This window comes from Silene latifolia, chromosome 5 (genome assembly GCF_048544455.1).
Source record: "Silene latifolia isolate original U9 population chromosome 5, ASM4854445v1, whole genome shotgun sequence".
NCBI lineage: Eukaryota > Viridiplantae > Streptophyta > Magnoliopsida > Caryophyllales > Caryophyllaceae > Silene > Silene latifolia.
The window spans coordinates 60031286-60101933 of record NC_133530.1 but is presented as its reverse complement, the minus strand read 5'-3'; the positions used below and the strand labels follow the sequence as shown (position 1 = coordinate 60101933).

General features: G+C 36.3%; 3 protein-coding genes and 2 long non-coding RNA genes across 5 annotated transcripts; 2 read left to right on the top strand and 3 right to left on the bottom strand.

Annotated features, from left to right (window-relative positions):
• Positions 1-5017: 5017 nt before the first annotated feature.
• Positions 5018-6172, bottom strand: LOC141656126 (uncharacterized). Its single transcript, XR_012548361.1, has 2 exons — positions 5949-6172; positions 5018-5364 (listed from the first exon to the last, which is right to left on the bottom strand). It is a non-coding gene; the product is annotated as an uncharacterized LOC141656126 (long non-coding RNA).
• Positions 6173-12418: 6246 nt separating this feature from the next.
• Positions 12419-12862, top strand: LOC141655422 (uncharacterized). The gene has a single exon (XM_074462503.1). It carries the CDS (start codon positions 12419-12421, stop codon positions 12860-12862), a length of 444 nt encoding a protein of 147 aa, XP_074318604.1.
• An 833-nt stretch (positions 12863-13695) lies between these two features.
• Positions 13696-22969, bottom strand: LOC141655421 (uncharacterized). The gene is made up of 2 exons (XM_074462502.1): positions 22645-22969; positions 13696-13838 (listed from the first exon to the last, which is right to left on the bottom strand). Exons 1-2 carry the CDS (start codon positions 22967-22969, stop codon positions 13696-13698), a joined length of 468 nt encoding a protein of 155 aa, XP_074318603.1.
• Positions 22970-30573: 7604 nt separating this feature from the next.
• LOC141656125 (plant cysteine oxidase 2) lies at positions 30574-36063 on the bottom strand. Its single transcript, XM_074463026.1, has 5 exons — positions 35417-36063; positions 32495-32613; positions 32251-32413; positions 31409-31633; positions 30574-30985 (listed from the first exon to the last, which is right to left on the bottom strand). The coding sequence occupies exons 1-5, from the start codon at positions 35568-35570 to the stop codon at positions 30861-30863; spliced, it is 786 nt and encodes a 261-aa protein (XP_074319127.1). The 5' UTR covers positions 35571-36063; the 3' UTR covers positions 30574-30860.
• A 2342-nt stretch (positions 36064-38405) lies between these two features.
• LOC141657456 (uncharacterized) lies at positions 38406-42905 on the top strand. Its single transcript, XR_012548761.1, has 3 exons — positions 38406-38707; positions 39548-39614; positions 40147-42905. It is a non-coding gene; the product is annotated as an uncharacterized LOC141657456 (long non-coding RNA).
• Positions 42906-70648: the final 27743 nt, after the last annotated feature.

Sequence of the window (70648 nt, the reverse complement as noted above, 5' to 3'; positions counted from 1 at the left end):
AGACAGTGATGACAATGACGGTGTTAGTTCGGCAGTGATGATGGTTGCATGTTTTCTCCGCCCCTATGATCCAATTTAGTTTCTATTTGCAACAAAATTACACAGATCATTGTTAATCAAACAATTCCAAGCTTGATGTTAATCAACCAATTCCATTCGGCACCTAATTTCGCTAACCCAGTGGTCAACTCAGATACTCGCGCGTCGGACTCAAAGTTGTGTTTTTCCAACTTGGAGGTTTTGGTGTGGAGTGAGCGATGTCGATGGCGGAGGCCGAAGGGTATATTGGGAGCTTTCAAGGGAGGGAGCTCGGTGCTGTTAAAGAATTCAGACGGAGTTTCGCCATTGATGATTGAATGTTTGTTATTGTCGGCCATTAATGGTGATGGTTTTGTTGTTCATAGATTTGGGAATTTTTTTTATTTTTGAAATAGATTTGGGAATCTTTTTAAGGAAATGGTAAGAGGGAAGTAGTATAGATATAATAATGTATTCGCTGCTGTGTCTTTTTGTTGTTAATAAATTGGAGTGAGAAGTGTGTTCTCACCGTTCTCACCGAGTGATCGTTCTCACCGGATCCCACCTATATATATATATATATATATATATATATATATATATATATATATATATATATATATATATAGATTTGGGATCCTAGGTGAGAACCACCTACATAGTGAGAACCGTGAGAACTCCAACTTACGGAATTTTTTTCAAAAAAATAACGATATATTTGGATTCGGCATATAATTTTATGGTTACATACACTACTACAAATCCAGGCAACTACAACGCCCCTTTAACAACGAATATTCACGAAAATCACAATAGACGTTGTAGAATGCATGGCGCGAATTTTACTAAAATCAATTGCAACGGGTATGGTTATAAAAACCGTTGTTATTCGTTTTAACAACGGGTCACACATGAACAACCGTTGTTAATAATTTGGCGCAAAATTGGCGCAAAGTTAGTGAAAAGTAATCACAACGGTTACTTTTTTAACCCGTTGTTAAAACTTATTTAACAACGGGTGTTTTTTATAACCGTTGTTAAAACATATTTCACAACGGTTGTTGTTTAATAACCGTTGTCAATACCTTCCATACTATAAACCACACAAACACAAGTCTGCTGCAGCCACAAAACACAAACCTTAATACACAAACACAAACCCAAAGAAGAACCAAACACAAACACAAAACACACACTTTCTCATCGTCTCTTTCTCTCTTTCTCATCGCCGCTTTATCTTCTCGCCGTCATCGTTGATTTCATCGTCTCTTTACGTACGTTCTCGTAATTATCGGTTTGTTTCATCGTCATTATTTTATTGTTCTAATTATTTCATTTCAATGTATGTGTTTTTATCGATCATTAGGTTCCGTTCAAAGATCTGCTAATTATTTCATTTCCATGTATGTGTTTCTAATTATTTCATTTCCATCTTCTTTGGCGTCCTTCAAGACGGATCGAGCATGTTTTAGCGATTAGGGTTTGGATAATATATTGAGATAATGGAAATGCATGTTAGTTGAGATAATGCAATGTATTTATACTAATGTGTGGGTTGAGTTGTTTTTTAATTAATATATATGTTAGGAAGTTGTGCCATATATGTTAGGAAGTTGTGCCATAATCGATCTCTTGATGATGACGATAGATCTATGGAGTTGAAAAAATGGAAGCAAATCAAACAAGCATAACTCAACACTTTCAAAATGATCATTTCATTTAATTTTAAACCAAATACATTACAGCAATTATCAAATCAAAAGAAGTATAATAAGCCTAACAACCCCGGTTAAGCGTAAAAAGCGCTTCTCAACCTGCCACCAATCACGCCACTCGTATACCGCTAACTTCCGGGTCATTGGCTTCATATTTTGCAATAACAGATTGAATATATGCAAGGACACGACTTGCATGTGGAGATAAGGTTGGAAGAGTACAACTCAACATATCTCTCGCGCACCAAGTTGCGAGTAACAGTAAGACGAGGGTATGAAGATGAAGATGATGATGATGATGAGGCTTTGTTGACAAGCCGGATTGCTTCACGCCTCTTAATCCAATAATTCCGTTGATGTTCAAGGATGCTTTGATTAATGGGTGTTGATCGGAAAGCCCTTACGAGAACCTTCCCATCATCTTCAATCGTTTGTGTAAGCCATTCTTCGTTGTTGATAAAATTAGGGTTCATTGCCATGTTGTTTCAATTAATGAATGTTAGTAAAGGATGCTTTAATATGTTAGTAAAGGATGCTTTAATATTTATAGCTAGTAATATTTAATTTATTTTTTTTTATTTTTTAAGAACAAACAACAACGGTTATTTACAAACAACCCGTTGTTATAACTTTCCCCCCAAAATTGAGTCACACTTTCCACAACGGGTTTTTATACTTAAAACCGTTGTTAATATTTTTAACAACGGTTTCCTTAAGAAAACCAACCGTTGTTAAAACCTTTTACAACGGACGCTTTAACAACGTCCGCTTTTTTATATAACAACGGTTTTTAACCGTTGTTATAGCCTGTATCTGTAGTAGTGATAACATATTTCTTGGTCCAAAAAGTATAAATTATTGACGAAAATCGAGACGAGAAACATTTTAATAGTTTTCATGCACCTACTACTCATTTTTCATGTATCTAACAATATTCATGCACCTAGAACTCCTTTTCGTTCACCTAGAGCCTAATATTTTCATGCATTTATTAATCATTTCCATGCATGTAACAATTTTCATGCACCTAGTCTTCGTTTTCGTGCATATATAGCCATTTTAGAATACCTAATTGTATTTTTGTACATTAAGTTTATATTTTATTAATAAAATGAATAAATTTTGTTTCGCTATACTAAAAATGTGCTTGAATAAACTAAACTAAGGCTAAATGATTCATCAAAACTACGAAACAAGATTTAATGATGATTTAGTAAGGGTTCTCACGGTTCTCATTATGTTAGTGGTTCTCACCGGATCTTATATATATATATATATATATATATATATATATATATATATATATATATATATATATATATATATATATATATATATATATATATATATAATTCATAAAAGTTTTTTAAAAAAAATTAACATAAACTTACAAATAACAACCTCGCCGAGAACGGTCCTCTGAGAGAATCACCTGCATGCCCTCCTACTCCTCTGTTGGAGCTCTCGGATTGTCACCAAACTCTTTCCTCATTAAAAAATCACAAGTACATGTTTAGTACCTAAGTGACTTGAAACGTACAAAGATAGTCCAAAAATGGGGACTATTCAAAAATTACTCCTAGTGAGTAATTTTTGAACGGGTACTAGGTCAATATGAACAATAATTTTAAAAATATTAAAAATAGAACATACAACAATGACTACTATCCTAATAATGTCAATTAACCAAAACTAACTAACATGACTAATTTTCATTTTACATATCTAATCTAATAAACATTAAGTCTAATTATCATTTTAAAAAAATTAACATTTCACAAAATTTAACAATAATCTTATTAACAATAATTCCAATTTTTAACAATATTATTAACAATAATTCCAATTTTAACAATAGGATTACATAGCTAATCTAATTATTAATAATTCCAATTTTTAACAATATTATTAACACCTCACAAAATTTTCGCAACACAACATACATTTAAACAAAATGGGCTTCTATCCTAAGTCAACATGCAGCAACACCAACAATAATTCAACAATAATTCAACAACAATTCCAACAATAACTAATCCTAAATCAATTAAGCTAATTAAATAAAAATTAATTAAAAGGATATTAAACAATACCTAATTAACTTCACAAATAATTAAAAAGGAAGAATGAGAAAGAACGAAAAGGCGGCAGGACGACGACGGTGGCTGTGGAAGAAAAAAAATGAAAACAAGAAAAGGAAAAGGAAAAGGAAAAGGAAAAAGAGAAAGGAGAGAGGAAGGAAAGACAAAATTAATTACCTAATAGTGACGGCGAGGACGTGGTGATGTTGGTGGTCGTGGTGGTGGCGCCGGAAGTGGAGGAGGGTGGGGTGGTGTCGGATTTTAGAAGGTTAGGGTTAGGTGTTTTTAATTGATTTAGGGGAAGAAATTGGTAAAGTGTCGAGGGAAATTGTGCGCGTTTGAGATAAAAGTCGTGTCTGACGGAAATTCCATCAGTGTTTTAGTATTCCTGACGGACAATCCGTCAGTATTGTGGTTTTACTGACGGAATATCCGTCAGAGGCTCTCAATAATTCACTCTAAATAATGCACCATAGTAAAATGAGCCTCTGACGGAAATTCCGTCAGTGCTAGATTATTCCTGACGGAGTTTCCGTCAGAGGCTCACTTATTGTTGACAGCTGGATGTACACAGAGTTTAAAATATCCTACACATATGAAGGAAATTCCGTCAATAACAGGCAAATATTGACGGAATTTCCATCAGATGCATTATTATTTTAACAACTGGAGTTTACCTATGTGTGTGAGAAACATCGATCTGACGGAAATTCTGTCAGAAGTACGGGTTTTCTGATGGATTTTCCGTCACATACTATTTAGCGCCATTGACTTTGTAAACGCGCTAATTATATCTGACGGAATTTCCATCAGGAATCATTACCGACGGAAACACCGTCAGAAAACCGTCAGTTTCCCGTGTTTTCTGACGATTCGTTTTTTTCGTCAGTTTTTCCGTCCCTAACCCGCGTTTTCGTAGTAGTGGTTCTAATTAATAATATAATAATAATCATATGAATACTAATACTAATACTAATACTAATCTTATCTTTATTAATTCAACAGCATTTCATGCAATTTCCTGCGTCCACGTCACCACATTCAGCCTTTTTTTTTTGAAAAAAAAAACAGCAAATATAGGACCCACATCAAAGCCCCACGTTCACTCATCCGCTTTAATTACTCTCTCTCCTTTACTTTCCTTAATTACTCTCATCTCTCCTTTTCTTAATTAAAAATTAATTTCAGAAACTAATTAATTAATTTCCAGAATCACATTTAATTTAATTTACTCTTATCTTAAGCTTTGAACATCCAAAAAAAACATTTTAAGTACATCTAAATATTACACTCCATAATTTACATTCTCTAAAACTATAAATTACAGTCCAAAAATTACAACTCCGCAGATTACAAATTTCATTACGTCCCCTGAAATTTTAAAAAGAAATTATAATGGTATTAAATAAAACAATCTTTGACGATTGGAGAAAAAAAAACCATATCATCGAGATTAGATGAAGACCGATAACCTTAACTCAAAATGGTGACACAAGCCATTCATTTATCTCGAGATATATTGTAGACTAACATTCTTCCGGCAATCATACCTGTACCAGCAATACGATAATGAACACTAACATAGTTAATGTAAAGAAGGAATAAATGACAACATTTGATTTAAATTGAATTGAAAATTGAAAATCAATAATAATACAAATCAAATGACGAATACAAATCAACAATAATAGTTTTTTATCTAAATTTGATAATGAAAATGCACGTAAATTTGTTAATAAATACAAATCAACAATAATACCTCAGATCTCAGTATTAAAGCCTTAATATTTCCAATTTTTCTTTAAAAGTCGAATATTTTGTTTTAAATTAACAATGAAATTAAAATGCGTATGTTTATTATAGATCTACGACTTTTTAGAGTTCGAATATAATAAATAAATAAAAAATGCACGAAAATTGGATATATAGAAAAGAATTTAGGACATAATTACCCTATTTTGTAAGTGTTATGTCTGACATACACATATTTCATAATCACTAACCATAATCACTTAGATCTTATTGTTTTAATTGTAAAAATGCAAATCAAATTTACAAAAACACCAAAAATTGCAACAAAAACACTTTGCAGGTTATTAAAAATGGAAAAAAACAATCAAGTATAAGATTGTACCGATTGCCTTGCAGATCGTCTTTATCCCTTCATCATCTTCATCTTAAATGATCAAACGGTGGATGACGGCGGCGGAAAATTAGGGTGTGGATGAGGGAGAAGGCAAATGAGAGTGTGGATGAGGGAGGATGTGGAAATGAGAGTGTGTGGATGAGGGTGCGGAAATGAGATAGAGTTGATGAGGGAGGCGGAAATGAGTTTGAGAGGCTAGGGTTTAGTTAGAGGAAAAATGAGTGATTTATTTAAGTGTGACGGGTTGTGTTTGTTTTATACTCTGTTTAGTAATCGGTCCATATTAGTATACTCGGGTTTGTTTTATAAAGGGCTCATATTATTACTAATGTTCGTATTATACAATGACTGTTATACAAAGTTATTCATAGAACCGGGTTGGGCCATTTTTGAGTTATTGATCGAGGTAGGATTAGGTTGGAATGGGCTATATTTGATTGTTATTCTCCTCAGCCCATATAACTAATATAATCGGTCCATGTTAGCATATTCGGGTTTGTTTTATAAATGGCTCATATGATCACTATTAACAAATTCGATTTGTACATTTTCTTTTATGTAATTTATCGTTTAATTTTTGTTTGAACAGTTGATTCGAGTCAACCAACAAGACGAGTGATTGGTGACGCAACTCAACATCCAATATTAAATACCCATCCTACGCTCTCTGACATTACAAACGATACTCCACTCTTTTTATGCTATTTATAATTTATCATCTCTTTTCGAAATTTCGAAAAAAAAAAACTTTTTACCTCGCACCTGTGTTAAATTAATTTTCTAATAAATAATTATCTATTGTATTTTTTTTTCCAGTTTCCCGAACCACAAGGCAAATGACAAGAAGAAGCGTAGGTGAGCAAAACTCCATGACATTACCCTCAAGTAATGTAACTATTGGCTCTACGTCATCACGTGTTGATGCTCTTATGAATAGTATAAAATATTCATGTTTTTTGGTTAATATTTTTTAGATATTAATCATTAGATCAATTTTCTTAAAAATATACCCGTGCAATTTTGCACGGGTTGAAAACTAGTACTAATACTAATACTAATCCTAATAATTAAACGACACGTTACCCCCCAAACTAATCGACATATTTACAATCAAAAGAAGGGGAAGGGGTTTTATCAAAAAAAAATGAAAAATGAAAAAGGGGAAAACGATGGGGAGAAATAGCATCAGGGGGAGTGGTTGTTGGGCCACCGACGGCCGTTCAAGGAACCGGTAGCGATTAGAATAGAGCAAGGAAGGAGAAATGGATGGGGGTTGTTGTATGCGGGTTGGTCGGTACAAGGTACACCGGTATATGACGCGATTTAATGCGAGATTTTAAGAGGGGGGAGTTGTGTGCCGGTATGTCAGCTACCGGTTGTTTTGCCGGTAGCGAGATCTTCACAAAAGAAGAAAAATTGGGCGTGCGGCTACCGGTAGGGGAGGTCGGCTATCGGCAAGCCAGTCTTGAATGAATTTGTTTCTTATTGACTCGGTTTCGGTCTTGAGTCAAAGATGGCACAGTAGGAAGGTAGTGGTGGCTGCTGCTATGGTCACGGAGGGTGGAGTTGCTCGTTGGTGTCTCGATTGATGCTCATGGTGGTGGTGATGATTTCAGACCATGGGAATGCGTGGTGGTCGATGTCGGATTGCTGGTGCCATGGCTGCTCATGGTGAGGGTCGATTGTTGTTGATGTCGAGCTCGCGTCGAGGTGGTTGAGGTTTGTTGCCATGGTGCTCCTATTGTGGTGTTTTTGGGGTGGTCACCGAATTAATTTGCAGGTCTGAGGAGCAGGGGAATGTCGGGTTTGATGGTGATGTGAGTGAGTGAAGGGGAGATGATGGTGAGGCGAGTTGTTGGTGGTGGAATGTGCGGCTGAATGGAGGAGCAGGACAGAACTCGAGTTTCAGTGCAATTAAATGAAGATGATGAAAATGGTGATGGTGGTTTGGGATTGAAATGGTGATGCAGGGGACAAGTTTGACTTTGATAGAGTCATATGGAAAACTTTGACTTTTGATTTAATGACGTATTCCAAGTCCAACTTCCTCAATTTGATTTCGTCTCAACCCGTCTCATTCACTTGATGAACGTCTTGCTTGACTGGTCTCGGCTTTATTTTTCTACAAAAAAATATGACAAAACAAAGCGGTTTAGGGGTTCACAACCCTGACCAAGCCACAGACCAAGACCAGCCAACACCTAATGCTCCATCCCCAACACAGCCCGTCAAGAGATTTAACAGGTCTAGCTTTCAGCTGCCTATATAGCCACTTGGAAGGATCTCAATTAAGTCCAAGCAAAGGTCCTAAGCATCCAAGCCAAGCCAAGGAAATTGCAATAGAATTCAGTAGGAAACTGAGCCAAGAAATCAGTCACATGTTACTGAAAAAGCATAATGCATTCTTTCTATTTATGGTTAGGCAATTGTGGATCGTCCCAAGAAGGACCACTGCTCCTTTCTCCACCACAGCCTGCCATAGAAAGATTACAAAAGCCTTGACTTTGCTAGCAACCAAAGCAACAGTAACCTGTGCACAAGAAGACAAATGACAGGACTGCATTCCATGCTTTATTTTAGTCTGTTTTTACCATTGCTGTTTATTTTCACCTAGTAACTTTGAATTTCCAGCTTATAATATATTTAAGGTAGTTTGTACTCATCCTAGATCAAATCTTGGGCCTTGGATTGCTAGGTTTTCGAGATGTAATTCAAAGACAAGGCCTATATAAGGACCCGTGTCTCAACTGTTTTAGACAGACTGCTTTTGAATGAAAATTAAACTTGAGACTTCTCTCATTTCTTTTCAAACTTGTGTTAATCTGTAGTTTGAATCCCTGACCTGATAATTAACCTGTGATCTCTGTGGTTAATTGATCAAAGTCAGTTTGGCATCATTAAGTTGAACCTGTGCTTGATTGTGGTTCAGTTTAATTGTGTTGAGCAAAATTTAAACTTTAATTGTGTGTTTACTGTGGATTTGAGTATAAAATTTGCTAAGTTAATATCTTGGATTTCCTGTGAATCTTCTGTGGAAATTTAGGGCCTAGACTATATCATTTCTCTACACAAACAAGTCCCTTAACTCTTACTGTCTGCAATTTTAGGATCTCTGGCTGTTTCAATCAATATTAAAAATAATTAGAGTCCCTCAAAAATCATGAGATTTAGCAAAGTTTTAGTTTAATATTTAAACTTAATTGTCACAAAAATTCAGGATTTTTAAAAGTCATTTGGTATTTTTAAGTTGTCCTGCAGGCCAGTTAGCATTATTGCCTGTCCTTGGTCTTTATACTGCATTTTGGTAATCGGAGCCCAGGTTTAACACAATTCCACCTTTATGTTAGTCTTGGGTTGAGAGAAGAGTGAGTTCATTATCCCTAACTACTTTAAAAAACACAAAAAATAACCATGATTGAAGAGAGAATAGCGGGAATGGAAACAAGGATTGAACAATTAGCAAGAACTCACAATGTGATGGTTAATGCTATGAATCTTTGTCATGGAAAGGATCTTAAACCATGATCCAAGGAGAAGACCACCTGGTAGAGGCGAGCGAGCGGAGGGTTTCATATGGGAGCGGAAGAGGACAAACACATCATGAAAAGGATTATGGCTCAGATTTAGATGAAAGCATCATGACACAAGAGGAGGCTCTTGAGCAAACAGACATGCATCTAAAGGTAGAAATTCCTAAATTTTCTGGTAGTCCTAACCTTGATGACTTACTAGAATGGATTAGGGATGTTGAAAAGATATTTGAGTATAAAAACTACAATGATACTAAGGCTTGTAATGTTGTTGTGTTGAAATTAAAGGGGTATGCCTCACTATGGTATGATAACCTTAAACACCAGAGATTAAGGGAAGGGAAGGAACCTGTTAAATCTTGGTCCAAACTAACACTCGGGATTTGTTCATTAAGTTGTCTAAGCTTAGGCAGGATGAGAGACCCCTTAAGACCTATTTAAGGGAGTTTGATCGAACGACTAACACTGTAGTGTGAGATTAATGAGAAGCCTGAGCAAAGGATTTCTAGGTTCTTAGAAGGGCTTTATAAAAACATTGCTACTAAGGTTAGAATGCAACCACTATGGTCATATGATGATGTTGTCAACCTAGCACTCAGAGTGGAAAAAATGGGAAACTCTGAGCTTGCCACACCTAAACCAAAACCTGTCTATAGACCCTACACTGGTGTTAAGATTGTTGAGACACCCAAACCAGTGTCCCAAGTAGGAGGAGATAAGGGGAAAACACACATGTTATCTAAGTCCAACCCACCTCTGACCAAGGAAAATATTAAGTGCTTCCAATGACAAGGGTATGGTCATTTCAGGAACGACTGTCCTTCCAAGAGAGCACTTACAGCAATGGAAGTAGAGGAATGGGAAAGAGATGGTTCAGTTGAGTATGAAGAGGATTCATTGATTGAGGAGACAACCCTTGAGGAGGAACCCAGCCAGGAAATAGTCATGGCTCATCCTGATACAGGCCATAGTCTGGTTTTATGGAGAGTAATGCACTCTCAACAGGCACCTTTGGAGGAGGATAAGAGGTCCCTCATTTTCAGGAGTAGATATACTATTCATGGCAGGGTATGCAACTTAATCATTGATGGTGGAAGCTGCACCAATGTAGCATATGTCACCATGGTTAACAAACCTAACCTCAGCACCCAGGAGCACCCCAATCCTTACAAGCTCAGATGGCTAAACAAAGGAGCAGAGGTCAAAGTGGATAAACAATGCCTGGTTCCATTTTCAATTCGAAATGTTTATAAAGATTAGATTTTGTGTGATGTAGTCCCCATGGATGCATGCAACCTACTGTTAGGCAGGCCATGGGAATTTGACAAGAATTATATCCACCAGGGAAGGAGCAACACCTATTTCTTTAAGCAAGGCAGCAGAAAAATCACATTGACTCCTTTACCACCTAATAAGAAGAACTATGGGAATCCAAGTGTGACTGATGGGCTTAATGGGGTTCTATTCCTATCTGAAGCATAAATGGTCAAGGAAATATAACAAGAACAACCTGTTCTCATCTTTTTGTCCAAATAAATTCATGAGGATGTGGAACATCAACTGCCAACATAGGTTAGGCCATTACTAGAGCAATACCAGGATGTCTTCCCTGCTGAGTTGCCTAGTGAATTTCCTCCACTAAGAGGTATTGAGCACCAGATTAACCTTGTGCCAGGATCTGTACTCCCTAACAGGCCTGCATATAGGTGTGATCCTAATGCTACAAACGAATTAAAGAAAAATCAAGGAGTTGATGAACAAAGGATTTATGACGGAATCCTTGAGTCCCTATGCTGTCCCAGCATTGTTGGTTCCTAAGAAGGATGGCACTTGGAGGATGTGTATTGATAGCAGAGCCATCAACAATATCACAGTCAAATATAGGTTCCCCATACCTAGATTGGATTACATGCTGGATGACTTTAGTAGTGCTAGGATCTTTTCTAAGATTGATCTTAGGCAGGGATATCACCAAGTGAGAATCAGGGAAGGTGATGAGTGTAAAACTGCTTTTAAAACTAAGCAAGGGCTATATGAATGGTTGGTTATGCTATTTGGGTTATCAAATGCCCCCAGCACTTTTATGAGGTTAATGACAGAAGTGTTGAGGCCTTGCTTGGGAAGATTTAATGTGGTACACTTTGATGATATTCTAATTTAAAGCAAGACCACAGAAGAACACTTAAGCCACCTTGAGAAAGTATTTCAAATTCTGAGAGGCAGCAAACTATTTGGAAAATTGGAGAAATACACCTTCTTGGCAACTAAAATTAAGTTCTTGGGATATATTATCTCTAGCAGAGGGATTTCTGTGGATCAACATAAGATTGATGCTATTAAGTCTTGGCCAATTCCTAAGAGCATCACTGAAGTAAGAGGATTGAATGGCCTTGCTTCCTTCTACAGGAGATTTATCAAAAATTTCAGTGTTGTTGCTGCCCCTATCACAGAATGCATGAAGAAGGGAGAATACAAGTGGACTGAGAATGCTCAGCAAGCATTCAATTTAATCAAAATAATGTTGTGTGAGGCACCTCTTATTAGGCTACCTGATTTCACTTGCCTGCTTGAAGTAGAGTGTGATGCCAGTGGTGTTGGCATAGGAGCTATATTAATTCAAGAGAGGAAGCATATGGCTTACTTCAGTGAGAAGCTAAGTGGAGCCAAGCTGAGTTACTCCACTTATGACAAAGAATTATATGCCATTGTCAGGGCTCTTATGCATTGGAGCCACTACTTGAAACCAAAACCTTTTGTGTTATACTCAGATCATGAAGCTTTGAAGTACATCACAAAGACAAGTTAAACCACAGGCATGCCAAATGGGTTGAGTTCTTGCAATCCTTCACATTTTCAAGCAAATACAAAGAGGGCAAGCAAAACATTGTTGCTGTTGCACTTTCCAGGAGGTATTCATTGATGTCAGTTATGGAACAGAAAGTTCTTGGGTTTGAGTTCATAAAAGATATGTATAAAGATGACCCTGATTTTTATGAAGATTGGTTGGCTCAAACAGAAGGAACTAAGATTCAGGGAACCAAATTCTTTCTGCATAAGGGATTCCTGTTCCATGGAAATAAGCTATGTGTTCCAAGAGGCTCATACAGGGATCTGTTGATAAAAAAAGTTCACTCCAGTGGGTTAGAAAGTCATTTGGGGGTCCAAAAGACTCTTTATATCTTGCAGAAGATTCTACGACCTAAAATGATTGGAGATGTCCAAATAATGCTTAGGAGGTGCTCCATCTCGCAAAGCCAAGAGTTCCTTTCAGCAGACCCTACACACCGGTGCGTGCCAAACAAGCCTTGGGAAGATGTGAGCATGGATTTCATAATAGCCTTGCCAAGAACTCAAAGAGGAAATGTGAAGTAAAACGCTCAAGACTCGGATTTTTACTGAAAAGGACTCGATTTGGACAGTGAGATGGACTGTTTAATTGTGATAAAAACGACTAAAAACTTAAAAGAAACTCCGAGAACTGCAATCGAACAGTCGACAAAACTGTTTATAACCACGGTTCCAGAACTCTACAATCGAATAGAGTAAAGGATGTGATTGGGATATGACTTAATCCAAGCACTAAGCCACTAGACTAAGCCTAAGGATAATTTCCAGCACTAAGCAAATAAAATACCCGACTCTAAGCACTAAGCAAAAGAGGATTTCCCAGCACTAAGCAAAGGAGATTAATAGAAATCAATGTTTCTAACTTGTGTTTGTTCATTCATCAAAATCTGATTTTCTCATGTTTAACCTTGGCTTTTATACTACAAGCCATACAATCTTGACCCTTGATTACAAACTAAGATCTAAGGCTCACATAAGGGCCGAAAAAACAACAAGAAAAACGGTCCTCTAGACCTTACACAACTTACACAAGACAATGACATAAAGCATAAGGACACAACCTCCCTTTGGCATGTTCTAATGACTTATTTATGATCACAATAGTCCTTTTAGAAGCTCACAAAACCGGTTCATGCTTTTGGTAGCCTTCCAAAGGTGTATTAGAACTTGCTTGTTCAAAAGAGGAAAGGTTGAAAGTGACCCCTTGATAAGTCTCTAAAACCGTGTAGATGTCCCCATCACTCGGTTTTATCTACCTTGTTCCACATGGTTCAATTCCTTTTAAGACAAAAGATATCATGTAAAAATCCTCCAATCCTTGATATGAGGATCCTAGGCCAAAAGTTTGACAATTTTCTTTAGACGGGTTTGGTCTTGGACCTCAAATTGCGTGATGGTCCAAAACCGGGCTCAATGGGACTAGGTGTGCCTTGATTTGCTTCAATCTCCCCTTCTTGAAAAGGATTTGCCCTCAAATCCTCGACATGATCATCACTAAGTTCTTCATAATAAGGACTCAAATCCCCAACGTTGAATGTACCGTGTGAAGGAAATGTAGATTCATATACAAACTAACATACTCTTATATGTCAAAATTAATTTGTCATAAAATTAATTACGGATTTTATGCATGCAAACAATAATATAAGAGAAGAGAAATCAAGTCCTTACATTGTAGATTTCGGTTCTAATGGGCACAAAAGAAATCTCCTTTTCTTTTGTTCTTGAGCTTTCCAATTGGAAGAACAAGGATTCAAGTGTAGAATCCCTCCCAAAAGCATATACCCAAGGAATACATCTTAATAAACCAATATTATTTAGATCTAGTAATAATAATGGTTTTACAATAAAATTGATACAATATAAATTGTATTTTCACTCTTGAAATTTCGGTCAAGAGGTGGTAATATTTGTGTGTTTATTTCTCTAGATTTCATAATATTTAGAGAGTATGGATTAATTTTCTCACACTAGAAAATTATCATATTGTATGAATGAATTGATTAGGAAAAAGAAAACTCTTTCTTTTCTTTTGTTTTGGCCGAAATTATGGCCTTGGGTAGGTTGCCCAATAGCTTTCATCTTTGCTCTTCACAAGAGACTAGGCATGCAAACCTACTAGTTAGCTTTTATTATTGTGTCTACCACTAAACAATTAACACAATTTTATTCCACTAACTCCTTATTATTTGGTACATACAAAATAAAATGGATGGTCCATTTTATTTTGTCATTTGTCAATTGTAACATATGTGACATGTTACTTGACATATGAAATTGTAATGTATTTTTTAACATATTAAAAATCAACATACTCATAAAATATGTCATATACAAAATCGACTAGTAATTCGCAATTACTTGTACCAAAAAGGTTTCCAAATTATAAACTACAACATTCTGTATTTATAATAATTTATTCATTCCGTTTCAATTGTTTCTTTAAACAATAATTTCATCCAAGTAATAAAATAATTCAATTACTTAGACCGTGTCTTATTTAATCATATTTACAATAAGATACGTAAATTATACTCACAAAATCATCCGTCAATTTTAAGTAATTTAATTAACTCATATCGGTATACGATTAATTAAATAATCAATTAAGAGTATTTCCCTATAGGTATGACCTAAGGGGATCAACTGATCACCACCGTCGCACGACAGTAATGTCAAACTCTAGTCAGCCAATCATTACCGATATATGTTGACCAGTTGATAGTAACAAAATTACTTCCCAATTGTATTCTTTAAAATGAGATTTAATAATGATATTTAAATCATATGATCGCACTATTGTTGAGGACACATTTCCCAACAATCTCCCACTTGTCCTCGACAAGTGTGCGTCACCAATTCTCTTGTCCTATTACTATCTCCCACTCAATGCAAGGTGTCTTTCAGGTCGTACTTGCAAGTGATCATATCGAGAGTGGTTTCCTCGATCTGGAGAATAACTGATTGACCGGATTTATCCACTCTGGATACCTTCCGAGCGTGGCCACGCATTTACAGTTCATTACTCCTCGAGTGGCCCTGAGATATTGTTTTAACCCTGACAAGGGGATGGACAATTCCTATCGCACTCATTCCCTTCGACTAGCCACAGCCATCATAACCCAAAATATGCCCATTTGACCCCATTTACGAAGGTCATAGTAACACAAATCAAAGTTAATCTGAAACTGTGCCATCTTAGGTGAATAGTCTTTAGTCAAAAGAATCGACTCATTAGAATACTATAGCAGCTCTCGCCACGACCAGGCTATATAAATTTGCCAGAACTCTATAAGCGGTCATAAGGCCCGACAAGGTGTTCATAACATCTGCCTATGTGATCGACTAGTCATCTCACATGACTGTATGGCACTTGAACTTGCCATCAATCGCATCACACTCTAGTCACTTCGAGACGTCACCTCATACAAGTGACTATGGGCGAATACTATGCTAATCCGTGTTCACTTTAACGGGGTTCAATTGTCTCCACAACCCGTTTGGATGTAACAAAGTATAATAAAAGAGTTTTAAAGTAAAACTCGAACGACAAATGCGATTATCACATATGAATAGTCAATGCCTGATTACTATTTCATGTTCTATAATCTAATTTGATCTTGTACATAGTTGTTCATTTCAATTCAATTGAAATGACATGACTCATCATGTTTAGCCTTTGAGAAGGCTTTGGTTAGTAGGTTTTATCAATTTCTTGTACCTTACTCAACCTCACTACATACGCGTTTTCCTTTGTAATGTATACATTTACATTACAAAACTTTCTGAGTATGTGTCGAGATCCAATCAAGACATAGGCCCTCTAGCCTAAGAATAGCTCCCACTGTTTTCACAGTGTGCGGGACTCATCCTTCTTGCACATCTCATGATCGCAAGTGTACTCAATTTCCGTTATAAATATCTCTCATTGTTCTTTATTGCCTAGAACGATTCTAGAAAATCTACTTCTTAATAAACATTGCCACAATGGTATCTTAACCATCCTAATGTGTTTTGATTATGGTTTTGTCGGAAACCATGCGCAATCTCAATTGTCAATTGTCACTTGTGTAACACCCTTACACAATATTGCATCATAAACACTTTGCATCATAGCCTTAATGCTTCTGCAAGCACTTAAGGGTAATCTTTATAGCTTACTTGGTAAAGATTACTTAAATTCGATTTTGAAAACAATTCATCATACTCAAAGCATATGAAGTGTTATACATCATTTCTTTTTAATTGATTCGGCAGCGGAAGCAAATGAAATCAATCAAATATATTCAATTTAATTGAACTAGTCATGAATCTTATCAACATAAGACTTCTTAATGACGCTAATATCATGTGGATTTATCTTCATAAATCCGGATATTCAAGATGTATTATAATACTCCAAGAGTCTTAAATCATTCTCAATGATCAATATGTCATCCACATATCGGACTAATTAAAACTTCCGTAACTCCCACTAAACTTCATGTATAAACACAATTTCTCGACTTATCGAGAAATGTTTTGTCACATGATCAAAATGTTGATTCTAACTCATTGATGTCCTACTTAAGACCCTCTCTCAAGTCTCACATTATCTTAGGGTTGCAAGAATCTACTAAACTCAAGACATGTATTGAATACATTCCTTCTATTGAAGAAGTGGGTTTTAGATTCACTCGCTATGTATTTCATAACTTCATAATGAAACACAATCCCTAAGAAGATCCAAATAGACTTAATCATTTCAATTAGTGCAAAACCCTTTGCAACCAATTTGCTTTGAAATATCTCTTTATTAGTGCAAAACCCTTTGTCACTAATCAAGCCCTTTTGATTCGGATTTTCATGGCTCTAAGCCTTGTATTGAGTTGTGACTTAAACACTCTTATGTAAGTCATATGTTCATTACTTTCTAGAAGTAATCAACTTGAATCAAACAATTTCTTTTGTAAGTTATAAGCTCTTTACTTTCTTAAAAGTAGCATGAATTCATCATTTTTAACAAGTGACGAATTTAACCTCCTAGGTTTTGAAGAAACAACGTCTTACACAAAACGTCTCATGTAGCCAAGAAAGACAGGTTTCTTGCGACATAACATTCTTTGTGGCTCTTGAATAATTTCTCCCACTCTGTCTTCTAGAAATAAACCTGTATTTTAGAAAGACAGCTTCATGAGCCGCAAACCCGTCGTGCTCGTGATAATTGTAAGGGAAAAATGAGCATTTGTTTCTTGTGAAAAACTTACAAAGATGGTACCTTTACCATTTCATATCTCATATGATTCGATTTAGTGGAAAAATAATTTAGACAAAAATCCCCAAAATGATCAAGTAACTCAAAGTAACTTGATTGAAATCCAAACCATATCGAATAGCGTTTGATTTCTTAGCTAACCACACATTATTCCATAATGCGTGCTAAGAGAGATTAACTTGTGATACTATATCACATTTCCTTGGCTTATATCAAAGTCTTCACTTCGATAATCCCATCACGACTTAAATCGTGATTCCTTGAATTCTTTGAAATTCTTCAAAGATTTCTCTATTTACCTTATTAAGTGAACACATTAGCGTCAACCTAAATCGTTGGTAAAAGAAAATGATCAACCTATTTTGGATCAATGATTTAAAACCTCGATCTCCTTTTCAACCAAAAGGCACGAGACATCTTGCTTTGAATACAAGATACGCATATACCATTAACAATCTAATGGTTTCAAGAGTACTTGATAACTCTTTGCGTTCATCATTCCAAAATTTAAGGTTTAATCTTGGGTTACCAATTTGAGTCCTGCATCATCTTCATGATATATCATTCTAGTTTGGTTTAGAATATAATCACCTTGATAATGGGCTAGCCATATATCAAATCGTGGTGTAAAGGGTCACAAAAGTGAAACCTCTTTTGTATCTTAACAAGTTTGTATTCTTATTTAGAGTTTATGTACTTAATAGTCACAATTAAGTACAACTCCAAACCCGAAAACTAGATTTAGTACACAATTACTCTATCTCTCGATATTGTTGTTGCTAGTCGTCATATTCTTATCATCCCATGTTTCAAACATAATGATGAAAACCACCACCGGTTTCTAATATTGACGAAGTAGTACTAGCAAAATTTATGTCAATCATATAAACATTTAAAGAAGAAGATCCCATTAGATGTCCCACAACTAACTTGTTGATTCTTCAATAATTTGGGGTAGTTTCCTTTCTCGTGTCCAACATTTTAAGACAATGGAAACTTTATCGGTCGGGATTGATAGGTTTAGTATCGTCATTCTCAACAACTTTACCTTTAATATTACCTTGTATCAATTCCATCATAATCCTTACTTCTTGAACCTCGTCCTCATCTTAACGGTTTAAGAGAATGCTCCCACTTAATTCAATGAGTCTTTGCTTTGAGAAGCAAAATTGAATTCATGAAGATTACTCTTCATTTGTTCGTTTTAGTCTTAAAACTTTCATCGAAGTGGTTGCGTTATTTTGGTCAATTACGAATTCTAAAAATCTAATCACCAAAACAATTTTATCTTTTCAAGGTACTTAATTCATTTAAGTATATGAAAAACAATCCATTGTAAGTAGATGTGTTAGTCAAGAATCAAAAACCTGTTTGATAACGAATAACTTTTATCTATACTCTCTACAAGAGATCCTTCCAATGGATAAAACGAGGTTTTTAGAAGGAAAAATTCAAATTTTGTCTTTAGTTACGATGTTTTAATGGAGATTTGAATCAAAAACCGAAATGATATCGTATATGAATTGTGGTAAAGAAATAGAACAATATTATAACGGAATAATGGAAAACTTAACATTCATCGTTTTATAAATACTTGTAAATAAGTATAGCATTTACATAGTGACCTCTACCCAACTATGATAAATGATTCCAAGACCCAAATTCATATCAACTTAGGCACGGGGTAGCCGATGCAACCTTCATTAATATAACTCGGTGGATTAACCTTTTAATCGATTCTACTTTTAGAACTCTTGGTCGATAAAATTACTCTAATGTTTATCTATAGCCCAAAACACATCAACAAGGGCACGGGGTAGCCGATGCAACCCTTATCAATTACTTTTGTTGAGTTCAATCCAAATTTCGAATAAATGTGTCCATTATCCAAACCCACATCAACTTGGGCACGGGGTAGCCGATACATCCCTTATCAACATGAATTCGGTGGATTAACATTCATCACCCACTTCCCCTACGTAACAAGGTTTGTACCCGGGGTAGCCGAGCGCACTCCCTCGCGAAATAGGTTTTCATGGTTTCTACTATTTGGTAAGGCTATGTCTCAATTGTTTGTTTTAGCGAGAGGTCATGTCAATTTATTATCTATCACGTTTTAAGTGAACTAAAGCGGTGAACTACGATAATTTTAATTGACACGGTCGTTAAACTCGATAAAATAAGACAATGCATGTTTAGTTATGGCGATTTAGCGATGCATGTGACATAAAACAAAATGCAAGCATAAAAGTAAATAAATCCTAGTATGGCCTTTCCTAAAATAGAAAAACTATTAATCTATTACATATTCGGAAACCAACTCCATTGGTCCCTTGAACTTCGGTTGTGGCACGCATCTCGAGGTAACACCGTCTTTATGTATCGCCATTCTTGAAGAAATCCGTCTTTTGGAACTCCTAATGAATAAAATTACATAATAAATTACATAATTTCCTATTATACATTTGTAACTAAAATAAAATAAATCTATTAAATATTACAAAACGGTGATACGAGATCACAATAAAAATTACAACCGAATCGATATTCCCATACATTTCTGGAAATACCAATTAAAAATCTAAGGCCATACTAAGTAAATTACATAATTCAAAATTACATAAATAAAAATTATGACAATCATAAAGGAAAAATGCAGCATTATAATATGTATGAACATGCTCAATTTTTATGCTAAATCGCCTTTAATTAGCCAATATCGTATATTACTCGGTTTTTACGGTTTTGCGTGATTTCAACATTTTATAATCACAAAAATGCATAAACTCATATTTATGCATAAGTTAATTACCCTAACCTCTTAGGACTCAAAATATAGTCTCCACTAGTAATTTGACCATAATTAACTTTTGTTTACAAAATTGTTCATAAAAGGACCAAAATTACAAAAATAAGCTATTAAACTTCAAATAAATCACAAAATTTCAAATAAATTCAAAATTTGAAATTTAAATTCATGAACATTCTGGAAAAAATTCCATGACACTCATAATGTTCAAAATCTTAGGTTAAAAATTTCGAAAATTTTTCCGGAAAAACAATGTTGCGGTTTATCGATATTTAATAAAATAATCATAAAAACATGGAAAAATTATTTTCATTAACTTTTCAATTTTAGATCTGAAAAATATAATAAAATGCAACATTAGACGTTTTTCCTAAGTCATAGATTATATTTTATTAATTTTCATTAATAATGTCACTATTTATGCCATTTTTCTTCAAAAATTCATAAATCATGCTAAAAGACTTCTTTATAGCCAATTATTTTACACACATCTTGTAAAATTGCATGTGACAACATATTAATTTTCTATGACCAGATTCGAAATTTAACTCATATTAACCTATTTTTCTCTTAAATCCGAATTTAATAATGAAAAATTCATTTTTCGAGCATAACAAGTGCAAAAATTATGAAAAATTACAGGTTATCTCAAAATAATATATGTGACAACATATCCAAAAACCAAGTGAAAATTCGAAGTATAGCTAATTTTCGACCAAAAATGACATTTTTACTCATAAAATCACATTTAAATGTCATTATTATTAAATATGAACAATAAAAATCCGAAAAATTAACCAAAATATCCTAAAACACTTTAGGACCAGAAATATTAACATGCATGTAATTATTTCGTGATATATCATAATAACACAAATTTTACAAGTTTTATTTTGTTATTCATATAACTCGGAAAAACTTTTAACCAATTTGCATGCAAACAACCGTGGCTCTGATACCGATTGAAGGAAATGTAGATTCATATACAAACTAACATACTCTTATATGTCAAAATTAATTTGTCATAAAATTAATTACGGATTTTATGCATGCAAACAATAATATAAGAGAAGAGAAATCAAGTCCTTACATTGTAGATTTCGGTTCTAATGGGCACAAAAGAAATCTCCTTTTCTTTTGTTCTTGAGCTTTCCAATTGGAAGAACAAGGATTCAAGTGTAGAATCCCTCCCAAAAGCATATACCCAAGGAATACATCTTAATAAACCAATATTATTTAGATCTAGTAATAATAATGGTTTTACAATAAAATTGATACAATATAAATTGTATTTTCACTCTTGAAATTTCGGTCAAGAGGTGGTAATATTTGTGTGTTTATTTCTCTAGATTTCATAATATTTAGAGAGTATGGATTAATTTTCTCACACTAGAAAATTATCATATTGTATGAATGAATTGATTAGGAAAAAGAAAACTCTTTCTTTTCTTTTGTTTTGGCCGAAATTATGGCCTTGGGTAGGTTGCCCAATAGCTTTCATCTTTGCTCTTCACAAGAGACTAGGCATGCAAACCTACTAGTTAGCTTTTATTATTGTGTCTACCACTAAACAATTAACACAATTTTATTCCACTAACTCCTTATTATTTCGGTACATACAAAATAAAATGGATGGTCCATTTTATTTTGTCATTTGTCAATTGTAACATATGTGACATGTTACTTGACATATGAAATTGTAATGTATTTTTTAACATATTAAAAATCAACATACTCATAAAATATGTCATATACAAAATCGACTAGTAATTCGCAATTACTTGTACCAAAAAGGTTTCCAAATTATAAACTACAACATTCTGTATTTATAATAATTTATTCATTCCGTTTCAATTGTTTCTTTAAACAATAATTTCATCCAAGTAATAAAATAATTCAATTACTTAGACCGTGTCTTATTTAATCATATTTACAATAAGATACGTAAATTATACTCACAAAATCATCCGTCAATTTTAAGTAATTTAATTAACTCATATCGGTATACGATTAATTAAATAATCAATTAAGAGTATTTCCCTATAGGTATGACCTAAGGGGATCAACTGATCACCACCGTCGCACGACAGTAATGTCAAACTCTAGTCAGCCAATCATTACCGATATATGTTGACCAGTTGATAGTAACAAAATTACTTCCCAATTGTATTCTTTAAAATGAGATTTAATAATGATATTTAAATCATATGATCGCACTATTGTTGAGGACACATTTCCCAACACCGTGCACTTCATAATCTCCGAGAAGGTTGAGCTTGTAGGCATTAGGTCCAATTTTCTCGAGTATTTCAAAAGGACCATCGGCCCTTGGCATGAGCTTATTCTTTCTCTTGTCGGGGAATCCCTCCTTTCTTAGATGTAACCATACAAGATCTTTGGGCTCGAAATTCTTGGACCTCCTAGAACCTTTGGACTTAGCTTTGTGAACCTCATTACTCTTCTCAATTTGCTTCTTGACTTGCTCATGAATATGGAGCATTTGCTCAACCCTTTTCTTAGCATCATAATCAATAATGTTTCTCTTGATGGGTGCCAAGTCCGTGGGCATCATTGGGTTGACACCATAGACTACCTCGAATGGTGACTTACCCGTGGTGGTAGAGGGAGCTCGTTTAAATGCGAATTCGGCTTGGGCTAGCTTGAGATCCCAATCTTTCAAAGACTTAGTAACGGTGCACCTTAGTATCCGCCCCAATGTTTTGTTGGTGATTTCAGTTTGACCGTCGGTTTAGGGGTGGTGGGAGGTGCTAAAGAGCAACCTAGTCTTGAGTAGTTTCCATAAGGTCCTCCAAAAGTGGCTCATGAATTTTGAGTCCCTATCCGAGACAATAGACTTGGGAATGCCATGGAGCTTGGCCACTTCCTTAAAATAGAGCTCGGCTACACTAGTTGCATCCTCCGTTTTCTTACAAGCAATAAAGTGAGCCATTTTGCTAAAACGGTCCACAACCACCATGATGGAATCATTAACCCTTGAAGTTCTTGGTAAGGCAACAATGAAATCCATGCTAATATCTTCCCATGGTTGATTTGGGACGGGTAAAGGGGTATAAGGACCCGTTTGGAAGTAGGCCTTTGATTGTTGGCAAGGAGCACACCTCTTGATCACATCTTGGACATCTCCAAGCATCTTGGGCCAATAGAATTGCTCTTGTAGGATGTCATAAGTCTTTTGGATGCCAAAGTGACCGGCAAGACCATTAGAGTGGACTTCCCTTACTAAGAGACTTCTATAAGGTCCCCTTGGTATGTACAACCGGTTTCCATGAAACAAGAACCCATTTTGAGTCAAGTACTTGCCCTTGATTTTGATTTGGCCCCCTTGAAGTAGTTCCCATTCTTCTTTAAAATCCGGATCCTCTTGGTATAACTCCTTCATGTGCTCAAACCCAAGGACTCTTTGCTTCATAAAACTCAACATAATGAACCTCCTAGATAGAGCATCCGCCACCACATTGTCCTTCCCTTCAATATACTTGCTTGAAAAGTTAAAGGATTGTAGAAATTATACCCACTTGGCGTGCCTATGATTGAGCTTATGTTGACCATTGATGTATTTGAGAGCCTCATGGTCCGAATGGAGGACAAAGGGCCGTGGCTTCAAGTAGTGGCTCCAATGGGTTAGGGCTCGAACAATGGCATAAAATTTCTTGTCATATGTTGAATAATTGAGCTTGGCACCACTCAACTTCTCACTAAAGTAGGCAATAGGCTTTTGTTCTTGCAAGAGGACGGCTCCTACCCCAACTCCACTAGCATCGCACTCAACTTCAAATAGCTTATTGAAATTGGGTAAGGAAAGAATAGGCGACTCACAAAGTAACCGTTTGATGGTGTTGAAGGACTCCTCGGCCTTCCCTCCCCATTTGAACTCACCCTTCTTCATACATTCGGTTATGGGAGCCATGATGGTGCTAAAATCTTTGATGAATCTCCTATAAAAAGAGGCTAAGCCGTGGAAACTTCTCACATCCGTGATGGTCTTTGGTATTAGCCACGTCTTGATTGCCTTAACTTTCTCTTGATCAACAAGAATGCCTTGGTTGGAGATGATGAAACCCAAGAATTGAACTTCACTTTGTAAAAATGAACACTTCTCGATTTTACCGTACAACTTATGTTCTCTAAGGGTTTCGAACAGTGCTTGCAAGTGTTTGAAATACTCTTCCTTGGAAGGACTATAGACCAAGATATCATCAAAATAAACAACCACAAATCGTCCCAAATAAGGCCTAAGTACTTCGATCATGAGCCTCATGAACGTACTAGGCGCATTAGAGAGACCGAATGGCATCACAAGCCATTCATATAACCCATACTTAGTCTTGAAAGCCGTTTTCCACTCATCTCCTTCCTTGATCCTCACTTGATGGTATCCTTGCCTCAAATCTATTTTTGAGAACACTTGAGCTCCACTAAGTTCATCTAAAATGTCGTCAAGTCTAGGTATAGGAAATCTATACTTAATGGTGATGTTGTTAATGGCTCTACTATCGGTACACATTCTCCAAGATCCATCTTTCTTTGGCACGAGCAAGGCCGGAATGGCACAAGGACTAAGGCTCTCCCTCACAAAACCCTTACTCTTGAGTTCCCCAATTTGTTGTTGTAACTCTTGAGAAGCTTTTGGGTCACTTCGATATGCGGTTTTGTTGGGGAGGGTAGCACCCGGAATGAAATCGATTTGATGTTCAATTCCCCTAAGGGGAGGCAAGCCACTTGGGAGCTCACTAGGAAACACATCTTCATAGTTATTTAAGAGTTCTCGGATTTCTAAAGGGAGGATCATCTCGTTTTCCCCAAGCATGTCCTTGGCCACTAGGACATAGATGTCATCTTCCCCTTTCAATTCTCGTAACATCTCCGCCTCATCAATTAACAAAACCTCTCTTGTCGGTTCAACCATGGATGGTGGAGTCGTTGGTTTGATAGGTGGGGGTAATGGTGAAAGGATAATTTTTCTTGAACCGAATTTGAAAGTATATGTGTTATCCCTCCCATGATGTACCGAATCCTTATCAAATTCCCAAGGTCTACCAAGTAAAAGATGACAAGCATCCATGGGTAAAACATCACAAAGGGCCTCATCTACATAGTTTTTACCAATGGAAAAAGATACCAAGCATTGCTTGTCAACCCTCACCTCGGCCCCTTTGTTGAGCCATCTCAATTTATAAGGACATGGGTGGTCTTGTGTGGGTAGGGAAAGCTTTTCGACAAGGGTACTAGATGCTACATTGGTACAACTCCCCCCATCAATGATTAGATTACAAACCTTTCCCTTTATGGTACATCTAGACCGAAATATTTGGTGTCTTTGATCCATATCTATGGGTTGGGGTTGAGTATGCATTACTCTCCATGTTACTAAGTTAAGACCCATATTCGGATTCAAACTATCATGAAGGCTAGGACTTTGTACCTTTAAGTTTTTGTTGAGGACCCTTGGATCCGAGTATGGCCCTTGTGTTCCATAAGCTTGCTCTCTTCCCATCTGGCTATGGCTCCTTTCCTTATCACGGAGCGGTCCTTCTTTCTTTGTTGATGTTGGAATGAAGTTGTTGAGGGTATTCAACACATAGTCACATTTCTTGGAGAGTCGTGTCACTTGAGTTTCGATTCCAAGTAACCTTTCTTCACTCATGGTTGTTTTTGTGTTTTTGGATGTGGTTAAGGTTTATGGTGAACTCACAAGAAAAACTTCTTACCAAGACTAACACAACAATGGAATTGTGTTAAACCTTTGCTCTAATAACCAATTTGAAGTAAAACGCTCAAGACTCGGATTTTTACTGAAAAGAACTCGATTTGGACAGTGAGATGGGCTGTTTAATTGTGATAAAAATGACTAAAACTTAACAGAAACTCCGAGGACTGCAATCGAACAGTCGACAGAACTGTTTATAACCACGGTTCCAGAACTCTACAATCGAATAGAGTAAAGGATGTGATTGGGATATGACTTAATCCAAGCACTAAGCCACTAGACTAAGCCTAAGTATAATTTCCAGCACTAAGCAAAGAAAATACCCGACTCTAAGCTCTAAGCAAAAGAGGATTTCCCAGCACTAAGCAAAGGAGATTAGTAGAAATCAGTGTTTCTAACTTGTGTTTGTTCATTCATCAAAATCTGATTTTATCATGTTTAACCTTGGCTTTTATACTACAAGCCATATAATCTTGACCCTTGATTACAAACTAAGATCTAAGGCTCACATAAGGGCCGAAAAAACAACAAGAAAAACGGTCCTCTAGACCTTACACAACTTACACAAGACAATGACATAAAGCATAAGGACACAACCTCCCTTTGGCATGTTCTATTGACTTATTTATGATCACAATAGTCCTTTTAGAAGCTCACAAAACCGGTTTATGCTTTTGGTAGCCTTCCAAAGGTGTATTAGAACTTGCTTGTTCAAAAGAGGAAAGGTTGAAAGTACCCCTTGATAAGTCTCTAAAACCGTGTAGATGTCCCCATCACTCGGTTTTATCTACCTTGTTCCACATGGTTCAATTCCTTTTAAGACAAAAGATATCATGTAAAAATCCTCCAATCCTTGATATGAGGATCCTAGGCCAAAAGTTTGACAATTTTCTTTAGACGGGTTTGGTCTTGGACCTCAAATTGCGTGATGGTCCAAAACCGGGCTCAATGGGACTAGGTGTGCCTTGATTTGCTTCAAAATGACTCGGAATAGTTGTTGTTGACAGGTTTAGTAAAATGGCTCATTTCATAGCATGTAAGAAACCTGAGGATGATGTGAGTGTTGTTAAACTTTATTTCAGTAATATTGTCGGGCTTCATGGGGTTCCAAAGACCATAGTCTCGAGACAGGGGATGTCAAGTTCATGAGTTATTTCGGAAGACGTTATGGAAGCTTCTTAGTACAAGATTATTGTTCAAAGACCACACACCACCCACAAACAGATGGCCAGACTGAGGTCACAAACAAAACATTGGGGAGGATATTGAGGTGCATTATAAGCAAGTCTTTAAAAGATTGGGATTTGAAACGCGCCAAGCCGAGTTTACATTCAACGAGCTCCATCATGTACAACGGTCACATCCATTTGAAGTGGTCATAGGATCAATCATCTGATGCTCTTAGATCTTTCAAGTGTCCCTAAAGAGAAAGTAAACTATGATGCTAAGAAGAGAGTGGAATAGATACTGAAGTTCCATGAAACTCACCAAAAGACAAATCGAGAAAGCCAATAACAATATAAGAAACAGGCCAAGACTCCTAAACAAAAGAAATAATTCATGCCAGGTGATCTTGTATGGATCCACCTAAGGAAGGAAAGGTTCCTTGCTAAGAGGAAGAATAAGTTGATGCCAAGAGCAGAGGGTCCTTTTGAAGTCATTGAGAAAATTGGTCCTAATGCTTACAAGATAGACCTTCCCGGTGAGTATGGTGTGCATGGAACATTCAATGTGGGAGATCTGAGTCCTTACAATGGTGAATCTGATAATGAAGAGGGGACAGGCTTGAGGTCAAGCCCTTTTCAAGAAGGGGAGGCTACAGCAGGAGCTGGATCAGGGGTTCACAACCCTGACCAAGCCACAGACCAAGACCAGCCAACACCCAATGCTCCATCCCTAACACAGTCTGCACAGCCTGTCAAGAGGTTTACCAGGTCTAGCTTTCAGCTGCCTGTATGACCAGTTGGAAGGGATCTCAATTAAGTCTAAGCAAAGGTCCTAAGCATCAAGCCAAGCCAAGGAAATTGCTATAGAATTCAGCAAGAAACTAAGCCAGGAAATCAGTCACATGTTACTGAAAAAGCATAAAGCATTCTTTCTATTTTTGGTGAGGCAATTGTGGGACTGTCCAGCAAGGACCAATGCTCCTTTCTCCACCAGAGCCTGCCATAGAAATATTACAAAAGCCTTGACTTTGCTCGCAACCAAAGCAACAGTAACCTGTGCACAAGAAGACAAATGACAAGACTGCATTCCATGCTTTATTTTAGTCTTTTTTTACCATTGCTGTTTATTTTCACCTAGTAACTTTGAATTTCCAACTTGTCATATATTTAAGGTAGTTTGTACTCATCCTAGATCAAATCTTGGCCCTTGGATTGCTAGGTTTTTTAGATGTAATTCAAAGACAAGGGCTATATAAGGACCTGTGTCTCAGCTGTTTTAGACAGACTGCTTTTGAATGAAAATTAAACTTGAGACTTTTCTCATTTCTTTTCAAACTTGTGTTAATATGTAGTTTGAATCCCTGACCTGATAATTAACCTGTGATCTCTGTGGTTAATTGATCAAAGTCAGTATGACATCATTAAGTTGAACATGTGCTTGATTGTGGTTCAGTTTAATTGTGTTGAGCAAAGTTTAATCTTTAATCTTGTGTTTACTGTGGATTTGAGTCTAAAATTTGCTAAGTTAATATCTTGGATTTCTGTGAATCTTCGTGTAAATTTAGGGTCTTGACTATATCACTTCTCTACAAAAACAAGTCCCCTAACTCAGTTGAGTCTACATGCGCAATTTTAGGATCCCAGGCTGTTTTAGTTTAATTTTTAAGCTTAATTGTCACAAAAATTCAGGACTTTTAAATGCCATTTGGTATTTTTAAGTTGTCATGCAGGCCATGTAGCATTATTGCATGTCCTTGGTCTTTATACTGCATTAATAAATGTACATATATTTGTTCGCGATAAATAAAATTGAACTATTAAATACTAATATTATTAAATTTCAACTAATCATTAAATATAACCAATACGACTAATTATTATAAATTAGTTAAAAAAATGAGCTTATAATCAATTAAGCACGCAAAATCGAGTCGGAATAAGGTATAAATGCGGTGTAAAATATGACTAAAATACTACTCATCAGCCGTTCATTGTATCTCGGTTGCCCACTAATTTCTTGTAAACTTTTGATTGATCAATTACAGTTTGCGTTTTTTAAAATAAAAAAATTATAATAATTATAATAATAAAAATAATAAAAATTGAAATAAAAATATAATAATAAAGTTGAAATAGGAAATCACGATTCAGTGTAAAAACACGAGTAGGTTGTGACCATGCGTTGGAAATCTAAGACAATGAACATTCTCCTACAACGTCAATCAATCCCATCAGTGGTCTACAACTCTTTATATTGCAGTTTGAAGTTGACGCTTATACAAGCGATCATCGTTCCAATTCGTTATACAATAGTTTAAGCTCCCATCTTAATTTTTCATGATCTGACTTGTATTTTGACACACCCAAAGGATTTTATAACCTTAGAAAATGACATGCATTACAATCTTACCCCCTTAAAAGAAACATCGTCCTTGAAGTTTGCGCATACTACCATATTACTCAAAAACTACCATAATACATGTCAACACAATATTACCACACTCTTATTTATTTACTCAAATAGCATAAGAAACTTCTCATATAATATAACAAAACCACATCATTTAAAAGACATAAAATAGCATACCATACAAAATAGTAGAAACCATAGCAATTTTAGTAGTATCACACTCAGTTCTTCACACACATAATGCTCAATAAAACCATCTTTCTCACCTGGAATTGAACCACCCCTAAGTTTATGATGGTACTATTCACTCGATTAAAACATGGAATTGTGTTATCGGTCGCTACCTTAGTTATGTAAGGGCAGAAGGCAGAAAAAAGTTATAGACTAATACATAATCCAAATAGAGTATGTTTCAAAAAGTAAAGAATAAAAGATACACTTAGGTATTATATTTAAACGAGATTTTCCATGAGTAATTCTTCGCGATATAACAAGTGAAGCTAATAGTGCTTGGGCATCACCAGTTCCATTACATTTTAGTACCACCCTCTCACGTACGTAAAAAGGGCTTTACCCACGGGATGTAAAAATGTATGGATCACATACATAATTTTAATACCACCCTTTCACATACGTAAGGAAGACCCTACCCACCAGACGTAGGAATGTATGGATCACATACATAATTTCTTAGTACAATTGAATAACGCTATCTCATTTTATTTTTTAATACCCTATCATGCTCGCTTTAATCTTATCAAACAAGAACAAGGACGTTGGACAATGGAAACCAAAGTACGTACCCTCATAACGCCATTTGTTATGGACAAATATCACCACAATGATTTTTTTTTGGGGAAACAATGGCATTCTGAAAAAAATAATTCTTTAATATTCTAATGAAAAATAGTACAACTATTACAAATTTTTCTTTAAATATCCCATAAACCTTTGCTACAACTAAGTAAAAACTTTTTTAAATTCCTTTACTTTCAACTATGACCTCATTTCCACCTAACCTTTAATTCTTTTTTTCAATCTCAGCTATGTTTTTCATCGCAAGTTATGTTTACAGTCTACAATAGAAACAGAGAATTTTCATTGTCAAAGACAAAACCACCAGAAGGTACGTTAACACCATCAGAAAACATATTGATCAATACAACACAATCTTGGGACCTCTATATAGTGCCCCAACAATGGCCAAGTCTCGAGGTTTTTCCCTCTCTTGAAGCCATGCATGTTCTTCTTTCTCACTTTCTGCTACAGATAACCCATCAACTGCAAACACAAGGGAATTGCGTGAGACGAGACTGGGTTGATACAAAAGGTGGGAATACAAGTAAATTATACAAACACCATTATATTATATTATATTATATTACAAGAAAAACATGTTGACTTAAGGACTATCTAATAAGATTTGAAGGGAGTTGCTCAAAATGTCATAGTCTAAAATTATATTTAAGAAAACTAAATTTTATACGTAATACATAAAATCCACAAAGTCGTTAACTAAAAAAATTATAAGAAGATAATTTAATAATTCTCATATAAATATGACTAAATTGATGAATTTGCATTGCCTTATTCCTAGAACTTCACAAAAACATATGATTGAAAAATAAAGAAGGCATTCCTCAATAACGGAAATATTTTTGAAAATAAAGATGGCTAACAATGAAAATCAGGGATTACTTGTACCTGAGAAACGTTCAAAAGGATGTTCCAAGTAGTATGCACAGTGGCGGCCATCAGGATCAGAGTAAGGTGGGCTTAGAACATCGAAAACCGCACAAGCTGTCACTGCTGTAAAACAATGCATATTCCCTCCCGTTGTCGGATAAAGGATTGAAGTGTCGCATGGGGCGACAAAGTTGGCGTTCACGTTCAGTTTCGCTAACCGCGCTTTAGCAGCCAGAGCTGTGTCTAACAGTAATAAATAAATATTTGTACCAAAACGTTAGGATGCAAAACAACTGGACATAAATAAGTGCAATGTTATTTCAAGTCTACAACCTTTTTATCATTGGAAGTGTAGCTTGGTATGACTAGATTCGACAAGAGATAAATATATATCAAGTTCCATCAAATTTATCGAGATTCTAGTTCTATTTTCACTCATTTTCATTGGAATATTTCCTCATTTTTCTAAAAGCATATAGGTTTACTGATTGTCTGATTCAATTCCCCTTTCCTTCCCCAAAACACATGAAATCCTTGTAATCGTGTTACCCTTTATGAAAATATGTGGGAGTTTTGTAAATGAGTTTACAACTTTCACAAAGATTTTTTTAATTGAATATACCAGCAAAGGCCTTGTGGTCACAGTTCAACTTGTAATAGCATCATTGTTGATTTAGTTATCTAAGTTAACAACGGTGTATCACGTCAATATAAATATTCATCAATGGTACACGAATAAGAAGACAATAATATGGTCCTAGTTTTTCTATTAATGGAGGAGATGATTACCCAACTATAAATTTGACAACTTAGAGCTAGGGTGACATGGTGCTGATAAGATTGCAGAAAAAGAAACTTACTTTCAGATGCTCTCGAAGTTAATGCGGAAACTTCAGATACGTTGTCCACCCAGTCGTACGATTTGATATGCATTGTCCCAAAGAGAAGCTTGCTGAATACTGTCATTCCCGGGTGGTTATGAAGCGGTAACACACTAGATGGAGGCAAGCAAAATATGCCCATCTACGACATAACATATTCCAATAAGTAAGCCACTAACTAGTTACCATAATTTTTTTCGAACATGAAAGACAAAGGGCATACCGAAAACTTGTCACATTCATACAGGTGTAAATATGTTATGACAGAGGCTCGACCATTCCTTGTTTCCCGAAAGTATGGCATGTCTGGGCTTAAGTCGACATCATCTGACTTCAGGCTATCTATACAAGTTAAACCGGAATAAGATCAATTCTTGTATAATTGTCTGGGAAGAAAGTGGTAATAATAATAGACAATTAAAAAGCAACATGTACGTTATATTATTCAGAAATTTCAAATTCTCAAGTACTATTATTCTACTCTATCATGCCCTGATCAAATAGCATGAAGACATGTTCATTTGTTCGCCAGAGATAACATAAATTGGTCGAGAATCAACAATATTTGATCCTATTTTCGTAATGGTTCATGAACTCTCAAAAAATCAAACTCCATTAACTCACATGTAAATATAAAAGAAACGAAAGATTAAAATCTGCTAACAAAGTTTTTATTTTGAGAAGATTTAGAAAATTATTAACCAATATTTTCGTTACCAAGAAGTTAAAATTCCCCATTGTTACATTTTTGAACTACGATGGAATATATATTTTTTTTGTCGAATATATAAAATCCATAAGTAGGGTTTGGATTGAAAATAAGTGAGGGCCCACTTGTTATGACCCAATAATGATTTCTTTCTATAGAATTGACAAAGGCATCAATCTAACTAAATTGTGAATTATAGAAAAGTTGAACATACTTTATAAAGGTCCATGAGCAAGTAAATGACACAACTGAATGTCACTAGATGTAAACTAACTTAACTGGTTAGTCATTTAAAATTATTATTCATAAAATAATATTTTTGCTTCAACTCTCTTTACACTAAATAGGATAATAAAAATAAATCCTTACTCCAGTCATCCATATACTAAAATACTTGAACTAACAACAACACATAATATATATAAGATTCAGGAAGCAAGATACTCATAGTCTCTCTTAGACAATATATTGACCTTTTAACAAAAAATCAATTACAAACAATCACAAATTGTGGTGACTTTCAAATCATAGACAAAAGTTTGATTTTTTGATTATTTATGTAAATAGTTATTGATATGGTATTGTTAAAATGAATAGAACGAATTCTTGCATACTTGCTAACATGCAACTTTCTTGAGATCTACCGATAATCATGAATAACTAAACCGATAATTATGAGTAACTAAAAATATCATGGACACAAGAATACCAAACATTGACATGATTGACATTAAAGTTCTAAAGGCGCAAATATATAGTCTTGTATGGACACAAAACACCATAAATGCATGACGTCAAGGTGTGGTTGGATCAAAGCAAAGATGTTCCATATAACATTTTTTGTAGATAATATTGCTAAAAAAAATCAATTTTCAAGTAAAATTGTATTCTATTCAAGTGTATTACATATTTTTAAATTCCAATTGATCCATGACTTTGGCGCAGTTTTTTCACAAATAGAACTTTATAAATTGAATAACCATAAATAAAACTGGATTTTTAGGACATAAACTATTCTAAAATGAAGAATAAAAGTGAACTTAACTTGACTTATAAAACCAGACTTAAATCAACATAAGTAAACTAAAATTAAATTCGAAAGAACATGGCCTTCATCCTACGCTTCCCTCACTTAAGACTCACATTTATGAATTAAGATATCATTTATATATATTACCATATAAAGATGCATTTGTTTCAACTTTTACAATTGAAATTTTAAAAGAAAATTTAAAGTGTGGCATATTTTGTAATTAATTTTCTTTTTCTAGTGCAAATTTTAGCATTTTCTTTTTTAATGAGTAATATGTGATAAATTTATACGATTCCTGTAGGGTGTTATTAACTATCCAAGGACAATAAGTGATCTTTGACAAGTGGCCAAAGCCGACCTAATTTATTTCACCACTAATTATTTTTAAATAAAATGGTAAAGCAGTGAAATTAAGGTGAAAAGTATGTCTTGTGTTAGGAAAACAAGTGATCTCCTTTCTTTCCATGTTAATTGCTCCGAAACGAGAAACAACGAAAATAAAATAAATCTACGGTTATGATATAAAAAATGAAAGCCACCTACATATATGATAAATTTCAATGAAAACCTTGACTATTTCAACTTTAATTTACCATTGTCACTACTCTTCAAGACCTTAACAATTATTGTCAAATATCCACTGCTAATAGAAATGCTATTTAAATTGTCTTTCATTAAGAGGTAAGTTTTCGTAGAAAAAAAAATACAGAGTAATATAATATTAAGAGGTGTTATTCATGACTTGGGTTCGAACCTCATCACATCAAATTCGCTCTTGTAGCTCCCTTTCCACTAAAATTAAAATAATAGATTAAAACATATATGACCATTTGACAAGCCACTTAATACAAAGAGTTCATAAATCATACATTAATATGTAACAAAAAAAATTACATCCATGGTTTAGTGTTTGTACTCTATACCATGCAAAAATAGCCTGAATTTAAATTAAGTATCACCAAGTTTAAGTATTATAATTAGACTTGAAAGAATGGAATAACATTTTTTTTTCCTTTTAAAACTATATACCATATACGCCCATAAACGTTACAATAAGTATACCTTAATTTTCAACAACCAATGTAGATACGTACGTTCAAATCATAAATCCTAATAAATAAATTCAACACATCACCTACTTATTTTATGCTTCGGTCAAGTCATTTTAAGGTCGGGCACGAAACCGGGATTTATAGTTAAGTATGGGCTATACCTAACTACTAGCCACTAAATACCAAAGAATAAGAGAGGACTAATTTTCGTTATTGGTTCTAGATAGATGACCAACAAAACAAATGGGAAAATCTAAAATTCATTGAAAAATCATTTAATGGAGTGATGAGGAATTAGTTGGTCTTGTATAAGATAATTTTAGTATAAAAAAGAAAGAACATATTACATACCCAAGATAGAGCGCAAGCGATGAACATGGTCAGGAGGGGGAATGAAGTCAACGCCACCATTAGCAAAAACATCCTTACATGTTTCAAAAAGTGTTTGAACCGGGAGCTGGGACTTTTTACGACGTCGTCTGTCCTTTCTATTAAGCATGCTCATATTCCTTGCCGTTTCTTCTAACAATTCACTTATTTTCTTACCTCTCCTACTTTTAGATTCGGCCCAGATCTTATAAAAAAATAAATAAAAAAATCACATAATTCAAAAACTCAAAAACTAGCTTGTTTAATTTTGTAAATAGTTAAAATTGTCACTAGATTATGCTAAAAAAACCATAAGGGCAATTCTCTTACAAATTTTTGGTTGAGAAATGGTACAAAATACCACAGAAAAGTGAGAAAAGAAAAGAGTGATTTCTTTTCCTCAAGTTTTTATTTTTCATATTTTGAAAGGTAAGAATGATACAAAGAAGGGAGAATAACAGAAGTATAAAAAGGGGAGGGAATAAGGGAACGATAACAGTTGGTATTGAGATAGGGTAAGGAAAAACCATGGGCGATTGTATTAATACCAGTGGGCGCTTCATTTACCTTATTTTCAAACTTAATTAAATTTCTTATTTTGTTTCTTTAATTACCACTTTCTCACCAATTAAGTATTCACCCTTATCAATTTTATTTTATTTATTAATAAAGTAAGATTTGACTTTGGAAAAAAATTGAGTAAACCTAGTATGGTACTTATTGGTCACATTCACATCACATGAAAACGCAAGTTTTTTTTAAACTTGAAAAAATAGGCTGAATTCATGACGGTTATCTTGTTATAAGATGTGTCTATAAGGAAATACTAGTTTTAAACCCGTGCAAAAAATGCACGGGTTGTAATTGTATACAGTATCATTGGATACGGGAGCATATAAATGAACGTGATTGGAGGTAAGTGACGTAGTAGGATCAATATAAACATTGGCGGGAGATGACACTCGGGTTGCTCATCGTCCTATTGTACCTAATATAAAATAAGATGTGAATATTAGATAATATATATCCACAATTAATTTAAATTATCTTGAAATTAAATGTGTTATGATTATGATAAGAACTATTATTAAAAAAGCTATTATATTATGAATTTGGAGTTTCCAAAAAAGAATAAAATATACTCTCTCTCATCTACTCTAAAGGTAACATAGATTCACTTTTCCTTCACAAAAAATGGGTTCATGTTACCTTTAAAGTGGATGAGAAGAATTATTTATTTTTATTATGACTATATTGGGCCAATCCATCTAATTTTTGCGGATTGTATAATACTCCATATATATGGGTCAATCTTAACACTATTGTATTTGTAGTAATACTAATATGGGCCGTGTCAAATTATCCATATATATTTCTAACCCGCAAAAGTGGTAATTGAGCTTCATTACTTTGCCTATTTGTGAAATTAAACCTCATGAGTTTCAAATGTAGTGATTAGACCCAATAAGTTATATAAAAGGTGAAATTAAACCCGTTATCCAAAATCTCATTAGAATTCAATGTATCATATATAAAAAGTGAAATTGATTACACTTGTTACAAAATATACAAAAAAAATTCAAAAAAAAAAAATAATAAAAAAAATCACAATTTAAAATAAATTTACATCAATTAGAGAAGATTTTAAATCATTTTATAAAAAAAATATTTAAATTTTATAAAAGAATTTTTTTCTAAAATTGTTAACAATTATTTAAAAAATATACAGTATATAATTTATTTATTTATTTGAAAAATAGATGAATAATCTAAACATATATGTGCCTTATTTTAATCGTCTAAGTTTTCTTAGGTAACAAAAAAATGTTTTAATAAAAAAATGTTTCCTCAAAAAATATAAAATAATTTTTTTTAATTTTTTTAGAGTTTTAAAACATAATTTTATTTATATTTAAAAATTCGATTTTTTTTATATAAAACATTCAGCTAATTTCGGTGTTCACAGAATCACAGTATGAGAAAATGAATTTCTCATGAGATTTTGATATGGGGCTTAAATTCACATTTTGCAAAAGTTAATCACTCCAATTTAAACTTAAGGGTTGAATTTCACGATTAAACTAAATTAAGGGGCTAATTTACTACTTTTGCCAATTATAACCTTATACTCCTCCTATTCACCCATTGTTGTCAGAATCGCGATTCGATCCAACGATTCTACGATTTTACGATCCAATAATGCTTGACTGATCCTGGATCCTACGATTCTATCATAGTTGTAGAATCTTACGATCCTATTAATTTGAAAATTTCTAGACATGGGATCATAATACGATCCTACGATTTTACGATCCTACGATCCGATTCCGTAATAAAAAAATTAATATATATTTTTATATAATGGCACCATAAAACCCAAATTTCGTTTAAGTTGTTCATACAATTATACTAAAATCATTAATTACCAACATTTTATGAATAAATAAGTGTTTTGATTTTCAATTATATGTTTTTACCAAATAAAAAATTATATTTAGTGAGTTTGTAGAATCTTGCGATTCTACGATCCGATTTTACCGATTCGATCCTATCCTCCCCATCGATCCAAAGTAGAATCCCGATCCTGACAACATTGTATTCACCATTTTCTTCCCTATTTCCTTATTCGGATTATTCGGGTTTTCTTCCCTATTTCCTTTTTTGGGTTGATTTGTGTGGTCCAAATTAAATTACATGTGGGGTAATGTGTTTTGTGGGGTCCAAACTCACTTTCTTATTTCTTATGCAAAAAGAAAAGAGGAAGGACATAATGAATAGGAGGGAGTATGATCCAAAGAAAGGGAGATATATATGCCCTTCACATATTATTACGAAAACTGCGATTGGGAGGGGTTTAAATACCGTAATCCTTGGACACGCCCCGAAATCCGGATTAGTCGGCCTAATGTGGTTTGGATTACCGGATGATTTAGAAAAAAAAAAAATATTATTACGAAAACCCTATTTTTATTCTACCACCACTCTATTCATTCAGCCGTCACACTCCCTTCTCTCTCTATGTACTCCCTTCAGAAATTAGTACACAAATTATTACTCTCTAAAATTATTGTATTTGCCTCAAGGAACTCTATATTTTCGCCGTCATCAACAGTCAATGATTCTCTATTTTTGCTCTGCTCAAAATCTCATGGTCTTCTATATTTCCGCCATTTTAATCCGTCTTCGACTATCGATCGCGTGTATATTAGTTTATGTGCTTATATTCCGCCGATCTGCAAATTCATCGTCATAATGTGCGATCGATTTAGTTTGGTACGTTTCTGATTTTGTTATTTCCCATTTTTTTTGTTTTCTTTTCATGTGTTTCGATTCATGCTTCGTCAATATGTTTCTTCATCTTTAAGAATTATTTTTTCATAGATTTGTTTTTAATAGTAGTAGTTTATACGTAATCGCGGTAAATTTTTTTTAATCGCGGTAAGTGTTGCATTTTATATGATTATTTTATTTAGTAACGATTGAAATACATTATATTTGATGAATGTGCTATTTTTGTAATTAAAATATATAAAATATTTCTAGGTTAAAATTATTTTTTAATTCCTTTAATTAATTTGTTTGCATGCTCTGTCTTGTCCATTGTTTTCAATTTTCTGGTGAAAGGGTCTGGTTTTTGAGTTTTGGGGATGAAGATCTGTATTTGGGGGGTCAATTTTCTGGGTTTGAAGATGGATTTCTGGGTTTCAAACCCAGAAATTCATCATTCAAACACAGTCCTCCATCTCCCAACCCAGAAAATTCATCCCAAACCCAGGACTCTTCAACCCTAAACCCAGATATCTTCAACCCATAACCAGAAATCTACAATCCATTCCCAACCCGTATCCATTCCCGAACCAGTATCCAAACCCTAATCCCGTATCTAATTCCGAACCATAACCTGGTTTCAAACCCGAACCACAACCCGGTTTCAATCTCGATCCCTAACCCGATTTCAACCCGAACGATGACCCGAATCCAAACCCGAATGATGGCTCAAATCCAAATACTAAACGAAATTTATTTTAATACCATGCTTTTTTTTCCCATGATGTAGATTAATTTAATATTTTCATTATTAATGTTCTGATGATTACGTTTAATTTTTTTTAGGTTGAGTTCAACCTTTATTTCTCAGACGGAAATTTTATTTGAGCTATGAAATTGTTTACACTACGAAGTTGAGTATCTTCACCCTTTAGGCTTGTAGTTTTTTATCATATTATTTAATATTCTATTTTATTCTATCTATTTATGTTGTTCCTAATGAGAAGATTTTTGTTTTCGTAGGATGAGTTTCAAGCTTTATATGACACTTGAATTTTTTGTTCGATTAATAACGATTTTCGACTCTATGAAAGTTTTTGTACTCATTGAGCTTTAAATTTTTTATCATTTCATTTATGGTGTGTTTGAGAATCAAGATTGTATTCCCAAATTTAAATTTGGACCAATTTGAATGTTTGGCAAACCTATTGGATTTGGATTTCCAAATCCCTCCCAAATCCAAATAAGGCTAAAATAAACCCATTTGAAATCCACTCCCTAACCCCCTCATTTCAAATAAATTCTTGTTGACACTCTCTTAATTCATTTATAAGGATTATAGACTTAGCAAAGCAAATCTAATTCATTTGCGCCAAAAAAAAAGCAAAGCTAATTCATTTGTATATTTAATCTTGTAATGATAAAAGTTAGTGTTTTTTTTGTAGCTTGTGTTCAATCTTCATATTTCACTTTGGATTCTTGGATACTTTCTAATTATAGAAAGATTATGGACTCAGCAAAACAAAGCTAAGTATCTGCAATCTCTATGTACTCCTTAAAAATTTCATGGAATTATTCATAATTATTTAATCATTAATCATGAATAGTAGTAATCATTAATCATAATAACTTTTTTCATGGATTGGTAAACATCATTAATCATAATGACTGAAGCATGGATTAGTAAACATTAAAAATTAAACACATACTTGTATTAGTGTCTCTTCCAGTATTTCTTCTCTTCTAACCGTTTTTGAAGTGCTTCCTCTTTCCCTGATTTCGATTGTTGTAGTGTATCCAAACCTGATACGACATTTATGAGCAGTAGCATTCTCGTAGCCATGGTTTTGGAACGTTTGAAATCTGCCGATTTTGTAAGTGTAACCCCCGGTTATTTGGTCTTCGAAGCTTTGTATAAGAGGTTTTCCTACGGTTGCTGGAATGCATAATTGTGTTAAGTAAAATTTCTTTGGAAAACAATAAGATTTAGTAAAAATAAAGTGAAGTTTCTTACCTCTTTATCCACCAATATTCGTTCTACTGAGAAATATTCTCCAGCATTTGCTATCCTAAAGTCTTCTTTCTTCCATTTTTGTACTACCCTCTAGCTTTGTACAAAGACACATGTTGCTCCTCTTGTCAACTTTGATACACCGATATGTTATGGCTCTTGCATTGTTGGTGTTGTTGTGAGATGTTTGTTGAATGTGATTTTGTGAGTGTCAAATGGCTGATTTTGTGGTGTATTTATAATTTATAATGTTCAAACCATATAATGTTCATATCATGGTTGCTTAGTTTCTCGGTGTTTATGCAGTTAGGCCCTGTTCTTTTGGACTTAAAGTTGCTGAACTTAACTTAATTTTTCTTAACTTAACTTAATTTTGCTGAACTTAACTTATTTTTGCTGAACTTTTCTGAACTTAATTTTGCTGAACTTAATTTTGCTGAACTTTTCTGAACTTAATTTTACTGAACTTTTCTGAACTTAATTTTGCTGAACTTAATTTTGTTGAACTTAACTTATAATAGCTTAACTTTTCTGAATTAAAAGAATTTTACTTAAATTAACTTAATTTAATTTCACTTAATACTACTACTATTACTAATAATAATAATAATAATAATAATAATTAAATAAAGAAATACTCGTATAACTTAAAACACAAGTAAAGATAATAAAATACTTTATTTATATAAATTAATATGTTCGTACACATTACGTAATACATAAAAATAAAAAGTAAATCACATATTACTTTTTTTTTTCTAATCATCTAGTTCCATAATATCATCTTCCTGTCACTTTCTTCAACTTCATTGAGCTCACCCCGTCAAATCCATTCTCGCCAAATGTTTTTGACTATGTTATTTCGCACCTTGTACATCACTTTTTTCCGCTTCTTATCAAACACGCATGAATTTGTTGTCCCTAGAACGTTCTCATGTTGTATAACATGTATCCCAAGAGTGTGCATCTGTATAAAATTATGAAGTGTAAAAGTAGAAACAGTAATGGATATTTGATACTTAGGTGACATTTGAGGCATAACTTTTAACACCTACCACCTTTTTTCAATTGACCAAATGCCATTGTTTATACTTAGGTGATTAAAATTATGGAGTTTTGATGCCTTTGTGTGATTTTAATGGGTGGGTTAGGGGATATGTAAGAATTTGAGGTTGAAATAAATACCTTTTTTTAAAAAAAATATAGAATAATAGTAATTAATTTCGGACTGTTTATACATTGATTTGAACGAAAATCGTATTTTTTTTTTAAAACTCGTCGTTATTATGAAACTTATAATTTTAAGTAACTTTTCTGAACTTAATTTTGCTGAACTTAATTTTGCTGAACTTTTCTGAACTTAATTTTGCTGAACTTAATTTTGCTGAACTTTTCTGAACTTAATTTTGCTGAACTTAACTTAACTTATAGGAGCTGAATTTTTCTGAACTTAACTTAATTTTGATGAACTTAACTTAAAGAGAGTGACTTTCCAAAAGAACAGGGCCTTAGTAGGCTGATTTTCTGCAGGACAGAATTAGTGTTTGATAAAGTTGTCCCTTTTTTCAGCATGTATTGTTAGTGGGGGGATTATTGTCATTTAATTTATTTTAATATTTTAATTGTTAGTGGGTAGTTTTATGGCAATATGATATGATCTGATATTGTTGTGGGTTGTTTGTGTGGAATTTAATTTAATTTAATAATTTGGCCCTACTGAAAACAATTGTTTATTTCCAGATTTTAATAATTTTAGCCCGACTCGTAATAAAGATTATTAAATTAGTAATTTTTATTTTAAACAAAAATAAATTCCGTTTATAGTTTTATTAAATTAAATTTATAAAATTAAATTGCGGATAACAAAAAATTGTGTTGTAGGTACAGCCGTACAGGTATGATTGAAGTTATGAGCTAATGTTACCAAGTTCCGTTAATGGAAGAATGGTTTGTGTCACCGTTTGGAGTGTATTTCAAATATAAAGGTTTGTATTTTTTTTATGATGACGGTTGGCAGCTTAACGTTACCTAGTTCATAAGATCTCGATGATGAATGATGAATGTTTTGTTACACCAACATGAGAAATTGTCTACCGTTTGTAATTTATATTTGGACTGTAATTTATATTTATTGGGTATGTAATTTTTTGTACTGTAATTTATATTTTTTGGTTATGTAATTTTGGACTGTAATTTATATTTTTTTTAATTACTTTTAATTTGGTTATTCCAGAAGCTAATTTTTTTTTCATTTAATAATTGAAGTAGTCATCATCATGAAATACGGAAATTATCTGGAAATTATAACATTTGCATCATATAATATAATCATATAGGCATATAATATATAAATGTGGAGAGGGTAATTAAATGCAATTTTGAGGAGAGAGGGTAATGAAAACAATTTAGTAGAACGTGGGTCTCTTCCCTCCCTGAATTCCAGCAGCCAATGAGGAGCTTTTAAATGCTCCAGCTTTTATAGATAGGGAATTTCGAGTAATGTTTGTGAAAGCATATCAATCGTGATTATCATATTAGTTATTATTATTATTATTATTATTGTTGTTGTTGTGAGGATGGCATACTATAACTTGGTAAGGCGTAATCTCTAGTTGAATTATTTCAACGAGGATTTAATTTGAACATCATATAGTTATGAGTTAGGTTTTGTTTAGTAAAACTAGTTGAAAATGGAAAAGTTAGCTAAAAACTTGAAAAGTTAACTCGATAAATTAAAAAATTAGGACTTGATAAGTGATGTGACCATTATTTGAGCATATTTAGTCCCCAAATTAGCCTCGTTTTCATGCTTTTTAGTGCATATTTGGGTCATTTCCTATCTTTAGTCCTTTGTTTTGCATATTCTTTGAGGTTTTGTTTCCTTGGTAGGAGAGGAGTGCAAACCTTGCATTTTCATGGCAAAATAGAGCTAAATTGATCGAATCTAATGACCAAGCATTAAAAAGAAGACAAGACTAGAAGGCCTTTGTACATATTGTAGTAGAGGGGCAATGATGAAGAAATCCTTGCATCCCCGACTAAATTCCGGAGGATTATAGAGAGGAAGAAAAGAAGAAAAGAAGGCTGGAACACAATCCGCCCGTCCAACCAGGCAAGACGCCCGCCCAACACTTCAGGAATCCGAGCGTCTTTGCCATAGGGACGCCCGTCCAACCACGCACAAATCCGCCCGACCAACCATGAAGACGCCCGTCCAACCACGCACTAATCCGCCCGTCCCGACCCCTTGGACGCTCGGATTCTCTTACAGGTCATACGTCTTCTTCTTCCCTCCATGAAAGATGCACATATTTATGAAAGACCGGCAAAAAGGAGACCGGCATCTCCTTTGAGAGGAGCGATTCCTCAAGGACTTAATCGTCATTTAAGCCCTTGGTAAACCCTAATTAGTGTACCTAATCCCCACTATAAATACCCCATTAGTCTAATTAGATAATCATGTTCTTCTTATCAATCTTTAGTGTAGTTTATATCATTCTAATCTCTTCTTAATCTTGTAATCAACTTCTAATCAAATATTAATACAAATCTCATTTCCTTAATTTCTCTTTTGTTCATCTTTTATTTTGGGTAATTGAAGATTATTTGGGTTATTATTGGGAGATTGACAACCTTCCAATCAATCATCAAGTACTTCTATTATTCTTTGCTTTATTTTGGAATCATTAGTAGGTATAATTCTCTTAATCCCTTTTTAATTATTGTTAATCATCTTCATTCATTCACCATGTTTTGCTTTGTTAATATGATTGACAACCTTGTTAACATGCTAAACTTGATAATGAGTGAGTAGTTTCCTTAACTAGGGTTAATGAGTAATTAGGGGAAACCAACATGGGGGATAATTCATGCTTAATTTAATATGTTTTCATAATTTATTTGCTTGCTTGTTGTGATCTCAACTTATGCACATGTTATGTTTGATGAAATGCGAGCCTATGAATCCTTGCATTTTTTACCCATCAGTTACCTTTTCAATGAGACTTGTAAGACATAAACCAACTCGAGTCTCATTAGACTATGCATATAGTTGAGTAGGGAGAATTAAGTCGACTTGTCGGTGTTGTACAATCTAATCGATTCGGCTCCGGGACCCAAACCTTCCTAGGATTGTAAGATATAAACCAACTCGATCCATCACAGCAATAATTGCTTGCTTATAATTTGAGAATATGTTTGTATGATCAATTCCCATGAATCCCCTATGACCCCATGACACCCTAGTGCTTTTAATCAATTGTTTACATCTCATTTTAATCATCTTGCTTGCTTACTTTTATTGCTATTTAGTTTAGTGATCTTCTTATCTCAACCCAAATTGTGACACCCCTAGACACCGCTACTTGCAATCGAAAATCCTACATCAATACCCGTCCCTTGGGATCCGACCTTTACTTGCCTCTTTACTAATAGTAGAGTTGTTTGTGAAGTTATAAATATTGTTTTGGTCTAGGTGCTCCTAACGACAAGTAACCGAAAATTAAGCTCCAAGTGAGTCCGACCAAAAATGGCGCCGTTGTCGGGGACGGTGTTAACTTGATTTGATTTTCTTATATTGTTATTAGTTGTGTCTTTCTTTGCCATGGGGAAGTAAAACTTCTCAAGGTTTGTTCTAATTGTTTTCAAGTTGTTCAATATTTTGCAAGATGGATATTATAGATTGTTTTGTTGAGGACCACTTAAGTATACCTTTTTTCAAAGACCCCATGCAAGCATTGGAAGCCTTGGAAGCAAGTGAGGCCAAAAATATGCATTGGGAATTAGAGGTAGATCTTTTTGAGGCCGCTCTAGCTAACAAAGAACTTACTCATGAGCGATCCGAATTAGTACATAACATCCTTGTGGAAGCATATCAACCTATAGAAAACGAGCAATCAATCATAGAAGACATCTTACAAGCCGAAGAGCAAGAAGAATTTGTCATGGAATTCGAGTATGACGAGATTGATGAGCTTGAAGAACAAGTTGAACATGCCATGAGAATGGAGTGTCTGATGGAAATGGAGCAAGTTCTCAATGAACCTTCAAAGGAGGAAAGTGAGGTACAAATTCCAATTTTAAAACCCCTTCCCCCAAATTTGAAATATGCTAACCTTGATGATTCTAAGACCAAACCCGTGATCGTTAATGACAAACTTGACGAAAACCAATTGGGAAAATTGCTTGATGTGCTGAAACAACATGAAAAGGCTATAGGTTATAGTCTAGATGACCTTAAGGGGATAATTCCCAACTTTTGTATGCATAGAATTCATTTAGAAGAGGACCATAGACCTACCATCCAATCTCAAAGGAGATTAAACCCCCACATGCAAGAAGTTGTTAAAGGAGAGGTTATGAAATTACTTGATGCGGGAATCATATATCCCATATCGGACTCTTTGTGGGTTAACCCCGTTCAAGTGGTACCTAAGAAAGGAGGTACCACGGTAGTGACAAATGAAAAGAATGAGCTAATACCCACAAAGAAGATCACCGGTTGGCGTATGTGTATTGGCTATCGAAAATTGAATTCCGCAACAAGGAAGGATCATTTCCCCTACCATTCATTGACCAAATGCTTGAGAGGCTAGCCTCCAACAAGTTCTTTTGCTACCTTGATGGGTATTCGAGATTCTTTCAAGTCCCTATACACCCGGATGACCAACACAAGACCACCTTCACATGCCCTTATGGTACTTTTGCATATAGGAGGATGCCTTTTGGCTTGTGTAATGCCCCCGCTACTTTTCAAAGATGTATGATGAGTGTCTTCTCCGACTACCTAGAGACCATAATGGAAGTTTTTATGGATGATTTTAGCGTTTATGGAAAAGACTTTGACTCATGTTTGCATAATCTTTCTCTTGTATTGCAAAAATGTGAAGATGTTAGTCTCGTTTTAAATTGGGAAAAGTGTCACTTCATGGTCAATGAAGGAATTGTTTTAGGTCATTTAATCTCAGAAAAGGGCATCGAGGTCGATAAAGCTAAGGTTGAGGTGATAGAGAAACTCCCACCTCCCGTGAATGTTAGAGGGGTGAGAAGTTTTCTCGGTCACATGGGTTTCTATCGCCGTTTCATAAAAGATTTCTCAAAAATAGCGAAACCCCTCACTCAACTCTTACTTAAAGATGCCCAACTCTATTTCACTGATGAGTGTGTTGAAGCCTTTAATAGAATTAAAGAAGCACTAATCTCGGCACCGATTATTCAACCTCCAAATTGGGAACTACCGTTCGAGATTATGTGTGATGCTAGTAACTACGCCGTTGGAGCGGTTCTAGGCCAACGAGTAGGGAGAGCTCTACATGCTATCTACTATATAAGCAAGACTCTTGATCCCTCCCAAGTGAAATATGATACCACCGAGAAAGAGCTTCTTGCCGTTGTCTATGCTTTGGACAAATTCTGTTCCTACTTACTTGGATCCAAAGTGATTGTCTTTTCGGATCACCGTGCTCTCCGACATCTCTTAATAAAGAAAGAGGCAAAACCGAGGTTGTTGAGATGGATTTTGCTTCTTCAAGAATTCGACCTGGAAATAAGAGACAAGAAAGGAGCCGAGAATGTAGTGGCGGATCACTTGTCAAGGAGAAACGCCGATCAACGACTCATTTCTCGACGACATCTTGATGGCCATTCAAACACAACTTGAAAGGCATATCACCCCATGGTTTGCCGATTATGCCAACTATATTGTTGGAAGAGTACTCACTCCAAATTTGAATTACAACCAAAGGAAGAGGTTCTTATTCGAAGTAAAAAGGTACTTTTGGGACGACCCAAATCTTTACAAGGAGTGTAGTGATGGGCTCTACCGGAGGTGCATCCCTCAATGGGAAGTTCAAGGAATCTTGGAAGGATGCCACTCATCACCTTATGGTGGACACCATGGAGCAAGGAGAACCATTGCAAAAATTCTTCAATCGGGTTTCTATTGGCCTACGATGTTCCAAGATACAAGGGAATTCATCCTTCATTGTGATGCTTGTCAAAGGACGGGGAATATCTCTTGGAGGAATGAAATGCCGCAAAGAGGCATACTAGAGGTGGAGATCTTCGACGTTTGGGGGATCCACTACCAAGGGCCGTTCGTGATCCAAGGGAAATAAATATATCCTTGTGGCCGTAGACTACGTCTCAAATTGGGTGGAGGCAATTGCCACCCCTACCGATGATGCAAAGACGGTCACTAAGCTCTTCAAAAAGATAATCTTCCCAAGATTCGGAGTCCCTAGAGCAATCATAAGTGATGGAGGGACGCATTTTCACGAGAAGAAGCTCGCATCCCTTTTGACCAAATATGGTGTTCAACATAGAACCGACTTAGGATACCATCCTCAAACAAGCGGTCAAGTTGAAGTTTCAAATAGAGAGATCAAGCAAATTCTCGAGAAAGTTGTAAACAAGACTCGAAAAGATTGGAGCATGAAGCTTGATGAAGCTCTTTGGGCTTATTGGACGGCCTATAAGACCCCTATAGGAGCCTCTCCTTACAAACTTGTCTATGGGAAGGCATGCCACTTGCCAATCGAATTAGAGTACAAAGCTTTTTGGGCAATCAAAGCTCTCAGCCTTGATCTCAAATTAAGTGGTCAAAGGAGGATGATACAAATTCAAGAGTTGGAAGAATTCCGACTACAATCTTATGAGAATGCCAAGATCTACAAGGAAAGAACAAAGTTGCTCCATGATAAAAGAATTAAGCAAAAAGCCTTGCACAAAGGAGATAAAGTCCTCTATTCAATTCCCGATATCGACTCTTTCCCGGGAAGTTAAACTCTAGATGGATGGGTCCTTATGTGATCACCGAGGTAGGCAATTATGGAGACTTTGAGATCAAAGCGGAAGACGGAACCAAATTCAAGGTCAATGGCCAAAGATTAAAGCCATACTATGAGGGAGCATTTATTGGAGAGGTCGAGGTCACCTACCTCGGGCCTCCTCATCCTTGAAGAAATTATCAAAGGGAGAGTTTGGTGGAGTCCTCCCTAAACCACCACTTGTAAATATACTAACCCCCTAACTTGTATTTTTAACTTTATTGCATCCTTTTATCATAAACACGATTCTTTCCATGAGAGTGAGTGAGGGAGGGTCACTAATCTTTTTGATGGATGAAGGAACTAGTTTTCAAGCAAGGAGAAGCTTTTTATCAAAGTAAAGGAAAAGCAAGGGAAATCCGCTCGTCCCGAGGTAAAGACGACCGTCCAAGTGGGAATCCGAGCGGCCAACAGAGAATTCGCGCGTCCAAAAAGAGCTGACAAACAGGTGTTCTAACCTGATCCGGAATCCAAGCGTCTTTGGGGACAATCCGCTCGTCGTAATCCAGACGCCCGTCATATTAGGAATCCGCTAATCTTTTTGCTGCAAGATTTTGGGATTCTTCCCTGTAACGAAATCCGAGCGTCTCTTGGACAATACGCTCGTCCAACTCCAGCAAAGACGCTCGTCCTTATTTCCAATCCGCTCGTCCTGGCTGTTTCGGATTTTGGGAAAAGTCGCTGTAAGAGAATCCGAGCGTCTTCCAAAGAATCCGCTCGTCCCAAAACGAGAGAATCCGAGCGTCCTAAGACCGAATCCGCTCGTCTCCCTGCGGCCTTTATTTCCGGTTTTCGCAATTTAATTTCTCCCACCACACAATTTGTGACACTTCATCCTTCCTTCCATTTATATTATAAAACCCCCTCCCTCATGACTCCAAAACATATCCCAAGCACTCATTCATTCCACAAAAACAAAAACCCCAATTTCTAGGGTTTCAAAAGATTCAAAAGCAAATATCTAATCCACAAAGAGCATCTCCATATTTCAACAAATCCAAAATTCCAACTCTACAATCAAAGAATGGGACCAAGAGGATCTTCATTTAGGGAAAGAAGAAGGCCAAGAGTGAGAGGAAGCTCATCTACTTCTCACATCAACACTCTAAGGAGGGAACATGAAGAGATTGTGGATCTCACCAAGCTCGACGATTTTTCCAACATTGAATTTGTGAACGATGTTCAAAGGCTTGTCTTTCACCGACTACTTGGTAAGAATATTCTTCCAACCAAATTTCTATGCCATAAAACATTAAGGAAGCTTGGAATATACCATCAAACAGATGCCCTTTTTGAGTTGATTGGTCTTTCTACCTTGTTCCACTTACATGAGCAAACCTACCGACCTCTTGTTCTTGAATTCTTAAGTTTCTTAAAGATCACAACTTTGAACAAAACAATTTGGATAGAGTTTAGATTGGAGAATGTGACAAGAATGATGACTCTTGTTCAGTTTGCAAATGTACTCGGTTTGGATGTTTCGCCTACCCGAACATCAAGACCTAAGAAGTATAGTGTGGCACCATTGTGGAGAGCCATGACCGGTCGAGACTTTTTGTATATCAAATAATGCTTGGCATTTCACATCCAAAACCCTATTCTAAGGCTCACTTACCGGTTCTTATCCGGAACTATTCTTGCACGCCGAGACCCGGCAATTGTGAATGAGCTCGATATTGTTTTCATGGAGTCATATCTTGAAATCCAAGGATGAGGTGGATATCATTTTAATGCACCTCTTGTACTACTTGAGAAGTGGGCTAAGTTTAGAAATGGGGATGACGATGGGATGAAGCATATCGTCAATGGAGGACTCATTACAAGGCTTGCAAAGCACTTCAATCCAAGGTTCAATGAAAACAATGAGTACACTCCACTCTCCGGGAATACAAGGATCAATGAGGAACTACTTCTTGTGCAACATCATTGGATAACACACGAAGGTGTTGAAAAGAGGATCAAATGGATAACAAAGGGAAGTAACCCTATCTACTTGCCAATGACCGGTTTACCAAGAATTTCACCAAGAAGAGGTCCCCTAGCACCAATTCCATCGTACCTCATCCCCGCAAACCCGAACCAAGCAGCACCTCCACCACCAAACCCCCAACAATAACAAGAGCCACAACAACAAAGTGAAAAGATCAAGATACCTCCCTACCCTTTTCAATACCAACCATACAATCACCCTAACCCCTTTATTCTTCCCCGAGATGATTTTATGACGGAGATTCTCCAAGACATGCATTTCCGTCAATATGAAGCCGCCGTGGATAGCTACTATGCTCTATATCCACAATTCCACCATTTGGTTCAACAAGGGAAGGTTAGCGAGGAGGGAATGTTTCCCTCTTGGGCCCAAATGGACATTCTCTTCCCAAACTCGGAAAAGGCAAATGAAGGAGCAAATGGGCAAGAAGGCGAAGGGAGCGATAAATCTTGTGGTGGAGATACGGTGGAGCTCAATAGTGAAGAAGATGAGTTCATGGACTTCAATGCGAGTGACGCATCCAAAGAAGTTTGGGATAGTGACCAAGAGGGAGATAATGGCGATCTCTAGAGATCTCTTCATAGCTAGATGGAGCGGGCATGAGGCACCCATCAAAAGCTTAAGTGAAGTTTCCTTATCCTCTCTCTTTATTTTCAATTTTCATGAAAAGAATTTGATGTTTTGATAACTTGTACCATATTTGTTTTCATTTTGAGGAGTCCTAGCAACATGGAGGACTAACACCTTGGCTTCATTAAGGTGTTCAGTTTTATTGTTCCCAATTTGTAAAATCCAAAATGACAATTTGTAGTTTCATGCATTGCATTCCATGTGCATGAACTACCCCGAAATTCAAGACGTTAGAAATAATGTCTATTTTGGTTTGGGGTAGTCCATGCATATGCATCGGGAGGTAATTTAAATTACGCTCTCCGCCATAACTAAAACACATGCATCATATAGTTTAGCTTAGTATAGTTTGCATTTAGTTTAGAAATCATGCATCATGTTTGCATAATTTCCTATCGTATTGGCCATTGAGGACAATGCCCATACTGGTGTGGGGATGGGAAATTCTAACTTTACTTTTATTCAAAAATCCAAAAAAATCAAAAATTTCGAAAAATCCAAAAAAATTGAAAAATTGAAAAAAAATCAAAAACATGTTCATTTTCTTTGTAGTGTAGTCTTGTATATATTGTTTGTATATATTGTGTTTGTTCACCCTTGTTCACATTGATTGACTACGCCACATCCGAGACATGAGGATATTGAAGACCGCATGGTATGATATTTCCAATCTCCTATTTCCTCTTTATGTTAATGACTATGTGACTTTATATTTTTATTGATGCGGTATAAACAATGTGAATTTAGGATTGCATTTAGATTATTTGGCATACTAGTTGGTAGAATTATATGCATTAGGATGTATAAATGTTAGTTACATCATGGCATGTAGTTTGCATGTTAGAAAAATTTTGTGAAACCGCCTACTTGGGAAGCTTGACAAGTGTATATAGGCCCTAGTAGATGCTTTTTCTTCTTAAGACTTTGCTTGTTAGAATACTTGTAAAACACCCTAGGATGTGTCATGCTAGTATCCTTTGACCCATGGATTAAGGCCTAGTCAAGAATACCTTGTGGTGTGATAACTCCTTGGCTACCGTTTATTCCAAGGTGACCCTTGAAACCATGCAACCATCATTCATCCATGTTCTACCATACATTTTGTCATCAAAGGGAATGGGCACAGAAAGAAATTGTTCAAATTTGAGTTCAAGAAAAGAAATGAAAAGAAAAGAAAAAGTTTGCAAAATGCATCAAAAGAAAAGAGGAGTAACAAAAACGAAAACACCTATGCTTCAAAAATAAGGCACCCTCACTACATATGGGGTTACTTTGAAAATGTTCAAAAGAAAAATGCAAAAAGTTGAAAGATTGTCAAGTATTGAAATGCCAAAAATCAAAAGAAATGGCAAGAAAGTGTTCTCAAATGTCAAATGCCACAAAAAATTGGGGAGAAAAACAACAACAAAAGCAAACTCCCAAATAAAACTCAAATTCTATCGATCTTTTTATCCATCGTATCCCACTTTTGTGCATGGTAGAGAGGGGACGACCCTTCTTCTTGTCTAGGCAAGAAGGGGAATTCCGCGATCCTCTAGTGTTTCTAACACCATAGGAGTCTATTCTTGACAAAAGCATTTAACGATTGAGGACAAAGGTACCCTAGCTTGACACAACTTAAAGGTGATTTATTGGTATCCTTCTAGGCTTAGTAGTTTGAAGAAACCGCATCTATGAAGGAGTGTGTACCCTTGAATTGCTTCCCTTGTAGATAATTTCCGCCACATAGATGATGAAAGTGGCTATTCTTTTGTAGATGCATCCATTACTTGATTTTGTGTGCTTTAATGTTTGGATGTGTCGCCATTTTGGCAAGACCCACCTTGCCTTGCAAGAAGGCATCCTACCTCATGGTTGTCTTGTTGTGAGTTGAAGGGGCGGAGTGAGACCCGCTAATTATCTCATATCGGCTATATTAGTAGGATAGTTTAAATAAGGGTCCTAGTTTTGTCACCTCTTTACTCGGGACGAGCAAAGGTTCGGTTTGGGGATATTTGATGTGACCATTATTTGAGCATATTTAGTCCCCGAATTAGCCTCATTCCCATGCATTTTAGTGCATATTTGGGTTATTTACTATATTTAGTCCTTTGTTTTGCATATTCTTTGAGGTTTTGTTTCCTTGGTAGGAGAGGAGTGCAAACCTTGCATTTTCATGGCAAAATAGAGCTAAATTGATCGAATCTAATGACCAAGCATTAAAGAGAAGACAAGACTAGAAGGCCTTTGTACATATTGTAGTAGAGGGGCAATGATGAAGAAATCCTTGCATCCCCGACTAAATTCCGGAGGATTATAGAGAGGAAGAAAAGAAGGCTGGAACACAATCCGCCCGTCCAACCAGGCAAGACGCCCGTCCAACACTTCAGGAATCCGAGCGTCTTTGCCATAGGGACGCCCGTCCAACCACGCACCAATCCGCCCGTCTAACCATGAAGACGCCCGTCCAACCACGCACCAATCCGCCCGTCCCGACCCCTTGGACGCTCGGATTCTCTTACATGCCATACGTCTTCTTCTCCCCTCCATGAAAGATGCGCATATTTATGAAAGACCGGCAAAAAGGAGACCGACATCTCCTTTGAGAGGAGCGATTCCTCAAGGACTTAATCGTCATTTAAGCCCTTAGTAAACCCTAATTTGTGTACCTAATCCCCACTATAAATACCCCATTAGTCTAATTAGATAATCATGTTATTCTTATCAATCTTTAGTGTAGTTTATATCATTCTAATCTCTTCTTAATCTTGTAATCAACTTCTAATCAAATATTAATACAAATCTCATTTCCTTAATTTCTCTTCTGTTCATCTTTTATTTTGGGTAATTGAAGATTATTTGGGTTATTATTGAGAGATTGACAACCTTCCAATCAATCATCAAGTACTTCTATTATTCTTTGCTTTATTTTGGAATCATTAGTAGGTATAATTCTCTTAATCCCTTTTTAATTATTGTTAATCATCTTCATTCATTCACCATGTTTTGCTTTGTTAATATGATTGACAACCTTGTTAACATGCTAAACTTGATAATGAGTGAGTAGTTTCCTTAACTAGGGTTAATGGGTAATTAAGGGAAACCAACATGGGGGATGATTCATGCTTAATTTATTATGTTTTCATAATTTATTTGCTTGCTTGTTGTGATCTCATCTTATGCACATGTTATGTTTGATGAAATGCGAGCCTATGAATCCTTGCATTTTTTACCCATCACTTACCTTTTCAATGAGACTTGTAAGACATAAACCAACTCGAGTCTCATTAGACCATGCATATAGTTGAGTAGGGAGGATTAAGTCGACTTGTAGGTGTTGTACAATCTAATCGATTCGGCTCCGGGACCCAAACCTTCCTAGGATTGTAAGATATAAACCAACTCGATCCATCACAACAATAATTGCTTGCTAATAATTTGAGAATATGTTTGTATGATCAATTCCCATGAATCCCCTATGACCCCATGACACCCTAGTGCTTTTAATCAATTGTTTACATCTCATTTTAATCATCTTGCTTGCTTACTTTTATTGCTATTTAGTTTAGTGATCTTCTTATCTCAACCCAAATTGTGACACCTCTAGACACCGCTACTTGCAATCGAAAATCCTACATCAATACCCGTCTCTTGGGATCCGACCTTTACTTGCCTCTTTACTAATAGTAGAGTTGTTTGTGAAGTTATAAATATTGTTTTGGTCTAGGTGCTCCTAACGACAAGTAACCGAAAATTAAGCTCCAAGTGAGTCCGACCAATAAGGCAACTAATAATATATATAATATGGGCTGATTTCCTCACATATAGTCATGAGACAAATTAATTCCCTCTATATACTAATTTTAAATATAATTTCCAGCATATAGTTTATTATAGGTTTGGATAACTCAAATCAAAAATATATTAAAAAAAATAAAAGTTTACTTTTTTCTTAGTAAAGTCTTATGAAATTTTCACTTCTACATGTTTATTTAATTTAAAATTAACTACGAAATATTTATAACTAATTATCAAAATATTACAAAAACAAATATTAGAATTATGATAAAAGAATTATAAATGTTTGTATAAAAATTATTTATATATTCTAAGTATAACATGATCGTTGAGACATATAACCCGACTTGTACTCTGAGCCGTATAACCCCACCTAGTTCGAACCCTGCCTGAGTCGTTTGACATGTCAAGCCACACACATTATGAGAAATATATATATATATATATATATATATATATATATATATATATATATATATATATATATATATATATATTTTCATAATTGTGATTTATATAAACAAAATGGTTTTTAAAATTATTTATCATATTTGTGATTTAAGTTCTAATATTTTATAATATTCTATTCTACTCCGTAGATAATTGTGATTTATAAGCCTATAAAAATTCAGATTAATGAAAGAATACATAGAGAACAACTTTTTCACAAGGCCTTACTGACAGAAAATTCAATTATAGTTATGTTTCATACCTTTTTCTTTGGGTTATCCGAACCTACTTTAACTATATGGTGGGAGTGAGATTCATGTCATAGGTATGCATGTTACATTAATTAGTAAGCACATCCCCTTACATTGTATGTTAAAATGCTTGGAAAGGAAATGGCTACGATTTTCAATCACATATATTATATTGTTAGTCTCTTGTTTATCCATGTCACATAATGTTTGCATTGGTTTATTGTTGTGTTTCCATATATGACGGTTTGGTTGGATTATCTCATATGAATGTCTCGCATGCCATTGTTCATGGTTGACTTCATAAATATTGAATACTATTTTTAGATCATAGTGCTTATGTTAACTAATTATGTTGTATATGCTTTAATATGTTCTTGCTTATTTTCGTTTTTATATAATATGACTGGGATAATATGAGTTGCTCCCTACTGATCATGGCATTCATTTTTAATGAACGCACAAGTTGTGGGTTACTGCTTATTTGGGGGTTTTAACGAGTGAGCAAGCGAGCATTGTACTCACAACAAATGACCATTCTCGTTGTATTTTAGATTTTTATTTAGCATTATAATTTTATTTTAATGAGGGATTAAGGTCCCTGATATCTTTTTTAATTGTATTTTGTATAAAAGACTTCTTAAGTTTAAAATTTGGTTTATGATCTAGTGACTTCACGGTTTTAACATCAAAGTTTTTAAAATATCATATTTTTACGCTGCAATGTTTATATTTACTTTATTGTAGAATCGCAGTGTACCACACTTGATATGAGAGCTATAACGCTCCCGACACACATTCGTGTACCTAATCATAAATGAATTTAACCATGAATAATAAATGAAAGATGGGTAGACTTAAGGACCTAAAATGGTAGTCTACAGTGTGTTTCTTGTTGATGTGGTTCATATCTACGCACTTTTGCTCCCCTAACTAGCCTCATTTCGCATGTATTTTGTGACAATTGGGGTCGCTTTGCATATCCTTAGATTCCTATTTATTATTCTATAAGGTTTTATACCATTTCTAGGAAAAGAGTGCTAATCTTGCATAAATCAAGCATTTCTGACCCCAAATGGATGCATCTAATGGCCAAGCATCAAGCGGAGACCAAAGACAACGTCCCGTAGGTGAATAAATAAACTTTTCAGGCAAAGAAGGCTCAATTCCCACGACCCATTGTAACACCCCCATTTATTTAGGAGCCTTTAGCAAGACGTCCCAAGTAATTAAGAGCGTTACAATTTTGGTTTCCCGAGGTAGTGAATAACAAAGTACAACAAACCAAAGTACTTTAGATAAAATTTAGGGATTACATGTTTATTACAAATTAACCAAACTAAACACAATATAAAATTAATTACAACTCGCAGCGGAAATACACAAAGTGATTAATAAACGAAATGGTCTAGACTTCTAGGTAGAATGGCCGAGTCCTCATGTAACACCCCAATTATCCGGCCAATATAACTGAAGCATTACCATCTCGGTTTCCCGAGGAAGAGTTTCAAAATTTCAATCAAAGAACATTTTATTAATGTAATGTTTAATGATTTACATAAATGTAAACAAATGAATAAAAGTACAAGTCATGACATCTATACTCTTCTAGCCAACTAGACTCGCCTTGTGACTCATCAAGCTCATCTCGTCTCCCGCGTGCTATCCAAAAAACTTGTACTTAACCAGCTCCCCATATGATCGGAAATATCATATGGATCGACACAAGCCACCCCGGAAATAGGTGACAATTACTCAGACACAACAAACGTTAGTTTAAATAAATAAATAAATAAATAAAGTGTGACAAGACTCGAGTGTGTGAGCATGCAACAAGACCACAACATGAATGAACCAATATCAAATAATCGCCACCACGGTGCACGGACACGCCTGACATACCGACAACTACACTGATACTCGGACACACCTGGACATATTGATAACCATAAATGCACCGGACACGCCCAGACATACCAGGTCCGGAAGCCAACCGGATCCCCTACCAGACGTCGTGTCTCAACCACACGAGTCCCCCTGTGACTCAAGCAATTAATGTGCACATCCCTCTTGGATTGGGAAGCTCCAAGAGGCGACTCAAACGTAAGACGGTCTCCCAACTGTCTTACGTCTCCAAAACAATCAACAACAAATCCACCAACACATATATAATCACAACATATAACAGATAACATATGCCAAGTACGTCACAAATACCAGTTCCTCAAATATCCCGACTCCTCGAGTCATCATGACCAACAACATGAAATACGACTAACTCAATGCAATTATAAGATAAAAGACTCATTGTGGACAAAGGCCACCCGCGCCCTTGCACAAGACCAAGCGTTATGGTTTTGAGACGGCGACACTTCTCCTACGGAACCTTGGTTTGCCAAAGCACGTCATGGGCCCTTACCGATTTGTGAGGCATTGAAAACGGTGAAAGGTTGAATAAGCCTGCATTTGTAGAGTCGTCACCAATTTATTGTGGAAAATTGGAAACCGTTCGAATACCTCGTGCCATGTCAAGACACAAAGTAATGACATGAACACTAAGAACTTGTTACCCTTAGCATTCTATGTCTAGAATGACTCTCGAGATGCCATTGGACATGGATGTCCAGAGATAACTAGAGTAAGAGGTGATGGTACGTATCCGGAAGTTCTTTAATTCGAACATCTGATCCCGCCCGCCTCGATAGCGGCCTCTACTAATGATTAGGCAAGTCGTTCATATTTGATATGTCGTCGATGTAATGCATGCAATGCAACAAACATGGATTAATCCTAGCATGTGAAATTACACTATGTCGGTTAACACGTGTTTTAGCAAACAATTTGGTCGAAGTAAATGTTAGATTCAATACATGTGAATGCCATAAAAATAAATCATACATAATAATAATTACGATAAATGAATTACAACAATTAAAATTACAAAAATTACAAGCTTTATTTGATCACGCTCGAACACGGATTTCAAGAAGAAAATAAAAGGAAAATGAAACTAGAATTAAAATATGAAAATATGTCAGATTAGAGGTGATAATACGAATCATAGTTGATTTAAACCGTAACTAGGAGCTACGTCAAAGCGAGAAAGAGTTCAGAGGCAGAAACCAACCTGCAATGGCACAAAGATCTCAAGTCGCCCTCCTCGGAAGAGGCGCAACACTTCATGCGTCTGTTCTCGAGCCGGGTTAAATTTGTGAAGTCAGAATCGCAACACTGTTATTGTTCGTTGGTAGATTTAAGGTGGATTATCGATATTAGACTCAAATTGAAGTGTTTTAACCGATCATATGTATCTGGGCAAGTCATAAAACGAATTAACACGAGAAATTACAGCGGTTTATATGATTATGATTATACGATGAACTCGTGTCGGAAATACAAAGAAGCGAAACTTGAGGTTAAATTAAGATGGAAGTGGACGAATAAGGCTCGGAAGAAAACTTATGTATCAAAATCGATTTGAATTAAAACGATGAAAACCCGCAAGTATTAAATTACTCAGGATTAAGGGCGAATTAAGCATTGTAATTAAAAGGAAGTTGTTAAAATATGATTTATATACTGAAATAACAAAAAGAACGAAAGAAAAAGTAAGAATAAGAAAAGGTGAAAATTTGCAGGAAGCCGAGGAAGAAGAAGAAGAGCAGGAGCAACAGGCAGCCTCTGGAAGAGGAGCAGCAAGGCTGCGATCCTTCCTAAAGACGCAGCTGCTGCTGCGTTTCTTCTTGACATCTGACCTCTGTTGTTTCGTAAAAACGGTTTTAAAAGGTGGATTTTAAATCTGTTTTCGAACATGCTTTTGATATAGATTTACATTAATTGATACAAAATAAAAGTACAATAATAAAATGGGATTTACACCCTCAGACTTACATGTTTGACGAACGGGATTGACTAAAGTTATCGTTTAGTGATTGCGCGCCTTGAATATGCGTGGAAAGTGCCCTCGTTAGAGAATTTAGTAGATTGATTAGGTTGATTAAAGGTGGAGTTGGTCAAGTTGGTCGGTTTATGCAACGTGACTGGGACTCAGAATGATCTGAGCTTACGTGGTCGATTAATCAAGCACGTAGGTGTCGAAAGGCAATAGCGAAGTCTAGAATGCAAAGAGAGAGAGAGAGAGAGAGAGAGAGAGAGAGAGAAAGAGAGAGAGATAGAGAGAGAGAGAAAGAGGGCGGAATACTCGCGTGCCAAATATGGAGACCGAAGGCCTCTATTTATACTAAACATATGGAACAGTTTAGGAATGACACGGATTTGGAAACAAATATCGAAAATATTCTGGAAAATGCGAAAAGAGGACTGGAGAATAGGCGCAGCCACTACTGTGTTTCTTCGAAGAGGCGCAGGATTTCCTGCGTCTTTTCTCCAGAGGTTTCCTCCTCGGCAAGAAAGATCTCCGCATTTTATTATGGAATTTAGGTAGATTTACAATTCCTTATTCCATCAAACACAATATTACGGTAGATATTTACCTAAAATATTTATTTTAATTAGGAATAAATATCTAGCGAATTCTAGAACATTCCGGAATATTCAGACTCGGCATTTAAACGGTTTTTAGAAAATGAAGCGGTTTTGTGACCCGGAATCCAAATGAACTCAAATTACTATCAAAATGACCGTATCGGTGCGTAGATGACGACCCAGGGGCTGACTTGAGTTTTTGAGCTATCACTTGACGATGAACTTACGGACTGTCATAAATCGTTCCGCGTATCAAACATGCGGCCCAATCATCACTGGGTGGTTGGCATGAGGTTTATAAATGAGGTATCTACAGAACCCCACTTTGACTGAGGCTTGGACAAGGCCAAAGTCAAAGTATAGCCATCAGGTCAATCGAAGATTACAATCTAACGACTATGGCGACACGAGGCGGCTCAAGGGGTCTGAACCAATGACATGTCGTAAGGAACATTTTAGAGTCTGTCGACTATCGGGGAGGGTCATTTAAAGTCCATTAGACTACGTAAGGAAGCTCGCCATCCATAAGAAGAAACCATACCTGAGACATCCCTGGGTGAAGGATTCTAAGGTACAAATACTCTTCGGAGAATTTTATCTTAAACTCCGTGGGGAAGAATCATATGTTGAGTCGACAACGGCGCGTCCTTGGCACTACTGAGGAGAAAATAATAGATCGACAACGATGTGTCCTTGGCATCGCTGAGGAAAATAAAGGTGTTTTATCGACAACGGCGCGTCCTTGGCACCACTGAAGAGAAAATCCGCTCGGGTAGTCGCAAGCGAAATTCCGATAAAGAGGAGAAGTCAATGAACTATATTTAGTGATCATGAATTCTCGCTGGGGAACAAAATGTCATGGTTGTCTGTAGTCTATTGAAGAAAAAATGCCGATTCGGACGAAGAGAACGCCAAAAAAGAAGCCATATGTTGAAGATAAGATGTCGGGGAAGAGGCGCTTTAATCCCGGGCCCACAAATAACGAACTTATAACGAATTTTATCGAATCTATGAGGAAACTCGCTGAGGAAGAGACGCAGTAAAAACTGCGACTCTTGGAAGAGGCGCAGCTAGTGCTGCGTCTTCTCCCGAGCTCACCTCTGTCTGGGTAAAACCCGACTTAATGCCATGTTTGTTTCTTATTTAAAAAACAGAAATCTATTTTGTTTTCTTTACAAAACTCGACCAAATTCCAACCAAATTCCGTCAAAACTTGATCAAAGCTTGCCACATATCATGACTAATCGAGGTAGGTGTCTTGTACTTGCTTTATTTTGCATTTGAGCTTTGATTTGGGTCGAAAAATTAGGGTTTATATACCCATTTCGTTCGAAAATTTGGGGCTTTCGTCCCAAATGAATTTGTCTCATGAAATTGATATTAGAAATGAGTAATTGATCATGTTAGGAACATAACCATGTATCTCTTTCGAATTTTCGTCAAGTATAAAGGATTTGAGCGCGAAATGTGACGGTTTCTTGCTAAACCGTAAAACCCTTCGAAAATGACCCTATGCTAGTCCATTTGTTATGAAGCTTGATGTTTTGGAACCCTTGAGTAATAGTTAAACTTGCTATTATGCCAGATTTTAAATTTATGACAGTTTCTCCGGGACACTTTTGTATGGCATAATCGCTATTGTAGCGAAATGCTGCCGAATTTTCAACTCAAACCCGCAACTAGGCTTGAACTTAGACTCGTGTTGACTTAACCTACCACATGTGTGGTTGGGCTTGGAAAAATATGGCCAAAAATGGCTAGAAAGGCCGTTTTTAAATGCTTGAAACGCTTGAAAATGCTTGAAAATGTGTTTAACATCGCTTTGTTTATTTCTATTTTGCAGAAGATGTTCCTTCAAAGTCAGGGAGAGGCCCCATGGATACTGACCCTAACCCTTCAACCGTACAGGAGATGGAGGAGGATATAGAGGAGGATGCCCCACGGAGGGCTAATGTAGGATGAGGCGGCCGTCAGCTCGCAGGAGCGCCTGAGTGTGCCGAGAAATGGGATGGCAGACATCTCATTTGGGCGGCGGAGAGCCACCAATAATATAGGACGGCGAGGAGCATGGTAAGCTTCCAGCTTGTCATTCCCTTATTCATTTATTTCTTACGCATTTTATGTTAAAGAAAGCTTTCTTTTGAATTGACGCGGGAGGCTAGGAATATGAGGTCCTTCTCTAGTTATACAGCGATTATAGATGCCTTTAGGAAGCTGTCGGAGGAGGATAAGGCTATCATCGAGTGGGGAGCCTTTGGTGCCTTGGTACGAGGCTGGAGGGAGATGAAGGAGAGGAAGATTCGGGCTAACCTCAGCCTGATTCGAGCCTTTCTTGATTGGTTCTGGGACACGACCTCGACTTTCCATATGCTTTTTGGAGAGGTCGGGGTCACCTTGGAGGACTACGGCATGATCTCGAGTCTGCCATGTGGAGAGGAGCCGTTGGTGTGGCCGTTGGCAGCCATGAGAGTAGACTCGGCTGAGGCGAGGAGTCTGGTTGGCTGGAACCTGGCGGCAGGTGCGGCCCAGGTTCCTGGTTTGGTGCCGAGTACCTACGTTAGAGATTATTTCGGCGGTAGGGTTCCGGCGAGAGTGAATATGGATGGGCGCATGGTGCCTCCACCACCTTGTACTGCTGAGCAGCAGGCTCGTTTGTGGTTGTGGTGGTTCTTGTCTTCGATTTACTTCGGAGACAAGGGGGAGAGGCTGTCAACGAAGCTTCTTCCATTTCTTTCAGGTTTTGAGGTCGCTGGGACCGGGTTACTCCTAGTTTTGCGGTCCTCACGCGCTATATGAGGGCCATGGTCCGTCCGGAGCTGATGGAGAAGGGGACTTCTCCTGCCACTGTCGGTCCTGGGCTCCTCTTGGAGGTATGAACGTTTCTTGAAAATATGCAAGATCATTTTTGTAGGAAACGATTTGTAATCATTATTATTTTGCCTGCTGGCGTGTGTGTACTTTTACTTCCCTGGCTTTGCCCCCACAAGGGCGGAGGACGTACCGACATCGTACCCCGTCGTGATAGACTAGGTAGTGTATCGTTATAAGAGCAAGCAATCTTCTTATGATGTTTGTCGGAGGGGCGTGAATGCCTTAAGTTTAGACAGCGTAAGTGTCTTTGATCTTCATTTTATTTTTCCTTTATTTAGAGTTGATCATTGGAATGACCCCTCGTTTTCTTGCTTTAGTGGGTGTTCAGGCCCAGGGAGAGCTACTCTAGGGCTCCAACCTTTGTGGCTGAGGTTCTCCGTCCCTGAAGTTCGAGTAGGTTGCTGTTGACGACACTCATGGGACCTATGTGGTACTTGGGTGAGCGTTTGACTCGGCAGTGCTCTCATGAAACTTTTACGGTTCCCATCGACCCTCCACGGACGATGTTTAGGGAGCCTTCAGAGGCTGAGAGGGCAGCTGACGCGAGTGGTGACGCCTTTCTTCTCCCTGGTGAGGAGTACGCTGGGTTTGGTCACCGGAGGCTAGCGTACTGGTCGATCGTGGTAAGCATATTTACCGCTTACTTGTCTTTGAAAATCTGATAAATGATGAATGATTAGCGAATAATGAACTACTTGAGTTTTTTAGGAGATCGAGGTGGCAAGCGTCGAGCCCCCAGTTTTTCCAGAGATGTTGGAGTACATTGACTCGATGAGCATGACGGTGATCTCAGAGATCCAGTCTTTCAGCGAGGCGGTGACTGATGCTGGCTTAGGTGAGTTGCAGCACGTTGTGAGGAGGGTAAGCCCCCAGCTTTAGCTGTCTTTAGTATTTTATGCTTTATTACATAGGAATACATTTGCTTGAACCTTCTCCGTATTTGAATGAAGGTGGCACCGTCCAGGCATGTGGAGATGTGGAGGATGGCCACCCGGCTGCGAGCTACAACCATTGCGGCCCTTACAAATGGCTCTGGGCGACAGGTATGAACCTTTTGTACCCGTCTTTATTTTATTACCTCCAATTTTTTGAAGCGAAGTATCAGTCCATTTTTCTGTGTAGAGGGAGCGTGAGCTGGCGCAGTCCGAGGAGGAGACGACCCGTTTGCTGAGAGAGCTCGAGGCTAGAGATGCTGAGATCGCTGCCCTTGATGCGACAGTGGCTGAGCTCAGGGGTCGTCAGGACTAGTTTGCTGACTTATGTTTGTACATTTTGGATGTCATTTTGGGCAGGAGCCCGTATTTTGAAGTATATTTTTGCATTTTGGTTGTATATATGACGGCCTGTGTGCCTTTGTTGCTGGGTGTTTGTTGTATCTGTAGGTTAGCTTTGGAAAACAGGTTTGGCATGTGACGGTTTGCGCCGTCATGCTGCCGAAATTCACGTAGGAAATCACAAGCAAAACATATAGCAAAAAGACTAAAGATGACCTAAATTAGCGCGAGAAAAAAAAAAGAATATGAAAAAAAAAGTGCCCGAAAATGGACAAAATGACGCGACCGGACGATAGGGAGGGCTACCCCTAAAAAAGAATTTAAAAGAAACGTCTAAGCGTGCCATAAACATTTTTGAAAAGAGGGAGTGAAGTGATTCCCCAAAAAAGAAAAGAACGAGTAAGTGTGCGTATTTGGCGAAAATGTCGATTTTGCCTCGAAAAGCGAACCCGTAAAAGATAAGGAAACATAAATTTGGTAATTAATCGAAATTACCGAATTAAGTCCCTAGAGGAATAGGAAACTTTTAACTAAAACAGATTAGGAAAGATCCGCGGCTGTCAAACGAGGAAAAGAGCATGGGGAAGAGGCGCATAAAACCTCATATATCTTCTGAAATTTTACCCAAACCTCATATATCTTCTGAAGTTTTACCCAAACCTCATTGGAAACCTTTAACTAAAATAGCTTCTATTCTCACAATTCTCCCTTCCTTTACTTCGTCTATTACATAAAACCTCATATATCTTCTAAAATTTTAACCAAAGAATATTATGTCTTTGAAAATCGCATTAAGGAATGGGCGAATGAATTTACGAATGTGGAGAAACACGACATGGGTGCTTTTAACTTAGGATCAATCATATGTTTTAAGCTAGTGAAGGTAATTAGGCCCTTTTTGGATGCTTGTCTTGAATATTGGGACCCGAATTTTCATGTATTTGCCTTTCCGGGAGGCGAAATTTGTCCCTTTCCTGAAGACATTGCCGCGGTTGGAGGATAGGACGCAGAAAGTATTCCGGCTATACCCCTAGCTCCCAAGGCTATAAAAATAAATTTAGGGATTTGCTTGGATTGACCAAGGCTGAGGTAGACCGTCTTGTGACCTCAAAAGGTGTCCGTATATTTGAATTTGTCGATCGATTTATAAATAGGGAGGACCCTACTACCTCTTATGCGGCGTGGCGCAGAGCTTACGGATTTTGCCTTCTTCATTACTATGTCCTGCGAGGGGATGTGGACAAAGAGATGAGGGGTGACCCTCGATTTCTAGGCATAGTGGAGCAAATAGAACTGCGCAGGAGCCCATCATGCTTAGTTCTAGGGGGGACCATTCTAGGTGTGGACAATAGGAAGGCGAACCGGGAGCATCCTTATCTTGGGAGTCCTATTATTTTACAGGTAAGAAACCGTTTTCTGTCCTATTTGTCCGTTTCCGTTCTTTTTTTTTGTTTTTTTTTCCGGCCGGTTTTGGATACTGACTATCGTCCCCTTTTTTGCACATATGACTAATGGAAATGCTGCGTTTGATCGAGCCCCCAGTTGACGTGACAGGATATCGCTCCCGATTAATTGTGATGAGAACGAGGCTATACATGGTGGACTTCACTCGAGTATGCAATTATTGGGAAAATAAATTGAAGAGTGAAGGTGGGCCCTTGATTAGGTGGATCGTGCCGTGGTGGCATCTTAGATCGGTGACTGGAGTATTGTCTTTGGATCCGACAAGGTCAATTTGCGTTCCCGGCTTGGAATTCATGGTCTATACTTTTCCGGAGAGAATGATGAGGCAAGTGGGCCTAAGACATAAAATCCCGAAGCTAGACACCGTCCCTCTAACTACCTTGGCGCATACTTCGAAGTCTTATTGAGAGTGGGCAATTCGCTGGGCCCAAAGGAATATATGGTTTGTTGGGTTCCTTATGTTGATGATAACATGCCCATTTGATTTGTGTTATCTTAGTTTACCTTTTCAGGATTAATGATGTAATCAAGCTTGGATTAAGAAGTGTTGAAGTTGTTTATCATCCCATTGTAATTAGTCGTGTGTCATCTAATGTACAAGTGAGAAAGTTAAGTATAGTAGAGTAATAGAAACAGTCCAGATGACTGTTGCTTCAACAAGCAAACAGCTGAGTGGACTATGCCACAACTCGTAGAAACTTGAAGCTTCCCTTTTATCTTTCAAATGCTTTCACGTGACTCATATTTTTCAAAGATAAAAATTCAGATTTTTATTAAGGAGGTAGTATCCAATAAAGAGTGGTTTGAATTATTCAAAATGTTTCCTCTTTATGCAAATTCAATCCTTTGGTTTTTAGGAAAACAAAAGTTACTTTTTGCCATATTTGTGTTAACTTGTCATCATGTGACTTGTCTCACATCCTTTGTTTTCTGAAAATGCATGAGCTTTTAAGGTTATCTTTCAAACCTTCTTTCTCTATTCTTACCTTTGCAAAAGACTCCTTTTTGGTGCAAGTTTTTAGGTGGTTGCTATTGTCCTTCACATGTGAGGTCTTTGACCCTTCAAAACCCTAGCAACCCCTTCACTCACCTCCTCTATAAATATCGAGTCCCTCCTTCATTATTTCCCAAGACTTTTCTGATTTAATTTTTCCAACTTTGCAAATTGTTTTAAGAGTTTAAAACCGTGTCTTTGCAAAACCGTTTAAAAGTCTTCAAGTATCTTCAGTTTCTACAGTCGTGGCCACTGTTGCTTTTTTATACTAAACTCTCTTGCTTATGAATTGTTGATCTTGTAAAAGTTGTCCACCTCTATTCTTTGTTAAGAATGTGTTAGTGGTAACTTGATCCTATAACATTCTAAGTGTGTTAGTAGAGTTTAGGACGGAGTAGTCTTTAACTCTTGACAACCGGAGTAGGTTGTGAGTTGTTGAGTTCTAGAACGGAGTAGTTCTTTAACTCTTGGAAATCGGAGTAGATTGCGAGTTAGCTTGTCATGAGAACGGAGTAGTTCTTGTACTAGCTTTGCAACCGGAGTAGGTTGGCGTCTTTTATTACAAGGGTCTTTTAGTTTTCGGAGTAGATCTCTAAAGGAAAGTAATAAAAAGTAGATTGGACGTAGGCACTTGAGTTTCTTGCCGAACCAATTCAAAAATCTCGTGTTCAAGTGCTTATTTTATTTCCGCTGCCTTTTTACTTTGTTTGTTTGTTTTGTTTCGCTTAACCTTAGAAGTAACAGTTCATCATACTGTCGCATTTGGTCTGCAGTCATATTCCACAAACTGAGACAAATAGATACAGTCAGAACGATTGTTGCTTTCATACTTCAGCAAACATTCATCGTGATACTTGTTCAATCTTTCAATATTATTCAAAGTATCCTCTAATCTCTTTTGTTCACTTAACTTACTTTAATCCAATAAAGTTGAAGTTAAATTTTTAAAAAGAGTACCTAATTCAACCCCTCCCCCTCTTAGGTACTTGAATCCATAAACTCAACAATTGGTATCAGAGCCTCGTGCTCTTGATCGAGGCTAACCGCCTTAGAGTTTGATTCGTGGGTAATGGATTCCGAGAAACACTCCAAGATCCCGGTCTTTACCGGTTCGAATTTTGGATGGTGGAAACTCAAAATGGAACATTACATCAAAAGTATCGATTATCAATGTTGGAACATCATCCAAAATGGACCTCTTGCCATTGAGGAAACCGATATTCTTAACGGTTTCACCAAGACAAAAGAGGAAAGAAATTACAATGAGAACGACTTCAAGCTTGCCGAAAAGAATTCCAAAGCAATGTCGATTCTTCAACGTTGTGTTGGTGAGGGGGAAGTTAGTTGAATCTCCGGGTGTCCTACGGCAAAATCTATTTGGGATTCCCTTGTACTTGCATATGAAGGGACGTCCCAAGTAAGAAAACACCGTATTGACCTTCTCATGCAACAATATGAGATGTTTAGAATGTCAAAGGACGAGTCTTTAAATAGTTTTTCTTCTCGTTTTTCTTGTATTATTAATGAGCTTCAAAGTCTAGGAAGGAATTTCGAGTCCGAGGACATCATTCGAAAAATCCTTCGTAGTCTAACCCCTAAATGGCAACCCAAAGTCACCGCCATAAAGGAAGCTAAAGACTTGTCAACCCTATCTCTTCATGAACTAATGGGATCACTAATGGCTCACGAGTTTAATCTCGATAAGTATTCTAGTGAGTCATCAAAGGGAAAGAGTCTCGCCCTCACATCTTCTCCAAGTGATGAAGAAGATGAGGAGGAAGACGAGTTTGCTATGTTCACAAGGAACTTAGCCGGGTTGGTCAATGGACAAGGTAACAAAAAGTTCACTAATAATTACTCGAAAAAACGCTTTCCTAAGAGATTTACCTACTTCCACCATGGGATGCTTTAAATGTGGTGATAAAACTCATCAAATTAAAGAATGTCCCAAGTGGGAAGAAATCAAATCTAAGGAAAGAAGAGAAAAGGTTAAAAAGGACTACAAACATAGAGTCATGAGTGCTATATGGGGAATGTCCGACTCCGAGGAAGATGAGGAACTCATCGAGGAGGAACTTGAGGCTAAAATGTGTCTTGCAAATCATGGTAAAGAAAAAGTCTCAAAAAACCCAAAACTTGAACACTTAAGATGTCTCATGGCTAACCCCGACGATTCCGACTCCGATTCCGACAACGAGGTAAACAATCTAAAGGCCAAGGCTAGAACTTACTCCAAAGAGAAAGTATGTAAGCTTCTTGATCAACTTTTTGATAAGTGTCGGTCTCAAACTAATAAGCTTAATATTATGCAAAATGAGATTGAGGAAATTGCTCAAGAGAACTTTAATCAAAAATGAACTAAAAGCAACAGATGACGTATTCTGTCATACTCGAGGCATATAATGAAGTCAAAAGAGTCAACAAGTTAAACAAACATTTGACTAAAGAACTAGAGCGTCTTAGGTTGACCCCCACGGACGTCTCTGACCTTGAAAATGTCAACACAACTTTGGTGGTGCAAGTTTCCCAACTAACCAAGGAACGTGATGACATCTTGAAGGACAAAGATGCTCTTGAAAATGAGATCTATGACCTTGTAGTTGAAGTTGTAGACTTAAGAGAAACAGTCTCTAAGACTGTTGCTTCTGACCACGATTCAGACAAGTTTAAAAGAAAAAGTGAATGGTTGGAAAATGAAAATGAGTGTCTTAAAAGTGAGGTTGTTTGTCTCAAGAATGAAATAGAAGATCTCCATGATAGGCTTACTTTCTTTCAAAAAGGTATGCCCGAATGTAGCACTTCTAGGTCTTCTCCTCACCATAGATCCGATGAAGTCGTTGATCTAAACAAGAGACTTGACGAGATGACATCTAAATATGAAGAGTCCAAAGAAAGAATCATTTATCTCGTGTCTAAACTCAACAATCACACCCATGACTTCATTGTTGAGAAAAGATTGTCCATAGAAAGTGCTAACAATGATGAACTTAAAAGAGAAAAAGAAAAGAACTTGCATCTTCTCTCACGTGTCAATGACTTGACCAATGAACTTGTCAATGCTAAGAACATCACTGAAAAATGGGAAGGAAGTCAAACCGTGTTAAACTTCCTCACGAATCAAACCGAGAAATGTGAGAAATCTGCTGGTTTGGGGTTCAAATGGAACAGTCAGACTGACTGTTGCATCCAGAAGCCTAAAAACGATTTTAGAGGAAGGAAGTATGTAGGTCTTCCCGAATACATCATTTGCAATTATTGTAGTGACAATGGTCATGTTTTTAATGGATGTACAAAACGATTTGATGACATTAATAAGAACACCAAAACATTAAAAGAAATGAACATTAAGAAAGACACCACAAGTTATGTTGATCACAAAAAGGGACCCAAATTCATTTGGGTTCCTAAACTCAAAAACTAATCTTGTGTAGGGCTTGGTGAGAGGCGGCCGCAATTGGTACTTGGATAGTGGATGCTCTCGTCACATGACGGGTGATAGAAGCCAATTCCTCTCACTTAAAGCGTATGATGGTGGCACGGTAAGGTTTGGTGACAACAAGAAAGGTGAAGTAATTGGTATTGGAAAGGTTGGTAAGTCATCCTTACTTTGTGTCGACAATGTGCGGCTTGTCAAAGGTTTGAAACATAATCTCCTTAGTATTTCTCAACTTTGTGATAAGGGTAATGTTGTTGAATTTCGTGCCAATATGTGTCGAATTTTAGATGCCACCACTAATGAACTAATACTCGAAGGAAGACGTGTCAAAGATGTTTACTTGACTAATTTGAACTCTCTATCCGGTCACACCATGTCTTGCATGAGTGTAATGAACAATGATCCTTGGTTATGGCATAAAAGGTTTGGTCATGTTAGTACAAAAACTCTTAATACCCTTAAAAGACTTGATTTAGTTGAAGGCATTCCTA

Excerpts from the sequence above, each read along its gene's own strand:
- LOC141655422 (XM_074462503.1), top strand. The coding sequence starts at position 12,419 with ATGGAACAGAAAGTTCTTGGGTTTGAGTTCATAAAAGATATGTATAAA.
- LOC141655421 (XM_074462502.1), bottom strand. The coding sequence starts at position 22,969 with ATGCCCACGGACTTGGCACCCATCAAGAGAAACATTATTGATTATGAT. Across the intron at positions 13,839-22,644 it reads CGGAGATTATGAAGTGCACG|AACTTAGTGATGATCATGTC; the intron begins GTGTTGGGAAAT and ends CTTATTATGAAG.
- LOC141656125 (XM_074463026.1), bottom strand. The coding sequence starts at position 35,570 with ATGAGCATGCTTAATAGAAAGGACAGACGACGTCGTAAAAAGTCCCAG. Across the intron at positions 32,614-35,416 it reads TCGCTTGCGCTCTATCTTGG|ATAGCCTGAAGTCAGATGAT; the intron begins GTATGTAATATG and ends TAACTTGTATAG. Across the intron at positions 31,634-32,250 it reads AACTTCGAGAGCATCTGAAA|ACACAGCTCTGGCTGCTAAA; the intron begins GTAAGTTTCTTT and ends TATTACTGTTAG.